General features: G+C 37.7%; 3 pseudogenes; 2 read left to right on the forward strand and 1 right to left on the reverse strand.

Moving 5' to 3' along the window:
• The first annotated feature begins 20,929 nt into the window (after window positions 1-20,929).
• Window positions 20,930-21,261, forward strand: LOC118638210 (annotated as a pseudogene).
• A 14,179-nt stretch (window positions 21,262-35,440) lies between these two features.
• Window positions 35,441-37,166, reverse strand: LOC118635927 (annotated as a pseudogene).
• A 768-nt stretch (window positions 37,167-37,934) lies between these two features.
• LOC118636009 lies at window positions 37,935-39,764 on the forward strand (annotated as a pseudogene).
• The last annotated feature ends 32,325 nt before the right edge of the window (window positions 39,765-72,089 follow it).

Here is a 72,089-nt window from a genome sequence, read left to right on the forward strand (position 1 = left end):
GTGGCCACCGTCCTGGGTGGCTGGCACCCCTCAAACGCTCTGGGTGCCCTACAAATCCCGAGTGTTCCCACACAGTTCCATTCCAGTCCACCCTCCCTCTGCCGGAGCCCAAGGTGAGTGGCTGTGGCTGTTTCAGCCTCTGTCCCAGCTGCGCTGTGGAGCCGCCTGGGAGTGTGACCCGAGGGCGCTGCTCCCAGCTAAGGCCGCTGCCGACCGACCGTGGGCTCCCAGCCCCATCTCGCGCCTTCACAAGCCTACCGGGATGGAGTCAGTGTCCCTCGTTGTATGGTCCTCGCAAGCGGCTTTTCTGTTGGTTTTTCCCGTCGATTTGTCTGTGTTATAGTTGTAATTCCAGTTTGGTTCTGGGAGACGGTCTGTGTAGCTCCGTTCACTCTGCTGCCATTTTTCGATCCCCTCTAGTTCCAAAATTTTATTAAAAGGCTCCAAATGCAACTGTTGTGCTGTCTCCTAACCTCAACCACCATGCTGACGGGTCTATATTATATATACAATACACCATGGGTAAGCAGAGGGGTGGCCTCCTGAATCTACTTTGTCTCCCAGGTAGTATGGAAAGAATGGTTCTGTTCAACCTGTGGAGTAGGGAAAACAAAGAGTGAAATGTTGGACCTTCCAAGAAGGCAGACAAGACAAGATGACCTCTGTAGGGACTGTGGGAGGCAGAATTGCTAAGCCAGAGACCAGAAAGAAAATGTAACTGAACATTAGAGTAGTCTAAAGGACTAGTAGTACCTGAGCTAAAAATGAATTAAAGAAGAACTCCGGGCAGTAACTAAGCCAAGTGAAAAATACAGATTACAGACTTCAGTAGATGATTCCAGTAGAGCAGTCACCACAAGGCAATCAGAGGCCATATGGAAGAGGCCAGAGGTGAATAATAACAACCTAAGTTTGCAGTGCTTGGATGTCAGGTGCCTCTTTAACAAAAAGGTCTGTGTGTACTGCCATTATCCAGATCCCATCTTGTGGAGAAGGATCTAGAAAAACAGCTGAAGGATCGAGCATTTACCCAAACATATTAAGTTGCCTCAGTAAGATGGTTTGAACTAGAAAACATAGAGTCATTTCACTGGCAACTTTAATGCCCTTCTTCCTTCTTTCAAGCCCTAGTAGGGTATCTACTCTATTATGAAAAAGATGAAAAGATCAGTACAGAAGAAAAAACTATATTTTCTTTGCACATCTGATTAGTAATTTGTACATTTGTGGCCTTAATTGCTTTTCCCTTTTTTTCTTCCTTCTTTTCTCCATTTTTAAAAATTAAATAAACACTTAGAATATTCCTCCTATATGTTTGATACTTCAATAGGTGCTTGGAATAAAATGGAACAACTGTAGGTTCTGCCTCCAGGGATCTGACAGTCTAGTGGAGGAGAAAAGTAAGTAAATAAATAATTATGCTATAGGGTGGTAGGTGCAGAATACAGATGTGAGCAAGGTCTTATAGGTTGAAGTGATTTAGGAATTGGTTTCCTCTACATAGAGTAGAAATTGGAGATTGAGTTTGATTTTGAGGGGCAAATTACAAAATTGTCAGACGAGATTACAGTATATGTGAAAAATTCCAAAGAAGTGACTTTAGGAAGGTCACAGAATACAAAGACAATATACAAACGTCAATCTGGCATACCTGTATACCAGAAATGAATATTTGGGACTTGTATTTTGAAAAACAATCTCATTTACAGTAAAACCCCAAAAAGGAAGCAGCTATCCAAATATTTACATGCTCTGCATGCTGAAAACTACAAAATACTAATGTAAGAAATCAAAGATGTATACAAATGGAGAGAGGTGCCATGTTCATGGACTGAAAGATTTAATAGTGTTAAGATGTCATTTCTTCCCAATTCAATCTATAGATTCAACTCAATTGTAATCAAAGTATCAAAAAACTTCTTTGAAAATAATAAAAAGTTGATTCTTAAATTTATATGGAAAGGCAAAGGAACTGGAATAGTCAAAATTATTTCATAAAGAAGAATAAATGTAGAGGACTCACAGTAGTATTGCCCAGAGGCCAGATTTATAGTTGTTGCTTGATTTTAAGACTTACTATAAAGTACAGTCATCAAAACAGTATAGTTTCAGCAAAAGGATAAGCATGGCAATCTATGAAACAAAATAGAGAGCCCCCAAATAAACCCACATAGATATAGTCAATGGATTTTTTACAAAGTTGAAAAGGCAATTCACTGGAGAAAGGATAACCCTTTTAACAACTGGTGATGAAATTAGACATCCATATGCAGAAAAATAAACTTTGATAGCTCTCACATAATATGCAAAAATTAACTCAAAATGGATCATAGACCTAAATATAAAACTTATAGAAAAAAGCCATAGGATAGAAGTCTATGTGGCCATGGGTGTGGTGGTGAATTTTAGATACTACTCCAAACCTCAAGCCATGATAAATTTGATAAATAGGACTGTATCAACATTAAAACTATTACTCTGTAAAAAATGCTGCTAAGACAATGAAAAGAAAACCACCAACAGGGAGAAAGTAGAGTTGACCCTTGAACACATGGGGCTAGGGGTACAGACTTCCTGCACAGTGGAAATCTATGTATAACTTAGACTGTTCCTTGGAATATGTGTATTTGAAACCACCTGTTGACCCTTGAATAATACAGGTTTGAACTGCATGGGTCAATGGGAAAAAATGCATGTATAAATGGATCCATGCATTTCAAACCCACATTGTTTAAGAGTCTACTGTATTTGCAAATAATATAACCTTTGATGAACTTGTATCCAGAATATACATATATAAAGTACACTTAAAATTCAACAGTAAGTAAACAAAAACCTGATGAAAAGTGGGCAAATGATCTAAACAGACACTTTACCAAGGAAGATATATAGATGGCAAATAAGCATATGAACAGATGCTGAGCAATATATAGTAAAACAATAATGTACTACTATACACCTATTAGAATGTCTACATATTTTTTCAAATAAAATTATATTTAAATTATATGACATGTTTTAAAATACATATACATAATGAAATGATTATAACAGTCAAGCTAATTAACAATTCTATCTTCTTACTTATCATTTGTGTGTGTGTGTGTGTGTGTGTGTGTGTGTGTGTGTTTGTGTGTGTGATAAGAGTAACAAAAATCTACTTTCTTAGCAAATTTCCAGGATACAATACATATTAGTAACTATAGTCCTCATGCTGTTCATTCACTCTCTAGACTTATTCGTCCCACATAACTACAACTTAGTACCTGTTGGCCAACATCTCCTCATTTCCCCTATCTCCCTGCCTCTGGTAACCACCGCTCTGCTCTCTGCTTTTGTGAATTTGATTTTTTTAGATTCTATTTGTTTTTAATTTATTTTTGTAGATTCTATGCATTAGTGAGATCATGCTGTTTTTTATTTCTGTGTCTGGCTTATTTTACTTAACATAATGTACTCCAGGTTAACACTTGTTGTCACAAATAGTAGAATCTCTTTTTTACAACTGAATAATATCCTAGTGTGTATGTGTGTATCACAAATTTTTTTTTAGCCTAGAATGACTAAAAGCAGTTTGAAGAAACTGACAACGTCAAATGCTAGTGAGAATCCAGAAAAATAGAAATACTTATTCATTGCTGTTGCATTGCAAAATAATACAGCCACTTACCAGGTGACCAGCCATCCTACCCCTAGGTATCACGATACCTAAGTGAAATGAAAACTGATGTTCACACACAAGCCTATATTCAGATTTTTATAACAGCATTATTCACACCTGCAAAATCCTGGAAACAGCCAAGATGCCCTTCCATAAGGGAGTAAATAAACTGTGGCACGTTCACAGCATGGAGCACTACTCAACACTGAAAAGGAAAAAACAAAGCAAAACACTTCCGATTCATGTGACAACATGGACAGCTCTTAAGTACATTTGTTTAAGTAAAATAATCCAGACTCCAAAGTAATATGTTATATGATTCCATTTCTATGATATTCTAGAAATGACAACACAGAAAGCAGTGATAACAGCCTCATCTTATGCTGATGGCTTGGCATGCTAGTCTTACTCTAGAGCATTTGGACCCTGCACAGGACCAGACCTCAGAGTCAGTGCTGAGGGGACTTGTTCTCCTGCTCTGACTAACCTACTGCAGTCGTCTGGGTTTGTATATACCCCAGAGGCACATATTCCTTAACCAGACTCACTCTACTTATTACTTAACCTCTTATTCTAGGAAAGACACAAAATCAAGTTTTATAATATATTATTTTTCTAAAGGCCAGCATCTGGCCTTTACAGTATTATCATAATCATTTTCCTTCCTTTGAAGTAGAATGCATTCTTCATAGAAGCAGTACAAGCAGTAGACCTGCACAGTCTCAGACAGGAGGAAAAATATCAAAGAAAAGACCAAGTGCAAACTAATAAAGCATAAAACTCTTGCACCATAAAAAGCTGGAAATGTATTATTAGTGTTGCAAATTAATGGAAGAGTAATTATCCCCAAGATGTTTAGTGACTCGTTACACCTTGCTTGCAAAAGACTGACAAAATGCAATAGGAGATAAAACTGTCAGCCTGCCAATGTTTGGGGTGGGGGGAAAAAGGTTTGAACACAAGATTAAACTGGCTGGACAAACAAGTTCAATGACACTACAATGAAAATTGGATTGTGGCTATTTTGAGCGTATATGTGATATAAGCATTTGGATGCATAGCACAGGCGACCTTGGATTGCTTTATTGGGAGGAAAAGAAGATTAAAATGTTCCTCTCAGACACTGCCCTTAGTTCCTTTTTCAAATAGAAAAGACCCAGTGACTGTATGACATACTTATTAGAGTGATGCTCTCATCAGACTAATGTCATTTGGGTGTAGAGGTTTCTCAACAGCTTTGGGATACTGAAAAATGCTGAGATCAGGTCATCAGGGGACACATCAGGTCCTCCACTTTAAAGACAGTTGTGGCACGAAATCATACTCTGTGAGACCAGTGCTCATCCAAACCACTCACACGTCAACATGGCTCATGAGGAGTTGAACATCCTGGGCTGATTTGGTGGCAAAATAATAAGGGAGCTTATAACAGAATCTCATTTAAATGTAACTGCATTGGAATATCCTTTGGGGGAGAAAGGCTACATGTTGAGGACAGCACATATTGATCCTGGTTTTTCTCAATTCCTAAGCCATTTTCTGATTGTAAATTAGGGAAGTAATTATTCTGACTTCTGTTTCAATGCAAGTCAATTGTTCACTAATTTCTACTAAACCAAGAAGTCCATATATTATCAGGAAAAACAACCTTCTTTTTTCTAAATATTTTATGTGCATGGATCATATATTTCAGATACATGTCTTCATTTAACTCACAAATACTTTTGCCTTCCGCATTGTTAGTTGGCACCAGAATTGAGCAAGTTCCAGTGAAATTTCAGAGAACCGAATTGCAGCTTGCGGCTGGACCCTGGTGGTGGCTTGTACACTATTGTCTTATAAACTAAGATGGTTTATTTTGTCTTTTTTTTTTTGTGGTACGTGCCCCTAGCAGGAACCAAACCTGGGACTCTCTGGTTCACAGGCCGACGCTCAACTGCTGAGCCAAACTGGCCAGGGCAGTTTATTTTGTCTTTAAGCCCATCTTTCTTTGGATGCTTTTAGGAATTTGCTAAATAAAAATGGTCAATATTTACACAAGCCTTATGTCTTATACTACATTTTCACATATATTTTCTCTTTGTATTCTCCAGTCATCATTGGGAAGTTTGATGGTATTTTTCTTATGGATAAGTAAACAAGGTCTCCAGAAACAATTTTCCTAAGATCACTTCGTCACTAACAGGAGGGCTGGGATTCAAGCCCTGATCAACTGATTCCAGAGTCCGAGTTTTTCTAATACAGCAAAGTAGAAGTTTGTTCTGTGCAAGGATAGAGGTGATATTAGGTCTAAGCCATCTTGTCAAAAACATCATTTGCTAGCCAGCAGTCTAAACAATAAACGAGACCCCATTTGGTGATGTTAGCCTAGGGAAGATGAGCTGGTTGGAGAAAAGATAATAAGTTCCACTTTGGACACGTGAACTGTTTAACAGGAGGTATGCAGTTGACATTGGATATACGTAAGGGTCTGGAGCACTAGAGAAATTCTGGGCTGGTGGTAAGGATTTTAGATGTTAGAGATGGTAATTAAAGCCAATAAGTAAAACAGACCTCTCTGGACAAGGATATTGCTGTCATTTGAATTACGTCATAATGGTGTTCAGATGAAAGAAAGGACAGTTTAACTTACGTTAGGTTATAGTTTTATAACTTTTATCAGAGGGGGGAAAAGGAAAAGAATGCTGTATTCTTGAAGTACTACACAATGAACAACAAATTTTTTTTGGTGGTTTTCTACATATTACCTAGTGATAAAACATGACATTTAGACTTCAGCATTTTAAATAGTCCCTTGGGCTATGTTCGAGCACAGAACAGCTGTATGTGTAATTAAATAACGCTAATTTAAATAAATGAGATTAACCAGAAAAATCACTTAAGGTTTGCATTTATATGAAGTTTTCTTCAAATTGCATATTTTGGAAAGTATTGGGCTCTGGGAGAAGAAATACATTTTAAAGTAGTAAAATGAAAAGATTTTTTCATCAGATTGTATATTGAAAGTATAATTTTACTGATATTTTACACAAATGAATTATAAGAGGATGTTTGTAATGTAATTATAGTCAAAGGCACCAAGAAAGACCGTGAAAAAGAATAAAAATAAGCCTTTAGTTTCTTTTATTGTGTATATTTCAGCAAAACACATGCATCTCAGGAATACTATCCCTCTTCCTTTTGGTGGGAGCTCCCTTTCGAACACACCTTCCCATCAGTATTTATATGAGAATCTGGATTCAAGAAATTGGGCAGCTATTATATTTGTTCCCAGGCTTGAAAGGGGGGATGTTGTTTTAACAAAGCTAAGAATTTTTAGAGTAAAAATGAACATATAACTAACTTTAATGTTTCTGACTGCAAGAATGTTATAATGTAATCATCAAGGGCTAGGAAATTGCTTTCATCAAAAAGCTCTAAGGCCAGTTTCTGGAAATCAAGGCGAATTAAGACTTGACCTTTGAAAATTATTGCCTTTTTTACATACTCTCTCCTAGATACTTGCTTTCAGGTTTCAGGAACAAAAGCACATTGATCCTGTTTTCGAGATCAGTCATAGGGACAGACAGAAGGCTCTGTGATTTATGATCAGACCTGCTGAGGGTTCCTTGGAGAGTCTAACATTCACAGACTGAGAACTGCTTGAGGAACCAGAGGTTCAAATATTACAGGGACACTGTTCCACTCAACCCCCCTTTCAGAAATGAAAGTAACTGTAAGTTTAAATTTGTTAGAGCCCAATATAAAGAAATCTAGTATCTGGCCAATCTTTGTTTTTTCCTGGCCTTAGTATGGCTAGTTGCCATTTGTCTCATTTCTTTGTCTCACTTTTTAGTACATGTGTTTAAAAAATGCACTTACATCTAAACATGGACAGATGCTTTTAGGCTATTTAATGTAATCCTATTCTAGAAGCAACAGTCAGGAAGATTTAGGAAACAAACGAGCTCTAAGAAAAAATGTTCGAAACAGTCTAATGGACTATCAACTTTGGATGTGATTTCATAGCAATCATGCAAAAAGAAAATACTATGTGCTATATCTTTGTTAGTCATATTAAGTGTCATCAATACAAAATAAATACAATAATTACCCACAATGCATTAATCAAACATCTTTTTTTATTTTCAATATAAATCAGCCAAATTGACCTTTATAAAAAATCCTTTATTTTAGAAAGGGTACATCACATGTACTGAAGAATTATATGCTGGTATGTCAGAAAGCTAGATATTTCATTTTATTTGAATAAAATTGAATATATAATGCAAATTTATTTATATATAATACAAGTCAAGTCATACATATGTTACATATATACATATATGACTCTTACACTGAGCATTTGATTTGTGTTCAAAAAAGATGTTTTTCAAAGCTTGGAATTATTTGGTTGGTTTTTGCTTTTATAAAAAATCAGAACATAGAACATGGCAGTTACTTTGCTACTCTATTTAAATTCCTCTCAATACGAATGGAAATCTATTCCTTTTTTCCCTTAAGATAGTCCCAAATTCTTCTAATGTTCTCCTTTGTTGTAGTTTGCCCACTAACACTGAAAGCAAGAAATATCTTTTACCCACATCCCTCAGTGTTCAGAGTAGTCTTGTTTTCCCAGTGTTGTTTGCTTAAAGCAAACTGCACCTATGGAATAAAGCTGTCTACTGACTCTGAGAAATATAGCAATATTTTCACACTCCTATTTTGAAGACATTTGAGCCCATACATTATTGGACACTTTGAGCCTAATGTTCATTCCTTAGTTTACATGTACTAAAGCCATATGCTTTTGATAGATCTCTCTGGGAATTGGTTCTATACCCCTTATGAATAAAATATTATATATTTTGGGAGATTTAATGACAATTTCATTGATTATCTACAAATTATCCATATGTCATGATAAACAGACCAATAAACATCAAAGTCGATGTTTGAAAGTTGTTTTATCTTTTTACTTTATTTTTTTAGAATATGTTTTTATTGATTTCAGAGAGAGGAAGAGATGGGGGAAGAGAGAGAGAGAGAGAGAGAGAGAGAGATGAGAGAGAAACATCCATTGGCTCCCTCCTGCACACCCCCTACTGGTGATCGAGCCTGCAACCCAGGCATGTGCTCTGACCTGGAATGGAACCAAAGAATGACCATAATTTAAAAATCTAACTATGACAATGTGCACACAAGTGAGTGGTGAAGAACTATATAAATAGTTCCTACGAATCATTCTGAAAAATGTAAATCACAATATGAAAATGGGCTCTCATGTTTTCCTGAATTCTGTCAAACAATTAAAGAATTAATGCCAGTTCTTCTCAAAACCATTCCAAAAATAGAAGAGGGAGTAACACTTCCAAACTAAGTTTACATGACTAGTATTACCCTAACACACAACCAGACAAGGACACTACCAGAAAAGAAAACTGCAGACCAATATCCCTGATGAACATTGATGTTAATAAAATAAAAAATAAATAAATTAAATAACATATTAGCAAACTGAATCTAACAATACATTTTTTAAAATTATACATTATGATCAAGTGAGATTTATTCCAGGGATGGAAAGATGGTGAGCATCTGGAAATCAATCAATGTGACACCAAATTAACAAAATGAAGGTAAAATCACATGATCATCTCAATAGATGCAGAAAAAGCATTTAACATTTTCAATATTCATTTAGGGTATAAAGTATCAATAAAATGGATCTAGAGGGAACATACTTCAACATAATAAAGGTCATATATGACAAATCTACAGCTAACATCATACTTGTGAAAAACAGCTTTTCCACTAAGATTAGGGACAAGTATGTTCACTATTACAACTGTTATTCAGCATGGTATTGGAAGTCCTAACCAGAGTATTTAGAAATACAGGCAAGAAAAAAAAGATATAGCCATCCAAATCGGAAGGAAGAGGTAAAACTATCACTATTTACAGGTGACATGATGTTATATATAGAAAAAACTAGACTCCACCAAAAAAAAAAAAAAAAAAAGATTGGATGGATTCATTAAAGTTGCAGGACACAACATTAATAAACAAAAAACTATTGTGTTTCTATATATGAAAAATGAACTATTAGAGAGACAAATTAAGAAAACAACTCCATTTACAATTGCATCAAAAATAATGAAATACCAGAAATAAATTTGGCCAAGGGAATGAAAAATCTGTACACTGGAAACTATATGACATTGATGAAAGAAATTAATGAAGACACATTAAAAAGGAAAATTATTTGTTGCTTATGGATTGGAATAATTAATATTGTTGAAATTTTCATACTACCCAAAGAAATCTACAGATGCAATGTAATCCCTATGAAAACTCTACTGGCATATTTTCACAGAAATAGCATACATACTCCTAAAATGTCTATGGAATAACTCTATGGAAAGACTCTGAATAGCCAAAGCAAACTTGAGAAAAAACAAAGCTGGAAGCATCATGCACCTTGGTTTTAAACTATATTACATGGTAATCAGAATAGTATGAAATTGGCATTAAAACAGGCACATAGATAAATGGAACAGAGTAGAGAGCCCAGAAATAACGCTACGTATATATGATCAAATAATTTATGAAAAAGGAGCCAAGAATATATGATCAGGAAATGAAAGTCTCTTTAATAAATGGTGTTGGGAAAACTGGATAACCACATGCAAAGGAATGAAACTGGACCACTATTTTATACCATACACAAACATTAACTCAAAGTAGATTAAAGACTTGAACATAAACCATAAAACTCCAAGAACAAAACATAGGTGGTAAACTCCTTGATATTGGTCTTAGTGATGATTTTTTTTATCTGACACCAAAAGCAAAGAGAACAAAAGCAAAAATAAACAAGTGGGACTACATCAAACTAAAAAGCTTCTGCAAAGCAAAGAAAACTATCAACAAAATGAAAAGGCAACCTACCAAGTGAGTGAAAATATGTGCAACTCAAGTATCTGTTAAGGGTAAATCTTATGTATTTGTTAAGGAGTAAATCTCACATATTTGTTAAGGGGTAGTTTTACAGCTGTTCATATGGAAAATCATATAATAATTAATAAATAATAATATAAGAATAAACTCTTTTGTGTACTCACAACTGTAAAGCTACTTTTACCCCACCCTGTATATAAAGAACTACAATTCAATAGCAAATTTTTTTTTTAAAGATTTAAAAATGGACAGAAGACCTGATAAAAAATTTTCCAAATATGGTCTACAGATAGCCAATAGGTACATGAAAAGATGCTCAACATCAGTAGTCATTAGGGAAGTGCAAATCAAAACCACAATGAGTTATCACCTCACACCTGTGAGAATGGCTATTATTAAAAAGAAAAGAAACAAGTGTTGGCAAAAATGTGGACAAAAGGGAATGCTTATACACTGTTGGTGGGATTTAAATTGGAGCAGCCATTATAGAAAACAGTAAGGAGTTTCCCCAGCAAATTAAAAATAGAACTACCATATGATCCAGCTATTCCATTTCTGGTTATTTATTCAAGAGAAATGAAATTGCTATCTCAAAAAGCCATCTGTATCCCATGTTCATTGCAGCATTATTTACAGTGGCTGAGATATGAAAACAACCTAACTGTCCATTAATGGATAAATGTGTAAAGAAAACGTGATTGTGTAAACCGTGGAATATTATTCAGCCATACAAAAGAAGGAAATCCTGCCATGTTTGACATCATGGATGAACTTTGAGTGTATTATGCTCAGTGAAATAAGTCATACAGAAAAAGACAAATACCATGATCTCATTTATATGTGGAATTTGAAAACAACAAAAACAAAGAATATGAACTCTAAACTCAGAGATACAGAAGAAAGATTGATAGTTGCCACAGGTGGAGGTGGGTGTTGACACGGGGTGAAGGTGGTCAAACTTCCACTTAAGAAATAAGTAAGTTCTGGGATGTAATGTACAGCATGTTGACTGTAATAAGCAATACTGTATTATATATCTGAAAGTTGCAGAGAGAGATTTTAGTTCTCATCACACAAAAAATTCTGTAACTATGTATGGTGATCAATGTTATCTAAACTTATTGTGGTAATCATTTTTCAACATATACATTGAATCATGTGGTGTACCCAAAGTAAATATAATGTCAATTATACCTTGAAAAAATGTTTTTTTATTTATTTTTATTTTGTTTTGTTTTTGTGGTACGTGCCCCTAGCAGGAACTGAAGCCGGGACTCTGGTCCACAGGCTGACACTCAACCTCTTAGCCAATTTGGCCAGGGCTAAAATGGTTTAAAACAATATTTAATGGAGTCTTCCAGTATGTAATCTTTGAGAAATAAATTTTTTCATCCAGCATAATTCTCAGGAAATTCACACATGTGTCATATATATCAATACTTTGTTTCTTTTTATTGCTGAGTAATATTTCATGGTATGGATACACCACAATTTGTTAACCATTTACCTGTGGAAGAACATATGAGCTATTTCCTATTTGGGACTATTATGAATAAAGCTGATATGAGCATTTTTAAACATGATTTCGTGTGAACATACACTTACATTTTTCTGATGTCAATGCCTAGGGGTATAATTGCAGTGGTAAAATAAATCCGTGATACATTTGAGTTATTTTTTGTGTAAGATGTGTGCTTTAGGTCAAGGTTTATTGTTTTGCCTATATAGGTTCATTTGCTCCAGCACATCACTTGTTGAAAAGACTATACTCTTACTTTGGCTTGCCCATTTATCAAAAATTAGTTGGGCAGATTGTTGTGGATCTAATTCTGTGTTCTCTGTTATATTAATTGTTTTGTATATCTGTACTCCACCAATTTTATTGGATGAGTTGTAGTAGTTTGTGCTTTTTTGAAGAATTGGTTCATTTTACCCATATGTGTTGTAGAATTCCTTCATTATCCTTTTAATATTTATGGAGTCTGTAATGATATCTCCTGTTTTCTCCCTAACATTGATCATTTGTGTCTTCTCTTTTTATATTAGTCAGTATTTCTAGAAGCTCATCAGTTTTATTGACATTTTCAAGGAATCAGCATTTTGTTTCATAATTTCTCTATTGTTTTGATGTCTTCATATTATCTGCCTTCATCTTAATATCCTTCCTCCTCGCTTGTTAGCGATCTGTTAGGTGCAGTTACTAAAAGAGTCTCTGGCCGTGGTGAGGTGCTTAAGGGAGGCTCTCCATGAGTCACCAGGTAGGGGTGACTGGTGTTCACCAGACCGATGCAAATTCACACTTGGCGCCAGTGCTGGGTTTGAGGCCACTCAGTAACAGTCTCAGGATATATGAAGGTCAGTCACCACCTGCCATGTACCCATGGTCTTTTTTGGTGGGGCGGGGTCTTAGGGATTCATCAGGGTGAGTCCAGCAGCGTTCATTAGGCCCATGATCCTAGTACCTTGTCACCCCGCCCAAGCTCATCCCCTGGGGAGGAGGTGGCTGCCCAAGCCTGTGGCATCCACTCTCTTGAAGGGATCTTGAGGAGGAGCCCAGTGAGAATCAGAGACACAGCTGTGTGGCTCTGGGGCGGAGACCAGTCCCCCTCCCCGCCCACTGTGAGCTGTGGGAGCCCAGCTCTGCGACCATAGAAGCCCAGCTGCCTACTGGCCTGAGCACCACACTCCTGGCCGTGGGGCCACCTGCCGGGGTAAGACCCAGCCCGCCACTCCTGGGGGCAGCAGAGCCCCACCCGGCTGGGGCCCTAGCACTCTGCAGGCTTAGACATTTTAGGTATGTTATACCACTCTATCTTTAATGAAACTTTTTGTTTTCACTGCTTGGTGTTTTGGTTTTTGTTTATTTTCTGATATTGATAAATGTTTATAGGTAAAGGAGAGTGGAAGTAAAGTGGAGGTGGAGAAGCTGGCTGATGACTGCCAAATGGGCATAGAAGTCTAGGTTTTCCTTTTGATTTCTACTGTTGACAAATGGGGGAAATGTCTCCATATTATTGCTGGACTCCCCACTAGACCTTCCCTGATTCAGTCCTGGCTAGCAGAAGTGGGACTGCCTTGTTACCACTTCTCATATGACCTTCACTGACACCATGGAAGGAGGGGTGGCCTTGTCCATACCCACAGCTCTGGGGCATGGTCAAAGTCCTAAATTTTCACTAGACCACCTCTGACAACATCCCTACAGTGAAGTGAATGGGGTACCTTGTTACTGCAGGGTGGGGGTGGAAATCCAGGCCCCCAATTTGGACTCACTGATACCACAGCATCAGGATAGGGGTGCACTGGACAATACCACCAGTGAGAATGGAAGTGTTAAATCTGCACTTGGCCTACTCTGACACCACCCCAGCTAGGGGATCTGGCCGCCTTATCACAGTCTGGCCAGGATGGAAGTTTAGGTTCCCCTTAGACTTAACCTTGGCTAGTGTGGTTGGGGTTGCGTGTTTTTTTTTTTTGTTTGTTTCTTTTTGTGGTATTTGGCTGGAGAAGAGCTTATATGTGTTGGTAAATTGTCCATTTCCTGGTTCTTTGGCTAAAGAAAACTTGATTTTGTTGAAACTTTTTTTTCTTTTTATGGTCTAAACTCGTTGGCATTTCTAGTTTTCAAGGTTCTTCAGCTCTAACTCTGGGTGTCCAAATCAGAAAGAAAACCCAAGGAAATCTGCTATCGGTTCTGAGTTTCAAGATTCTTAACCACTTTACTGACTTCTCTACCTTTCAGAGTTTTCTCGTATATGTTTTATATAAAATTTCCAAGAGTTTTAGTTGTACTTAACAAAATAAATAGAGAAAAGAATACATACTGCAGGTTTCTTGAGGCAGAAGTCTAAGCAGACTATTTTATATATTGCATTTTTTCTATGTTGGTCTGTAGTTATACTTACGACACATATTTAAGCTTAATTCTATTTATCTGATTTTAGTGCTTACTGATATTACATGAAACCTTCTTTAAAAATTTCACTTTGAGCCCTGGCCAGTTTGGCTCAGCAGTTGGAGCATTGACCAGCGGACCAAAGAGTCCCGGGTTCGATTCTGGCCAAGGGCGCGGGTCTCGGTTGGGTCCATCCCTGACTCAACACAAGTTGGGGTTGTGTAGGTGGCAGCCAATCAATGTGTCTCTCTCACATTGATGTTTCTCTCTGTCTCTCTTCCTTCTTCCCTCCTTCCTTCTTACTCTATCTGGAGAGAAATGAAAAAATATCCTCTGGTGAGGATTAAAAAAAATAAATAAAGTTCACTTTGATTCACTATTGGTGTACTAGAGAGTATGATTTTAGGAAAGATATCAGATTTTTTTACTACTTTTCAGCCCTTATATATGTAAGACTATTTTATATATATATACCACATGTCTATAAAGAATTTATAGGCTTCTAATTTTTCCTTCTTTTCTGACCAACTTTTTAAAATATTTTAAATACATTTTCTTTATTGATTTTAGAAAGAGGGGAAGGGAGAGGGAGAGAGAGATAGAACCATCAATAAGAGAAAACATTGATTGGCCACTTTCTGCATGCCCCCCACTTGGGATCGGGCCCACAACCTGGACATGTGCCCCGACCAGGAAGCCAATTGATGACCTCTTGGTGCTTTGCATGATGCTCAACCAGTCAGCCACTAGCTGCGCAATATTTCTAATACCTACCTAATTATTATCTTAGGGTAACTTGTTCTTTCTGCTTAAATGCTTATAGAAATTTACTTTGTACAATTTTTACTATACAGTTTACATATTAAAGTGAATATATATAGTATATATTTACTATTAGTTAATATTTTGTATTCATGGCTTTAACTTCTGGTCTGGAACATTTCATCTTAAATATCTAAATGGTTATTTCTTCTGGTCTTTCTGACTGATTTCCAAGCAAGTTTCTAAGTTGCAGTGATTATTCTGAATGATTAATCTCATTGGGCCCGGGAAACCTGGCCTTTGATCTTACAGATTTCTCCACTTTTCTCTTTCTGGCTGTGAGGGTAGTGTGTTTTGCAAAGATTTTTCTAGATTTTACTAGTTTATGTTTTCTCATGAGTCTAGAGAGGAACAGGGTCTTATATGGCCCTAAGACAAAAGACAATTACATCAAAGCCTACCAATTCTCTACTAAGAATAAATATAAATCCTCTTAATCTTACCCTCTTTGATGTAATGAAGACAGATGAGAGAATGTCTTTGTGAGGGTCACTTATAATTTCTGCAAAAGTGAAAGTATAAGGTCTTCTGCTTTAGGATGTCTGTGGTCATTTCCTTGGTGGCCAGTCAGAGCACACAATGGAATTTCCTTTCAGAAGGCAGCTGTTAGGAAATGAGAGAAATCAAAGATGCTACATGGTAATTAAAATTGTTGAGTTTATAAACCCACACTGGTAGAATAAAGACACCTCAAGGAGTTGGGATCACATATGGGTCATCTGAATAATAGGAAATTTGGGAGGAAAAAATGGCAGCAGAGTGAATGTAAGCTACACAAACAATCTCCCAGGACCAAATGGGAATTACAACTAAAACAAGACAAATCTTTGGAAAAAAGCAATAGAAAAGCAGTGAGACAGGACCATAGACCAATGATACTGGTAGGATCGGCAGAGGCACGAGAGGGTGGCAGGCTGGGAGCCCATGGACAGCAGCCATTTTAGCTGTGAGCAGAGCCCTTGGGGATAAAATACTAAACAAGCTCCATAGCACAGAGAGCTGGGACAGAGCACTGGTTTGGCTACAGCCACTCACCTGGGGCTCCAGCAGAGGGAGGGCAGACTGGCCTGGAACTCTGTGAGGACACTTGGGATCTGGAGGGCACTCAGAGTTTTTGCTGAGTGGTGGCCACAAAGGATGGTGGACAGCGTGCTCCTTCCCAGAGCTGTGGGAAAAAGCAGCAACCCCTCCCTCGGATCTTACAGATTTCCCAGCAGAGGCAAAGAAATGCAAATTGAGGCTCATCAACAACCAGCATCTATCCCACTCTTTGGAAATCCTCTTATGCAAAAAACTAGGGCTACATTCCAAGGCCCTGAGTAACTGAGACTACTAGCCTCTACGCAAAAAGCGAGAGGATAACTGAACCTTTCCTGGGCTTGCAAATCTACTCAGGAAAGTAAGACTTGACAGTGGTGTTTAATGTGGGCCCACCCAGGCCCATCCAAAACCAGTAGAGGGAGCCACAAACAGCAGAACACCAACACCCACAAAGAAAATTTGCAGGCTCTAAAACCCACTGAGATAGCCAAAATGGTGAAACAAAAAAACAAATTCCAAGTGAAAGAACAAGAGACCTCTACCAAAGATGAAATCAATGAAATGCTCTTAAGCAAATATTCAGAGGTTGAGTTCAGAGCCATGATCTTGAGGAAGCTCAACAGCATGAGCAAGGATATCAGCACCATGAGTAAAGATATAGAAATAATGAAAACCAACCAAGTGGAAATAAAGAATGACATAGCAAAACTAAAGAACTCATTGGAAGGTCTAAACAGCAGAATAGAGGAAGGTGAGGACTGAATCAGTGCATTAGGGGACAGGGTAGAATAAATCAACCCATTAGAAAACCAAAAGGAAAAAACAATAAAAAAAAAAACAGGAAGATAGCTTAAGAGAACTGTGGGACAACTGAAAACGTAATAATATTTGCATCATAGGAGTCCCCAAAGAGGATGAAAATGGGCAAAAGTTAGAGAATATATTTGAAGAAATAGTGACAGAAAACTTTCCTAACTTGGTAAAGAAAGAAGGCATTCAAGTTTAAGAAGCACAGAGAGCCACAAGTAAGAAAAACCCAAACAGGCCAACACCAAGACACATAATGATTAAAATGCCAAAAATTAAATACAAAGAATCCTAAAGACAGCAAGAGATAAGGAACAGGTTACCTACAAAGGAACCCCCATAAGGCTCTCAGCTGACATCTCAACAGAAACACTATAGGCCAGAAGGGAATGGTATGAAGTAATCAAGGTCATGAAAAACAAGGATCTGAATCCAAGACTGTTCTATCTAGAAGGCTATCATTCAAAATACAAGGTCAAATAAAGCATTTCCCAGACCCCCCCCCCCAAAAAAAAAAGCTAAGGGAATATATTAGCACCAAACCAGCACTACAAGATATGCTAAAGGGCTGCTGTAACTAGTAGAAGAAATAGGAAGAAAAATAGAACCACACTAAACAAAAATGGCAATAAATAAGTACATAGCAATAATCACCTTAAATGTAAATGGTCTGAGTGCTCCTATAAAAAGACACAGAGTAGCTGACTGGATAAGAAAGCATGACTCACATATATGTTGTTTACAAGAGACCCACCTCACAACAAAAGACTCACATAGGTTGAAAGTGAAGGGATGGAAAAAATCTTTCAAGCCAACGAAAAGGAAATAAAAAGCTGGGGGTAGCAATACTCATATCTGATCAATTAGATTTCAAAATGAAGGCCATAACAACAGACAAAGAAGGCCACTACATAATATTGAAAGGATCTATCTAACAGGATGATATAACCTTGGCAAACATATAGACACCCAATATAGGAGCACCACAATATATTAAAAATCTTCTGGAGGACTTCAAAGGAGAAATTGACAGCAATACAATCATAGCAAGAAACTTCAACACCTTGCTGGCATCACTGGATGAATCATCTAGACACAAAAATTAACAACAAAACACAAACTCTAAATGAAGTGCTAGATCAAATGGATTTCTTAGATATCTACAGAGAATTACACCCCCAAACAGCAGAATTCACATTCTTTTCAAGTACACATGGGACATTCTCAAAGATAGACCACATGTTAGGACACACACTAAGTCTCTACAAGTTCAAGAAGATTGAAATCATATCAAGCATCTTCTCAAATCACAAAAGCATGACACTAGAAATCAATTGCAAGAAGAACATAAAAAGACATTTGAAAACTTGGAGGCAAAATTGCATGTTATTGAAAAATGAATGGGTTACCATGGAGATCGAGAAAGATATTAAAAACTTCATAGAAACAAATGAAAATGAACACACAACAACACAAAATCTATGGGATGCAGCGAAAGCAGTTCTGAGAGGGAAGTTCATAGCACTACAGGCCTACCTCATGAAGCATGAGCCCTGGCCGGTTTGGCTCAGTGGTTAGAGCATCGGCCTGCGGTCCTGAGAGACCTGGGTTCGGTTCCTGCTAAGGGCATGTACCTCGGTTGCAGTTTGTCCCCGGCCCTGGTCGGTTGTGCAGGTGGCAGCCACTCGATGTGTTCCTTTCACATCGATGTTTCTCTCTCTCTCTCTGTTCCTCTCTCTCCGTCCCACTCTACCTGAACAAAAAATGGAAAAATGTCCTCGGGTGAGGATAAAAAAAAATAAAAGAAGCATGAAAAATTTCTAATGACTATCTAACCTCACAACTTAAACTAGTAAGCAAACAAAAAGAAAACCTCAGAGCAAGCAGAAGGAAGAAAATAGTAAAGATCAGAGCAGAAATAAATGACATGGAGACCAAAAAATCAATTCAAAGTATCAACAAAACAAAGAGCTGGTTCTTTGAAAAGATAAACAAGATTGATGGACCCTTATCTAGACTCACCAAGAAACAAAGAGAGAGAAACCAAATAAGCAAAATCAGAAATAAAAGAGGAGAAATAATAACTGACACCAAAGAAATACAAAGGAATGTTAACATATATCATGGACAATTATACGGCAACAAATTCAACAATCTAAGCAAAGTGGACAAATTTCTAGAAACACATAGTCTCCCAAAACTGGACTGGGAAGAGATAAAAACTTGAACAGACCAATAACAACAAAGGAAATTGAAGAGGTAATGAAGACTCTCCCAGCAAACAAAAGCCCAGGGGAGTTTTACCAAACATTCAAACAAGAACTAATACCCATTCTCTTCAAACTATTTCAAAATATTTAAGAAGAAAGAAGACTTCCAAACTAGTTTTATGTGGCTAGCATAATTCTAATTCTAAAACCAGAAAAAGACACTACAAAGAAAGAAAACTACAGGCCAATATCCCTGATGAACATAGAAGCCAAAATCCTGAACAAAATACTAGCAAATCAAATCCAGCAATACATCAAAAAGTTATTCCCCATGACCAAGTGGGATTCATTCCAGGGATGCAAGGCTGGCAGAATATTCACAAATCAATAAATGTGATACATCACATAAACAAAATAAAAGATAAAAATCATATGATCATATCATTAGATGCTGAAAAAACATTTGACAAAATCCAGCACCCATTTCTGATAAAAATACTCAGCAATTTTGAGTTGAGGGATATCTTGACATAATAAAGGCCATATATGAAAGACCTACAGGCTAACATCATACTCAATGGGCAGAAACTAAAAGCATTTCCCTTAAGAACAGGAAAAAAGCAAGGATGCCCACTTTTGCACTCTTATTTAACATACTACTGGAAGTCTTAGCCACAGCAATCAGACAGGAAGAAAAAATAAAAGAGATCCAAATTGGAAAGGAGGAAGTAAAACTGTTTTTATTCACAGATGACATAATATTATACATAGAAAACCCCAAAGACTCCATCAAAAATTTACTAGACTTAAGAAATGAATTTGGCAAAGTAGCAGGATACAAAATTAATATCAAGAAATCAACGTCATTCTTATAAACCAATGATGAACTCACAGAAAAAGAAACTAAAAAAAAAATCCCATTTACCATTGCAGCAAAAAAAAATTAAGATACCTAGGAATAAAGTTAACTAAAGAAATAAAGGACTTATTTGCTGGAAACTACAGGACATTGACAAAAGAAATAGAGGAAGATATAAAATATGGAAGCATATACCTTGTTCATGGGTTGGAAAAATTAATGTTATTAAAATGTCCATACTACCCAAAGCAATCTATAGATTCAATGCAATCCCCATCAAAATACCAATGACATACTTCACAGAACTAGAACAAATACTTCAAAAGTTCATATGGAACCAAAAAAGACCCCAAATAGCCACAGCAATCTTGGAAAAAAAAAAAAAAAAAAAACAACAAAGTAGGCGGGATCACAATACCGGATATCAGATTACACTACAAAGCTACTGCAATCAAAACAGCCTGGACTGGCACAGGACCAGGCACATAGATCAATGAAATAGAACAGAGAATCCAGGAAGGGACCCAAAACATTATGCTCAATTAATATTCAACAAAGGTGGCAAGAGCATACAATGGAGTAAAGACAGCCTCTTTAATAAATGGTGTTGGGAAAATTGGACAGCTACATGCAAAAAAATGAAACAAGACCATCAACTTACACCCTACACAAGAATGAACTCAGGAGTGTGTGTTTCCAAAATGGGGGCAGTGATGGATGTGGATACCCCCAGCGGCACCAACAGCGACGCGGGCAAGAAGCACTTTGAAGTAAAAAGTGAAATGCAGTAGTCCTCTGGGCCTGGGATATTGTGGTTGATAACTGTGCCATCTGCAGGAAACACATTATGGATCTTTGCATAGAATGTCATGCTAACCAGGTATCTGCCACTTCTGAAGAGTGCACCCTTGCATGGGGAGTCTGTCATCATGCTTTTCACTTCCGCTGCATCACTTGCTAGCTCAAAACACGGCAGGTGTGTCTGCTGGACAACAGAGAGTGGGAATTCCAAAAGTATGGGCACTAGAAAAAGAATATTCTTCCATCAAGCTCAACTGTTTTGTTATTCATTTAATGATTTTTCTCTCTGTTACTTAATTGTAAATGGGATAGAATGGGGTCTTTTCTGCTTTGTCTTTTCAGTGTGCTATTCCTGCAGTCCTATTGTGTTCTGTGTCAAATAAAATCCAGTTGGATTCTAGAACAGATGCTGTCTCTTGTGTATGTAAAAAAAAAGTGAACATAAATGAAAGGGTCCCCCTTCCTAGGTTGGAAAGCCAGCTTGTAAAAGTGAGACATTTGTTCATTAGAGCCAGAGCATAGGTATCCTGCGCGCACATCACTTGGTCACAAGGCTTCTGTCACCACCTGGTTACTGATGGCAATCTTGGGCAAGTCACCTGTGCTCCAAGCTTTTCTCCTCTATAAACTGTGCCTTCTATGGACTCAATAGCATCATGTGGGCACAGAAAGAGGCTTTTTAAACTTTAAGAGCACTATATAAATGTTAACTTTGTATATGACATGTTGCTTTCTCTTCTTAGTTTAGAAAAGTAAACTTGAAAAACCTAATATGTCTTCTTGGGTGGCAAAAGAATAATTTATGAACTCAAGTTAAAAATTGGTGTCACTTTGAATTAACAAGAGAATTCAAGTTTCTTTCACCACCACCTTTTGAAATTTGTTTGAAATGTGTTAGCCATGGTGGACTTGCCAGCCAGTAATAGTCCATGTCTGTGTAGAGTCTTCACCTGAGAAGCAGTCAAGTTACTGCAGTAGTTCTCAAAGTGCGGTCAGAGGACTCCTGGAGGTACCTAAAATCCTTTTAGGAGATTCATGAAGTTTCTTTTCCAACTCCTATGTGTGTGAGGGCAGTTTTCTTTGTAATTCAGTCACACCGACGTATTGAATGAAGAAGCAGCTACAGGTAAGATTTGCAAAAATGTAAAACAATACCACTCATTTAATTTTTGGTTTTTGTTTTTAAAAATAATTACTTGTAATAAAAATATTTATGTTAAAAAATAAAAAACTCAAAATGGATACAAGACTTAAATGTGACTCATGAATCCATAAAAATCCTAGAAGAAAATGTAGGCAACCAAATTTCAGACATCATACGCAGCAGAATGTTCACTGATACATTACCTAAGGCAACAGAAACAAAGGAGAAAATGAACACATGGGAGTACATCAAACTCAAAAGCTTCTGCACAGCAAAAGAAACAACCACCAAAATGGAAAGGCAACCACTCTATGGGAGAGCATAATTGCCAATGATATATCAGATAAGGGGTTAATTTCCAAAATATATAGAGTGCTCATACAACTCAACAAAAGGAAGACAAAGAACCCAATTTAAAAATGGGCAGAGGACCTAAATCAACATTTCTCCAAACAGGACATACAAATGGCTAAGAGACATATGAAGAAATGCTCAACATCACTAATCATCAGAAAGATGCAAATTAAAACAACAATGAGGTATTACCTCACACCTGTCAGAGTGGCCGCCATCAACAAATCATCAAACAACAAGCGTTGGCAAGGGTGTGGAGAAAAGGGGACTCTAGTACACTGCTGGTGGGAATGCAGACTGGTGCAGCCACTATGGAAAACAATACGGTGTTACTTCAAAAAATTAAAAATTAAATTGCCATTTGACCCAGTGATCCCACTTCTAGGAATATACCCTAAGAAGCCTGAAACACCAATGAGAAAGAATATATGTACCCTGATGTTTATAGTAGCATTATTTACAATAGCTAAGATCTGGAAACAGCCCAAACGTCCATTGGTAGACGAATGGATAAAAAAGCAGTGGTACATATACACAAATGGAGTACTATGCAGCTGTAAGAAAGAAAGAGCTCTTATCCTTTGAGATAACATGGAGGGGTCTGGAAAGTATTGTCCTAAGCGAAACAAGCTAAACAGAGAAAGACAAGTATCATATGATCTCACTTATTTGTGGAATATAATGAACATAACAGTCTGAAGAACAGGGCAGTCCCAGAGACATGAAAGTGGGGTACAGACTGACAATCCCCAGAAGAGGGGGTGGGAGGGGAGAGAAAAACCACAGAACTTATATGCATTTGTGCATAACCAATGGACATGGACAACAAAGCTGGGGACAGGGTGGGGAGGGAGGGGGAGAAGGGTGTCATTGGGGGAAAAAGGAGAAACATCTGTAACAAAAATAAATAAATAAAATTATTTTTAAAAATAACAGGAAATTTGGGGAGAACAAATCTTGTTTTGTTTTTTATTGTTTTCTATGACACATTATGTCCACAGTAGCTTTTTGGGCTGAGAACAAGGAGCTGCCTCTGAACAAAGGGAAAAGGGGAATGTGTCACCTTGTGCATGGAAATCAGTTACTCTTAAAGGGGTAGCAAGCTTCAGTTATGTAAGATAAATTAAACCTAGAGATCTGCTTACAACTTAGTGCCTATCGTTTCAATGGGAATCTAGGAGGTGGCCATTTAAAAAACTTTATTGTACACTTATATATTTGTGAATAGGTAGACCTTGTGTTGTGTTCTTACCAAAATGAACAAAGAAGAGAAAATTATATGCAGCGTGTGTATGTGAGTGTGTTTTGCGGGGAGTGGTTTGGTGGGGGTTGTGTGAAGCATTTGTAGCATGGCTCACACACTACTAAATCCTCCTCCATCTTATTCCTTATTCATTCCTTTGGAATTCTGGAAGAATTTTTAAATTTGTTTTCTGTTCTACAGTTTGCTTTCTGCAGCATTCAAGCTGATGTACACTGTTACCCCCTGATTTTTATTCTGCAATCATTTTTAACCCCTTGCAGTCTTTCTTGATCTAACTTTTCTCTTTTGTTTTGAATGCTATATTCTCTTAAATCACAAAAAAAAATTAAAATAAATTGTGAATTTTCTCCTTGCTTTTTTCAGTAAATCTGTATCAACAGAGGGTATGTTCTGATTCTGTGTGGTATCACTCATATTTGGGACTACATATAACAAAGTCTGCAGTATAACATTTCTGCTTGTTTATGTTTACAGCAAGAGATCTACTGGCTTCTGGCTGAATTCGGCATTAAAATGGGTCTGACAAAGACTAATGTGGAATTCTGTCCAGTTCTTTTCCATTTAGACAATAGTGAAAGGGAAAATATAAATCTGTAAATTATCATGACCCGTTCACAATACAGCAGCAGCCTGAGGGAAGTGGAGCAGAAGCTGAATCCCTGCCCAGTCCCCTCAGCGATAGGAGTCTCAGTTATTCTCTGTGTTTAGTGAACGTCTGTGCTGGTTTCCAGCTCCTGCTGTAACCAATTTCTCATGCTTAGTCCAGTGCCAGGTATGGGCTGCAAAGGTAGTGCCCACCCCTTTCCCTTACAATGCTCTCATTCAGTTTATTTTAGCTCATCCCTCCAAGTGTGACTCTGAGACTTGCCCACAGTTGTAGGTGGCCCCTCAGGGTGCTGACTGACCTAGTGTGTGCACTGAGTCCCTGACAGGCCCGAGGACTGACATCGCATTCTCCCTCTGTCATCCTGCTGACTAACGTGGGGTTAGTTGGGTTTTACCACTGTTTTCTCACTTTCTTGAGATACTTTTCTCTAAGCAGTATTTCTCTTTTTCATAGGAAGGATTTTCAAGTTAGCCTTCTATATATCTGTCTGTTATATTCAGTTATTTGTTTCAATGGGAATCTAGGAAGTGGTCAACAAAATTATGATTTTCTACTCAGTATCTTACCCCCAAATTTCTCCTATAACTGCTACTTTAGTGTTGAATATCACCTTCACATCCTTACTGCTTACATTTTTTCTCTCCTTTTTTCTTTTTTTTTTAATCTTCCGAGCAGACTAAAATTCTTCCAGACACATAAAAGCAAAGTATGGCTCAGAAACTAGGAGGCTTCTGCCATTAAGTCAATTGCTACAATGTTTATTAAAGATCTATCAATGGTATTCATGCACTTCATTCATGCAGTAAATATTTATTCAAAACCAACTCTTTTAAGTTTCATGCTAATCACTGGAAAAGAATTTCAATATATGTTCTCTTTCATCAAAGCATCTTGTGGGGCAAATAAACACACAGTTAGGATTTGCTGTATTAAAACAGTAAAGATGTGTTGGGAGCTCCTGAACAGGGTTGTTGGTATGCAGATCACGAAAGATTTCTCAGAGGACTTGATAATTGAATTTTAAAAAAGTAGATGTTCTAAGGGGACTGCAGGTGGGGATGAGAAAGAACATTTTATTGTGGTCAAATCAGCTTCACTGCTTTACCATTCAGCACCTATATTTACATTCTCCCATGAGTATCCCCATTCAGAATCCAAATCTACATCACCCATGGTAAGTATCACCATTCAGACACCCTTATCTACATTCTCCCATCATTGAGCACAACTGGCTCTACCCTGATAAGTCAGTAGAAAGATTTTTTTTTTAAATAAAGACAAATTTTCTTATCCCTGAAGTGACAAGGAGAAGCATAAGATGTGAAGAAAATGGTCTTAGTGTGGCTTCTGTTTGTTTTTATTTTTGTTTCTAGTGTTGCTATGGCTGTGAGCACTGGGGGAAGGAGCTTCCAAATCAGATGAGCAGCTCACACTTGACACATTCCTATAGAAACTGCTAAAACCCAGGGAAAGAAGCTCTGCCTGTAATTCACAGCAAGATAAATTCATAGTTGTTCTTTGCTTTTATAAATCCTCAAAACACTGATATCATGGGGCATAACCTACAGAAGAATAAATGCTGTGAAAAGATACACAAGGGTGTGCTCAAACAGTCACTGACTTCTCGTGAATGAAACGGAACTTTAGTTAAGACACAGAAGCTAAAATTTTAAAAGGCAGAGGAGAGGAGGATGGGGTCAGGTAAAACCTTGACTTGTAAGGGAAAAAGTGAAGAATAGAAGGATGATTCAAAAGAGTGAGAACTATGGATAGAAACATGAGTCAGTGCCAAATTGTAAAGAATCTTAATTGTCACATGGAGAAGTTTGAATTTTATCATTTTTTAAAATGTTTGAAATTGTTGAGAAAGCTAACATGATTTAAAAATAAAATTTAGAGCCTGGCTGGTGTGGCTCAGTGGTTGAGCGTCAACTCATCCACCAAGAGGTGACCAGTTCGATTTCCAGTCAGGGCACAACCCCAGGTTGTGGGTCTGATCCCCAGTGGGAGGCATGCAGGAGGTGGCTGGCTAATCGATGTTCTCTCTCATCAATGTTTCTATCTCTCTCTCCCTCTCCCCTCCTCTTTCTCTAAAATCAATACAATTATATTTTTTGAAAATAAAATAAAATTTAGAGATTAGCCCAGCCAGTGTGGCTCAGTGGCTGAGCATTGACCCATGCATCAAGAGGTTGCCAGTTTGATTTCTGGTCAGGGCACATGCCCAGGTTGTGGACCAGATCCCCAGGATGGGGGCATGCAGGAGGTAACCGATCAATTTTTTCTCTTATTGATGTTTTTATCTCTCTCTCCCTCTCCCTTACTCTAAAATCAACATAAAGGAAAAAAATTTAGAGGGATTAGTCTAACATATGGGCATGTAGTGGCAAATTTAATAAAAATGATATAACAAGCATTTAATATTGATCACTCCCCATGTTCTACTTTATCCTCCCTTTGTTCAACAACATCCTACTCCCCAGTTTCACATTTTATTTTTGTCATTTTTTTCTTACCTTCAGATTCCTTACTGATTTCTCTCCCTTTCATTCATTCTTTATTCATCATCTATTCATTTAAGATAAATATCCCTGGCCGGTTTGGCTCAGTGGTTGGAGCATTGGCCAGAAGACCAGATAGTCCCAGGTTCAGTTCCCTCTAGGGGCACATACCAAAAAAAAAGATAGATATAACTTAGTGCATTGTTCAATCTTTGGCCTTATTCTTGTTGAATTCCACCCTCTTACCTACTCCCATACACTCCATGACTTTATTGACCCCTATTCATATCCTATGTATGGTCTTTTCTACTAAACCTCAGACATCAGTTTTCACTTGTCAATACGCTGTCTCCTGAATACCTGTCAGATGTCCCAAATTGAACATATCCCAAACCAAACTCATCATTTTATTAACATTCTCTATACCAAACCCTTCTCCTTCAGAGATCTTATTGTGGTTAGAACTACAACCCATCCAAATCACAAAAGGTAGAAAACTTAACATTATTCTCTTTCTTCTATATTTCTCATATGTAACTGATCTCCAATCCTATACATAACAGCTCAGAAATGGCTCTACAATTAGCTCCATATTCTTTATTGTCCTTAGTTCCCTTGCCTTTGATTTCTCACTAGCTTCAGTTCTTACCCATATTCCTTCATATATAGGCCAATACAAACCATTCTGCTTTTCAGTCTCCTGGGTAAAACCTTTCTATGCTACCTTGTTTCTATGCTACATGAAGACTCAAACACTTCCTCATTGCATTTAAGAGCATTCAAACTATGGGTCCAACTGACCTTCCTCACCTCATCTCCAACTACATCCTTCTCGTCCCCAGCCACAGCCACACCCCCATGTTCTTTGATGCCTTCATCCTTGTTCTTCTGGGAAACTCTGTCTTTCAAACACAGAGAAAGTGTCTTCAATCCCACCCCTCCACAGGGTGAATCATACCTCCTGCTAGCTCCCTGTTTCTTACTCATAGCACGTGTTAGGAAGTACAGATGTTTTATGAAAAGAGCAATGGGCTTTGAAGTTAGATATACTTAGTTCAGCTCATAGTCTCAAAATTCAATGGCTGGATGAGTTGAGCAAGTTGTTTAACCTCTCAGCGCCTCAGTTTCTCAAAAAAGAAAAGTGATCAAATATACCACAGAGTTGTGAAAACAAAATGGTATTTGTAAAGTGCTTAGCAGAAGCTTAATCATTTTAAAAGACAAAGTTGTATTATACTTTGTGTATGTGTACGAAGCCCCAATATGTGAATCTTAGATGTCATACTTATCTCTGTGTGCACAACACATGCACATAATAGGTGCTTAATGGCATTTTTAAAAAATTATTTATTTATTTATTTATTTTTGTTACAGATGGTTCTCTTTTATTCCCCCATTGACACCCTCTTCCCAATCCGGCCCCCCACACTCCACCCCAGCAATATTGTCTATGTACTTATTTACACATACATGCATAAAAGTTTTGTGGTTTATCTCTTTCCTCCCCCCACATTCACCTCTTCTGAGGTTTGTCAGTCTGCACCCCACTTCCATGTCTCTGGGTCTATTTTATTCCACAGATAAGTGAGATTGTGGGATATTTGTATTTCTCAGCTTGGCTTGTTTTGCTTAGGATAATATTTTCCAGGTCCCTCCGTGTTGTCTGCATAGAATTCCATTGTGTATTTGTACTACAACTTTTTTATCCACTCATCTATTGATGGACACTTGAGCTGTTTCCAGATCTTAGCAATTGTAAATAGTGCTGCTATGAACATCGGGGTACATATATTCTTTCTCATTGGTGTTTTAGGCTTCTTAGGGTATATTCCTAGAAGTAAGATCACTGGGTTAAATGGCAGTTCAATTTTTAATTATTTGAGAAAAAACCATATTGTTTTCCATAGTGGCTGCACCAGTCTGCATTCCCACCAGCAGTGTACTAGAGTCCCCTTTTCTCCACACCCTTGCCAGCACTGGTTGTTTGATGATTTGTTGATGGTGGCCGTTCTGGTAGGTGTGAGGTAAAACCTCATAGTTGTTTTAATTTGCATCTCTCTGATGATTAGTTATGTTAAACATTTCTTCATATGTCTCTTGGCCATTTGTATGTCCTGCTTGGAGAGGTGACTTTTGTCTTCTGCCCATTTTTTAATTGGGTTCTTTGTCTTCCTTTTGTTGAGTTGTATGAGTACTCTCTATATATTGGAAATGAACCCCTTATCTGGTGCATGTTGGCAATTATGATCTCCCATATAGTGGGTTGCCTTTTTATTTTGATGGTTGTGTCTTTCACTGTGCAGAAGCTTTTTAGTTTGATATAGTCCCATGTGTTTATTTTTCCTTTGTTTCTCTTGCCTTAGGTATTGTATCAGTGAAAATTCTGCTGTGTATGATGTCTGAAATTTTGTTGCCTGCATTTTTTTTCTAGAATTTTTATGGATTCATGAGTTACATTTAAGTCTTTTATCAATTTTGAGTTTACTCTTGCATATAGTGTAAGTTGGTGGTCTAGCTTCATTTTTTGCAAGTAGCTGTCCAATTTTTCCAACACCATTAATTGAAGAGACTGTCTTAACTCCACTATATGCTCTTGTCACATTTGTCAAATATTTATTGAGCACATTGTCTCGGGTCAATTTCTGGGTTCTCTGTTCTGTTCCATTGACCTATATGCCTGTTCTTGTGCCAGTACCAGGCTGTTTTGATTACAGTGGCTTTGTAGTATAACCTGATATCTCATAATGTGATTCCTCCTACTTTGTTCTTCTTTTTCAAGATTTCTGTGGCTCTTCTGGGTCTTTTTTTTTTTTTTGTATATAAACTTTTGGAGTATTTGTTCTGTTCTGTGAAATATGTCATTGGTATTTTGATGGGGATTGCATTGAATCTGTAGATTGCCTTGGGCAATATGGACATTTTAATGATGTTAATTCTTCCAATCCATGAACAAGGTATGTGCTTCCACTTTTTTATATCTTCCTCTATTTCTTTTTTCAATGACCGGTAACTTTCTGTGAAGAGGTCCTTTACTTCTTTGGTTAAGTTTATTCCTAAGTATCTTAATTATTTTGCTGTGATGGTAAATGGGATTGATTTTTTAGTTTCTCTTTCTGTGAGTTCATCATTGGTATATAAGAATGTTGCCAATTTCTTGATGTTAATTTTGTATCCTGCTACTTTGCCAAATTCATTTGTTAACTCTAGTAAATTTTTGACGGAGTTTGTAGGTATTTCTATGCACAAGATCTTTCTTTATAGTGTCTTTTTTTTCTATCCTCACCGAAGAACTCTTTTCCATTTTTTGTTCAGAAAGAGTGGGAGCGAGAGGAAGAGAGAAAGAGAGAGAGAGTCATCGACGTGAAAGGGACACATCAAGTGGCTACCTCCTGCAAGACCCAACCAGGGCCGGGGACAAACTGCAACCGAGGTACACGCCCTTAACAGAAACCAAACCCAGGTCTCTCTGGACTGCAGGCCGACTCTCTAACTGCTGAGACAAACCAGCCAGGGCTCTTTGTAGTGTCTTTATCCAGTTTTGAAATTACATTATGCTGGCCTCATAAAATGAGTTTGGAAGTGTTCCATCTTTTTGGATTTTTCAGAATAGTTTGAGGAGAATGGGTATTAGATCTTTGAATGTTTGGTAAACCTCTCCTGTGAAGCCATCTTGGCTTGGGTTTTTGTTTGCTGGGAGTTTCTTAATTACATCTTCAATTTCCCTTGTTGTTATTGGTCTGTTCAAGTTTTCTATCTCTTCCTGGCTCAGTTTTGGGAGGCTGTGTGTTTCTAGAAATTTGTCTATTTATCCTAGATTGTCCAATTTGTTGGTGTATAATTGTTTATAGTATGTTTCAATGATCCTTTGTATTTCTGTGGTGTCAGTTGTTATTTCTCCTCGTTCGTTTCTGATTTTGTTTATTTGGATTCTCTCTTTTTGTTTCTTGGTGAGTCTGGCTAAAGGTCCATTGATCTTGTTTATCTTTTCAAAGAACAAGCTTTTTGTTTCATTGATCTTTTGAATTGTTTTTTTAGTCTTATGTTGTTTATTTCTGCTCTGACCTATACTATTTCCTTCCTCCTACTAGGTCTGTGTTTTTCTTTTCATTTAGTTTCTAGTTCTTTAAGTTGTAGGGTTTGAAAGTCAATTAAAATTTTTTCTTGTTTCTTGAGGTAGGCCTGTAGTGCTATGAATTTCCCTCTCAGGACTGCTTTCACTGTATCCCATAGATTTTGTGTTGTTGTGTCTTTATTTTCACTAGTTTCCAGGAAGTTTTTAATTTCTTCCTTGATCTTGTTAGTAATGCATTTGTTGTTTAATAACATGCTATTTAGCCGCCAAGTGTTTGAATGTTTTTGTGTGTCGTTATTGTAATTGAGTTCTAGTTTCATGCCATTGTGATCTCAGAAGATGCTTGATATGATTTCAGTCTTCTTGAATTTGTAGAGATTTGCTTTGTGTCCTAACATGTGGTCTATTTTGAGAATGACCCATGTGCACTTGAGAAGAATGTATATTCTGCAGCTTTGGGGTGAAATGTTCTGCAAGTATCAGTAAAGTTTAACTGATCTAGTTTGTCTTGGAAGAACTCTATGTCCTTATTAAGTTTTTGTCTGGAAGATCTATCCAGTGGTGTCAGTGGAGTACTAAAGTCACCCACTATGATTGTCTTGCTATTGATCTCTTCCTTGAAGTCCTCCAGAATTTTTTAAATATATTTCGGTGCTCCCATATTTGGTGTGTATATGTTTACCAGGGTTACATCCTCTTGTTGTATTGATCCTTTTAATATTATGTAGTGACCTTTTCTGTCTCTTATTATGGCCCTTGTATTGAAGTCTATCTTGTCAGATATGAGTGTTCCTACACCAGCTTTTTTTTTCATCCCTTCACTTTCATCCTGTGTGAGTCTTTTGTTGTGAGGTGGGTCTCTTGTAGACAGCATATATATGGGTTGTGTTTTCTTATCCAATTAGCTACCCTATGTCTTTTGATTGGAGCATTTAAGCCATTTACATTTAAGGTAATTATTGATAGATAATTATTAGTTGCCATTTTAATTTAATGCCTGTGTTCATTCTCTCTCTCTCTCTCTCTCTCTCTGTCTCTCTTTCTCTCTCTCTTTTTTCTTCTTCTTCTTATAACAGTCCTTTCAGCATTTCTTGCAATGCTGGTTTGGTGGTGGTAAATTCCTTTGGCTTTTTTTATCCATGAATTTATTATTTCTTTATTTCTCCTTTAATTTTGAATGATAGCCTTGCTGGATAGAGTAGTCTTAGATACAGACCCTTGCCTTGCATTACTTTATATACTTCATGCCACTCCCTTTTGGCCTGCAGTGTTTCTGTTGAGAAATCAGCTGACAGAATAATGGGAGCTCCCTTGTAGGTAACTTTCCATCTCTCTCTTGCTTCCATTAAGATTCTTTCTTTGTCTGTAATGTTTGTCATTTTTATTATGATGTGTCTAGCTGTGGGTCTTCTGGGGTTCATCTTGCTTGGGACTTGCTGTGTTTCCTGGACTTGTGTGACTCTTTCCTTCACCAGTTTAGGGAAGTTTTCTGTCATCATTTCTTCAAACAGGTTCTCTATTCCTTTCTCTGATTCTTCTTCTTCTGGTACCCCTATAATGCGAATGTTGTTATGTTTTGTATTGTCCCACAGTTCTCTTAAACTCTCCTCCTGCTTTTTAAACTTTCTTTTTTTTCCATTTGCTGCTCTATTTGGGTGTTTTTCTCCACTTTGTCTTCTAAGTCGCTGATTCAGTCTTCAGTTTCTTCTAATCTACTATTGATCCCTTCCAAGGTATTTTTTATAACAGCTATGTCACTCTTTATTTTCTCTTGATTTTTATGCATAATTTCTACCTCTTTATGTGTAGCTTCTACCTCTTTTTTTAAGCTGAAGTAGTTTCCAGTGAGCTCTTCATAATTCTTATTAAGTTGCTTGTAGTTCTCACCAAATTGTTTGAGCACCCTTAAAATTATTGCTTTGAATTTGTTACCTAACAAGTTGCTGTCTTCTATTTCCTGTAGTTGCTTTTCTGGTGATTCCTCTTTTTCTTTCTTCAGGTGTTTTTTGTCTCCCCATTTTAGCTGTCTAGTTGCTCTAGACCTGTGAGGGATGTTTGGATGTGTAGGCAACTCACTATATATCAAATAAGGCTACTGTGCCTCCCAGGCTGTTTTGTTACATGTCGCTGCTTGCCTTCTGTGGATCCTGGAGGATTGACTACTGGGGGCTGGTATTGGTGTGTCCTAGTAGGTGCTGCTGCTGGATCATGTGGGCCCCTCTGAAGCTGTGTTCCCAGCTGGTCACTGGTGCCACCTGTAGCTGTATAGCTCAGGCCCTGCTGGATCTGTACTTCCTGCCAGCACTGTGGGCAGCTGTGTTGCACAGGCCTCACTGGAGCCCTGGTTTCCTGCCACTCTTGGGGGCATCTGGGTTGTACAGGCCCCATTGGAGGCCCCGCTTCCTGCTGGTCCCCTGTGAAGCTGTATCACACAGTCTCTTCTGGAGACCCAGCTCCACACTTATCTTATGGGCAGCTGGGTTGCACAGGCCTCTTTGGTGCCCCAACTTCCCGCAGGTCCTGTGTGGAGCTGGATCGCACAGTCCTTTCTGGAGATCCCGTTCCGTGCCTATCTTGTGGGCAACTGGGTTGCATAGGCTTCTGTGGTGCCCCAGCTCCCCACTGCTCTTGTGGGCCACTGTATTGCACAGGCCCCTGTGGAGCCCCAGGTCCCGCCTCTGGCATCTGGTGAGTGCTGCTGCCCAGTGGGGCTCAGCTCCTGCTCAGCCTTTGCTGTAGTTTTTGGGGATGAGTCTCAGCTGATGATCTGTGCTTCTGTTGCCTGGGGATGGATATCTGCTCCCGAGTCTCTGTTGCTGGGGATATATCTTGACTCTGATCAGGCTGCTACTGTGGGGGGTGGTGCTGGGCTCCCGGCCATTTGCAATTTCCAAAGCAGGCACCTCGACAGCTCTGCTACTGTGCACTGGTCTGTGTTGACACAGGGTGTCCACTGGACCGATGGTGCCAGATGCACTGGTGGGCTCTGGTTGCTGGGCCCTAGCTGCTCCCACTGCCTCCTCCCAGGGAGACCCGGGACCTTCTAAAATGGTGAGACCTCCCCATGGCACAGGAGGAAGCACCCTGAAGAGCCGCTTAGTGCAGTAGCCAGCTGATCCCCATCCACAGCATAGGAACCTTTTGTTCCGTGGCTCTGCACTACATGAGTTTGGTTGTCCACCTTCATGTCCACTCACACTCTCTCCCACACACTATCTCACTCTCTCATGCACTCACCCTCCTTCTAGTCCTGCCCACCACCATCTTTCCCAAAAAAAATAGCTGTGCAGAAAGAGGCTTTTTAGTTTGATGTAGTTCTACATGTTCATTTTTTTCTTTGTTTCTATTGCCTTAGGCATTGTATCAGTAAAAATTCTGCTGTGTGTAATGTCTGAAATTTGGCTGCCTATATTTTCTTCTAGGATTTTTATGGATTCATGCATCACATTTAAGTTTTTTATCCATTTTGAGTTTATTCTTGTGTATGGTATAAGTTGATGGACTAGCTTCAATTTTTTGCATGTAGCTGTCCAATTTTCCCAACACTATTTATTAAAGAGGCTGTCTTTACTCCATTGTATGCTCTTGCCATCTTTGTCAAATATTAATTGAGCATAATGTCTTGGGTCAATTTCTGGGTTCTCTGTTCTGTTCCATTGATCTATGTGCCTGTTCTTGTGCCAGTACCAGGCTGCTTTGATTACAGTGGCTTTGTAGTATAACCTGATATTTGGTATTGTGATCCCTCCTACTTTGTTCTTCTTTTTCAAGATTGCTGTAGCTCTTCAGGGTCGTTTTGGGTTTCATATAAACTTTTGGAGTATTTGTTCTAGTGAATTATGTCATTGGTATATTGATGGAGATTACATTGAATCTATAGATTGCTTTGGGTAGTATGGATATTTTAATAATGTTAATTAATGACATTTTTAATAAATAAATAAAAGCGTTAAGCTGTCTTTGCAGTGCTAAGATTATCTAATAAAAATAACTTGATAAGGATTTTTCTAAGCAACATAGATCCTGGTTTCACATCTTTTGGATATATCTTCAAAAAGTATATTCATAGACTTCAGCTTCATCTAAAATAGTTAAGTACATAACTGTGTCCTTTACTTTCTTTCAGTGTTTAATTCCTCTTTTATACTCCTTTGTTTAGCTGCAATGATATAGTTATTCCAAACTCTACCCATAACCAAATAAATTCTGTGTGCGAAAATTCTTTTTTTATACTATTTCATGCGTATGCTGCTGCCAGTGTATATACAATAACTATCTTTGTGAAAGAAATCCGTGAACATTCAGAGAGGCAGATGTTAAGGACTGATGAAAGCAGAAGCTTGTGTCGTATGGCGCGTGTTATAGGGATAAGGGTTTTGTACAGGCTTCAAATTTAGCTCTCTCTGAATATTCACCAGCTCATGAGAAGTCATTTAGAATACCTTCAAAGATTCATTTCTATATTAAAATGAACAGACTTTCTGGGATCAGAAGGGATTCGGACTTGGAAATACTCCAGTTGGCTAGGGGTCATGTTGAGCATTCTCTAGACAGAATTGTTTCAAATCTGCAGCTGCCTGGAAAACCACACCCTTGAGCCTGGCCTCCTGCTGGTGCTCTTGAACCGCCTTCTTTATAGTGGTGAAGTGGGAGGAGGAGCCAGACCCTGCAGGCCAGAGCCAGGCAGATTGGTGGGTAGTGGGTCTATTGGTGATTGGGGCCTCTGGGCCAGACTGTGGGCAGCCAAAGCTGTGTGCTGAAATGCTAATGACATTGGACCATGTTTATTTACTGTGATTTCATAGGACATGAAGGAGATATTGCAATGTCTTCTTAAAGAACATCATTTCCAGTGGGTCTTGATTCAGATAAAAAATGGCAGTTTTCTACCCCCCAGAACTAAGTAAAACCTGTGCAAACAACTCTCTAGTCACAAGGTCACATAAAAGCAGCCCCGGTCAAGATCAGAACTTTGTGCTGTGATCCGCTCTGACTTCTAAAACATTCCTAATAAATGTATGTTTGCCAGGCTTTTTCATTTGTTCCACCCGGCAAGGTTGATAACATTCATCCACTCATTCGCTATCTATTGAATGGCTCTATGTATTAAGAACTTCATAAAGATACTATACATGTGTACAACACAGTTTGTACTTTCCACATGTCTAAAGTTAAATTTAGCTTTTTCTATAACTTTCATTGTCTTATTTTTTTCTAATTAATTAATTTTTGTTACAGATGTTTCTCCTTTTTCCCCTACTGGTACCCCTCTCCCTCTCCCTCCCCACCCTGTCCCCAGCTTTGTTGTCCATTATTTTTTTTCTTTATGTAAGTAAAATAATTGAATCCCACAGATGTAAGGAATGTTGACCCTCTCTTTTGTAGCCACAGATGGTTGACTCCTTCATAACCTATGACTTGAGTGATCTTAGATGGTACTGTTAAATGCTACTGGCATGTGTGTTTACATTAATATTACCCTCTGGAAAGTAGAAAATCCAGCCTGCAGAAAAAGTCACTAATAATAATAATAATAATAATTTACTAATTGCCCCCCTTTTGTACAAGACTAATTCTAAATATTCAGCATATATATTTTAAGCTCTTTTTCCACGTACAATGTATGAGGATTTGAGGATATAAAATTGAGCAAAAGCATAACAAACTCTACCCTTATGAAGTTTATGGAGAAACATCCATCAAATCGTCACACTCAAAAAGATGTAAAACTATTAGTGTCGTAAGATCTGTGAAGGAGAGGGATATGGCACCATGGTAGTGCTTAAGAAAGAAATCAGATTAGTCTGGGAGGATAGCGAGAGGCTTCTCCATGGAAGCGTTGATTAATTAAAACTATGAATGTCGTATAACTAAGCTGGACTAATTAAGCAGAAGCTCCAGTGACAGGCAATAGCCTATCCCAGGACTGCATAAAATACTCCTGCTGGTGTTGAAGATGGATGGTTTTAAAAGCTGTGAGTTGTGATTTATACCTACCTTTACTGAATGTAATTAATGACATCCAGAAAACATGGATCTAATACAGGCTGGGTATATTCAGTGAAGAAATAACCCTTGTTGTAAAGGGACCCTGTATGATTTATGTTTTGAAGGAAACAAAAGGAAATAGTGGAAGAAACATTGGCTTTGATATCAAAGGTCTTTGTATTTGAATGTTGGCTTACACATTTACGAGCTGAATGACCTTGAGGACGGTGTTGACTTTCCCTGGGTTCTGCTCCACAGGTTTATGTGGAAAACTATTCAGAGTGAGATAACATGTATACAGTATCAGGCACTCAGTAAATGTAACTCTGCTTAAAGAATCATGTATTTAAATGATTCTGCTGTCCTATAGGGTGATGCTCCTTTGTGTTTTGTTTGCATATTGTTAATGATTTTGAATATATTAGTTTGGCATATAATTGTGTGTAATGATTATTTAGGAGTATGAACAGAGTAATTTATTAATGCTTTCACCTTCACATGTTTCAGTGGTTCTTTTTCTCATTCACCTCCTTCACGGGCCTTTATATATATTCCTTCCATCAATTAAAATATGATAATATATGATTCCTATATTGTTGTCCTTTTTTAAAAAAATATGTTTTTATGAATTTTTGTTTATTTAGAGAGAGAAAGAAAGAGAGAGAGATAGAAACATGGATGTGAGAGAGATAAATCGATCAGCTGCCTCCTGCACTTTCCCTACTGGGAATCAAGCCTGCAACCCGGGCATGTGCCCTGAGCGGGAATCAAACCGGGACGTCTCAGTCCATGGGATGATGTTCAGTCCACTGAGCCACAGAGGCCAGGCTATTATTGTCCTTTATTTCAGTGTAAGTTTTGTTTCTCTGACTGCTATGAAAAGAGGCAATACTAAGGGTATTTCTTTTAAATTGTCACTTGACTTCTTCACAGAGTTACTGTGGCCTTCTGAACTAAAATGACAACAGGTACCTAGCATCTAGCAAACTAATGGCAGCTGCTTAACTGGACCCAAACTTGAATCACACACCGGATTCGAGTACCAAGAAGAACCTGGGTACCTTGGGGGCTGTGGAGAGAGTGCTAAAGGTCTTTTATTATTTTGAAAGCAACAGTGAGCTGACTACTTGAGCCAGTATTATCAGGCATAGAGAAGCTACTGATGTCAGGGGCATCATTCAGAAGATAGTGGGCAGTCACAGAATAAAGCACGTGGCCTGCTACAGGTTGGGCTCAGTCACCTGCAGTCAGAGGAGGCCCATTGGCTCCACTTAGACATGGGCATCTCCAGCGTGAGGGAGAAGTATGAGCTTGCACACCTGCCGGAGGAGTGGAAATATAAACTGAGAATTCGTTATTTGCCAAAAGGATTTCTAAACCAGTCTACTGAAGACAAGCCAACTTTGAATTTCTTCTATCAACAGGTGAAGAGCGTATGTTAGAGATAGCTGACCAGGACAAGTGGTCCAGGACATCGCTTTGAAGTTGAGTTGTCTAGAAACACAGCGATCATACTGGGAGATGCAGGGCAATGCACTAGAAAAGAAGCCTGACTATGAAGCATTAGAAAAAAGATGTTAGTTTCAAGTATTTTTTTTCTAGAAGTTTATTGGTACAGACCAATCATTACCAGGTCTCTGGCTACCCTGCTTCAGATGGAATCACAGCCACGACTGCAGCATCTACCTGGGGAGGGCTTCTCTTTGTGCCCGAACAGATCCGTGGAATCACAGACCGCAGGGGATAGCGATGTGGCAGCCCGACGCGGAGGACTCTGCAGCACTGAACCGTGTGGAGCCCGGGAGGTGCTGCCGACGCACCTGATGAAGGAGCGGCTGACCCACCAGCAGCAGGAGATGGGGGAAGACCAGCGCTGGCTGGAGAAAGAAGAGATATCTCTGAAAGCTGATGTGTGGCTCTCTCGAAGCAGCATGGACTGGGAGGACAGGAGTCTCCAGGGCCTGACTAGATAGCAACTCATTCATCATCAGCCTGTGGGAAAACCAGATGCAGCAGTTCCACCAAAGAAGCCGCCATGCCCCCGAGCCCCCGGCCACCTGGGCAGCCTCACCAGCCTCAGCAGTCCTGGGGACAGTTACAACAGGACATCAAGCTTTAGCACCAGTAAATCAGCACACCCCTATCCCACCCCATACCCCCACCCCACCCTGGCCCTCTGCCAACCTGGACCACTCTGATGACAAGGTGTACAAGAACATGATGGGCCTGGTGAAGGCTGTCATCAAGATGTCCAGTAAAATCCGCTCTGGCTGGTTTAGCTCAACGGTTAGAGCATCGGCCTGCGGTCCAGAGAGACCCGGGTTTGGTTCTCGCTAAGGGCAAGTACCTCAGTTGCAGTTTGTCCCTGGCTCTAGTTGGGTAGTGCTGGAGGCAGCCACTCGATGTGTCCCTTTCATGTCGATGTTTTCCTCTCTCTTCCTCCCTCCCACTCTATCTGAACAAGAAATGGGAAAATGTCCTCGGGTAAAGATTTAAAAAATATAGATGTCCAGTAAAATCCAACCAGCCCCGCCAGAGGAATATGTCCTCATGGAGAGGAAAGTTGGTTTATCCCTGCAGACGTTGTTGCCCACTGTGGATGAGACCATCCCGCTTCCCAGCCAGCACTCACCGACAGATCAAGATGGCCCAGAAGCTGCTAAACTCCAGCAGAATGTGATGACCAGCCCCCTGCTGGAATACAAACAACAGACGCTGACTGCCACTCATGCCCTGATGTTATTGACCAGGTGGGTTGAAGATGCTGGGACAGAGGAGCCCTTACTGAGTTCGCACTGAGCCCTGAGGGCTCCCTTCTGACGGTCCTCTTGTTCCATGCACAGCAGGGACCCCTGTCCTCCTTTCCAGCATGGACAGGACCAACTCTTTTGACTGACTGCTCTTTGAAAATCTCTCAAACTAGCTTAAGCACATTTTGATTTGGGTTCATATTTTGTTTTGTTTTCTTGAATGACGATGTCCAGAAAAGTCTGGGGTCCAAAATGTGGCATTTTTCTGAGAATGAAAACTGCCTGAGAAGCTTTTAGGGATCATGAAGAAGAGAGTGTAGGCTATGTCTTCACACATGGCCAGAACTGCCTGGGAAGTAAGGAGGATGAGAGGAGAATCCCAGGACACCCAGGGGCTGGGAACTCTTTTGCCTCCCACAGAAGAGAATCCAGACTGGAATCTGTTGTGGAATATTCTGCAGTTGCGATGTGCTAATACCATTTTATGAAGAAAATATAAAAGCTATAGATTGAAGACTTGAGTCATTTCAGAAAAAGAACGATTACCCTTTTGTCTTTCCTGCCTTTCACTTTCCTGTGGGTCTGGGAAGTGTTTGGCTGGAAACTAGCTGTAGAACACACTAAAGAGTTCTCACTCTTCTCACAGGAAAAACGTGCCAGTTTTTCGTAGCGGTGTTCTCTGGAAGCAGAAATGCTTTGTACCAGAGTGCTTCTAAACTGCATTGAGAAGTGGTGCTGGAACCATCCCCGTTTCCATTTTACATAATTTATAAAGAAAGATTAAAGGAGCCCTGGCCGGTTTTTGTCAGAGGTTAGAGCATTGGCCTGTGGACCAGAGAAAGTCCTGGGTTTGGTTCCAGCTAAGGGCATGTACCTTGGTTGCAGTTTGTCCCTGGCCCCAGTTGGGGTCATGTGGGTGGCAACCAGTCGATGTGTCCCTCTCACATTGTTGTTTCTCTCTGTTTCTTCCTCTCTCTCCCCTTCCTGCTCTATCTGAAGATAAATGAAAAAAAAAAAAAAAATGTCCTCTGGTGAGGATAAAAATAAAAAAGAAAGGTTAAAGTCATGTTTACTATTTTACAGCCCCTAGAGATAAGTGACCCTTCGTTGTGTCTGTCTTCCCAGAATAGGGTCAGCACACCTATTCCTCTTCTGTTAACCCTCTTACACTTCTCCTTACTTTTAGTTCTCAAATTCCTAACTTCTATCTACTGTTTTCTTCTGCTGTCCAGTTACACCATTCATTCTGTTCAGTACTTTTGAGAACTATACCTTCCCTTTAGTTTGTAGAGGGATATAAATTATTCTCAGGAAGAACATAATGAACTGTACAGTTACTTTAACCTATTAAAAAGGTATTACCAGTAAAAAAGAGAGAGAGAAAAGGAAATAAACAAACAAAAACAAACAAAGAATGCTTCCCCCTCCCCAAGGAGATTAAATAGAACAGCATTTATACTTCATGAGATGATGGAACTGCTCTGCCATTCTGTGTATAAATATCGCGTAACATAGTTTGCCTGATGAATAGTTTGTATTGGATCTATTTCTCACATTCTTATGACCGAAATGCACAAACTTGCCTGACTCAACTATATGTACATAAGAGGAGGTATTGGTTTGGTGGGATGCTTCTTCCTGATTTCAAGTAGAACTGTATGATTATGTTCCCTTTTAGTTCAAATGCTTGATGTTCTGGGGCCGTTGGGACAGTAAAACAGAACCTATAGTCACAGCTTTCTGTTTTGAACTTTGTTTCTCATTTTATTTGAATCTCTTGAATAAATAAGCCCTGAACCACTGTGAATTTATAGTAAAATTTTTTCTTCTCTCCTGTTACTTTCAAGGCCTTAGGATTATGGTTTTTTATTTCTCACATATTTTTATATTAAAATACACTTGCTCTCCCATGAATCATGGTGCCATGATAATATCCTGCCCTCTCTTGAATTTTACGTCTCTCCCTCTTCACTGATATCTTCCGCAGTGTTTTCATACATGAAGTTTTCCACTTTCCTTAAAATATGTTAAAGTTTCTTCCTCTTCTGTTAACCCTCTTACACTTCTCCTTACTTTTAGTTCTCAAATTCCTAACTTCTATCTACTATTTACATTTTCTCACCATCCATTACTTACCGGGTCTCTGTAATTCTGCTTTTATGCTGTATCAAATTAACAAAGATACCTTTCATATCTAATTAAGTGACATTTTCTCTATAAAGTTACTCTGACTCTATTTCATTGTGCTCCAAAACAGCCCACATATTGTTACCACTTAACTCCTTAAAAATGCACATTTAATTCTATCATTTCCCTAGTGCTAAATCTCCATGTCTCCCACTCTGTAGAGGATTTCACCTGGCACACACACAGCCCTCCCCATCTGAACTCCCCATTAAAGCCGGGTCAGAAGATGTATGCATTTATAAACTTGGTAGGTGTGCTCAATTGTCTTTAGTGGTGTAACAACACTCCCATAAAAATATCTCCCCCAAAGAAATAAACTGTCAAGCCATGGAAAAGACATGGAGGAACTTTAAATGCATATTTCTAAGTGAAGAAGCCAATCTGAAAAGGCCACATACTGTATGATTCCAATTATATGACATTCTGAAAAAGTTAAAATATGGAAACAGAAGACATCAGTCAGTGGTTGCCTGCGGCTTGGGGGAGGGAGGGGTGAATAGGCAGGACACAGTATGTTTAGGACAATGAAACTATTTAGTCTGATAATGGTAGATACATGTCATCATACATTTGTCAAAACCCATATCATGTGCAATATCAAGAATAAACCCAAAAGCAAACTGTGGACTTTGGGTGATAATAATTTGTCAATGCAGGTTTGTCTATTGTAATAAATGCACTGCTCTGGTGAAGGATGTTGATGGGTGATGGGGTGGAGGGGTCATGTGCATGTGAAGGGCAGGGCACATAGGGGAATTCTGTACTTTCTGCTCACTTTCGCTGTGAATCTAAAACTTTTCTAAAAAATAAAGTCTATTTTAAGTGTTTCTCCAAAGCCTTACCATAGAATATATAATAAAACATTACTTTTTTTTTGCCCACAGGATAGGTGAAAACTATCTTAGGGTAGTTATAATTATTATTTCTCTTATTATGAATAACAAAATTTATTTTCCTGTGAACCCTATGCATGTCCTTTGTTCTTTTTTCTTTGGGGTCATTGAGTTTTTCTTGTTTGTTTGAAGAAGTTTTTTAATAGTCTTTAAACAAGTCTCACTGTATTTTCTCTGTTTTTTTTTAAGTTTAGTTCCTCTTATATATGATTGTTTTCTTATTTTTTTCAATTATAGTTGACTTACAATATTATATTAGTTTCAGATGTACAACATAGTAATTAGACATTTATATACCTTACAAAGTGATCACCCTGATAAGTCTAGTACCCACCTGACACCATACATAGTTATTACAATATTATTTACTGCATTGCCTATGCTGGACTTTCCACCCTCATGACTATTCTTATAACTGGCAATTTGCACATCTTAATCCCTTTTCCCTTTTCCCCCCATCCTCCCAATCTCCTCCTCCCCTCTGGCAACATTCAGTTTGTTCTCTGTATCTATCAGTTTTATTTTTTAATTGAATTTATTGGGGTGACATTGGTTAATCAAATTTTGTAGGTTTCAGGTTCTATAATACATCCTCTGTGTATTGTATTATATGTTCACCACCCAAGTCAAGTCTTCTTCTATCACCACTTATCCCCCTTTTATCCTCTTCTACCTCCTCCCACCCCCTTTCCCTCTGGTAATCACCATGCTGTTGTCTGGATGTATGAGGTTTCTTTCTTTTTTTTTTTTTTTTTTGCTTAATTCCTTCACCCAGCCTCGCAACCTTCTCCCCGCTGGAAACCATCAGTGTGTTCACTGTATCTATATTTTGTTTCTGTTTTATTTTTGTTTTTTAGGTTCCACATTTAAGTGAAATCATATGGTATTTATCTTTCTCTGTCTGACTTATTCCACTTAGCATAATACCTTCTAGGTCCATCCATGTTATCCCAAATGCAACATTTCATTCTTTTTCATGACTGAGCAATATCCCATAGTATATATGTAACTGTTCTTATTTAGATACACTTTTGTATAATACTTGTAGTCCTGCCATAAACATATATCAGATCATTACATTTCATCTTCTATCCTTTCCTTTCTCTCTCTCTTCCACCATTCAGTTTCAGCTAATTATATTCTTTAGTGCTTAGGGTTTTTTTTTGTTTTCTTTTTTTTTTTTACTTTTAATACAGTTTATTACTTGATTTGTTGTCTCTAAATGTCATCCTTGCATTCCCAGCCATCACAGATGATGGAATCAGTAAGCTCACTCTGCCTCTCACTTCTTCCTCTTTCCTTCCCAGTTGTTGACATTAGTGGCAGTTCTGCATCATCAGGGCATGTAACAGTCAATACTTTTCACCCATATCCTCACCTCTGTTCGAACATTAGTTCTTCAGTTAAATATTTTCATCACTCACCAACAGTGAGGACTTTTACCATGATTTTCAAAACGATTCCTTGCTTTGCTGAAGTCATCCTCTAATACTTTATTTAAGAAGCATTTGGAAAAGTATATTCCTTGAATTCTAGCATGTTTGCTGCTCTTTGTCTATGTATTTGAAGAATTTTCTAGGTATCAAACTGATGACTTTCTTCTTTACAAAAATCTTGAATGTTGCTCTACTTTTGCAGACATTGAATGTTGCTGCCTAAACCCTGATGTTGGCCTCATGCCTTTCTGTTAAAGTAGGGTGAGTATAGGTCCTGCTTTGTCTGAGATAGTCTTGCCCTGTGCCCATCTCAACACCTCATTGCACTGAGCATTTGTCATAACCCCTTTTACTATCAACAGTGTTCTAATAAGTTATATGGCCATCCTACCTTACATTGCCTGGGTTTTCTGTATACTTAACGGAAAGATTTTCTTCAGCTTTAAAATTCTATAACTTTCTCATGGTATATAATGATGTTGAAAGTTCAGTGACAATTTCACAGTACAATGTGCCCATCTAAAATGTAGATTTCAGTCATACTTAGTGCAGTTTATTAACTTATATCTTTAAATTTATTTTAAAAAATGTTATTCTCTTCAGGGGTTGCAATTATGCTTATGTTGAATATCTTCCTTATTTACCATTCTTTTCTAATCCTTTTTAAAACTTGTTTAATTTCTATTTTATCTTAACAGCATTTTATTTCCTTATTGTGTTTATTTGCACCTATTGTCCCTAGTGTTCCTTTCAATTTTGTCTCATTTTCTGAAATGACATCATTTTTCTATTTTCTGTGCTCTGCTAATTCATGTCATTTTCCATAGTTTCACTCTCTCATCTCTGAGTTCTTGTCTTGCTGATTTTGATGTTCCTTTATAGAAGCAATTGGTTATTTTTTAAAATTTATGACAGAATATTTTGTCACTACTTTCTTCTGTATCATGGTTACATTTTTAAAAGAATACTCGTATATAAATATTAATAACAAAATGTAATTTAAAACAAATCATTAATGGACTTCTGGTCAAGATGGCAGCGTAGGTAAATGCGGTATCACGTCCTCCCACAACCACATCAAAGTTACAACTAAACTACAGAACAACCATCATTCAAAACTGCCTCACATCGAGCTGAATAGAAGTCCTACAACTACGGAATTAAAGAAGCAGCCTCATTGATACTGGTAGGAGGGGCGGAGGTGTGATGAGCTGGTCCCACACCCACATATGGTGGATAAAAATCAGGAGGACACCTCGGCTGGGAAGGTCCTCCCTGAGAACTGAGGGGTACCGGTCCCACTCCAGGCACCCAGCTCAGGGTTTCAGTGCCAGGAAGAGAAGCCCCCATAACTTCTGGCTGGAAAAACCAGTGGGAACTGAGACTGAGGGAGGCTAAGGCAGCTGGAGCCCCAGGCAGCTCCTCTTAAAGGGCTCGTGTATAGTCTTACTCAGACTCACACCCTCCAGGCTCCAGCATGGGGCAGGCAACTTGAAAGGCACCAGAGATATACAGGGGAAGAACTGAGATTTTGGCATTAAAGTGAGGACTGGAGAGGCGGCTTTCTCCTGGACAGACATGTTGTCAGAGGCCTTTGTTCCTTTGGTGAACCCCTCCCTGGGGCGGCAGACATATCTGGGACTCCAGCAACCTGGCTCACACTGTTTGTCTCGCCCTGGTGATTCCCTGAGGCCTCGCCCAACCCAACTTTCAGGCCCACCAAGCCCTTGTCAGTTGCTTTACCACAGGATTGGCCTGTCTTGGATCCTGCTTCAGGTTTTTCTAAATTCTTTCAAACAAGCAGCATCTGGTCTCAGCTAGCCCCATACCTCTAATTAAGTACTACATAGAAACAAACACAGAGAGGCAGCCAAAATGAGAAGACAAAGAAACAGGTCCCAAATGAAAGAACATAACAAAACTCCAAGGAAAGAACTAAGTGAAATGGAGATAAGCAACCTAACAGATGCTGAGTTCAAAACACTGCATATAAGGATGCTCAATGCATTTAGTGAGAACCCCAATAAACTTAGTGAGGACCTCAAGAGCATAAAAAAGGACCACTCATAAATGAAGGATGCACAGTCAGAAATGAAGGAGGCACTAACTGAAATAAAGAATAAGTTACACAGATTCAATAGTAGAGTAGGTAAAGCCAAGAAGCAAACCATCAATTTGGAATCTAAGGAAGCAAAAAACACCCAAACAGAACAGCAAAAAAAAAAAAAAAGAATCAAAAAAATGAAGATAGTGTAAGGAGCCTCTGGCACAACTTCAAGCGTGCCAACATTTGCATCTTGGGGTGCCAGAAGGAGAAGAGAGAGAATAAGAAATTGAAAACCTATTTGAAACAATAATGGCAGAAAACTTCCCTAACTTGGTGAAGGAAACAGACATACAAGTCCAGGAAGCACAGAGAGTCCCAAAGAAGATGAACCCCAAGAGGCCCACACCAAGACACATCATCATCACAATGCAAAAGGTTCAAGACAAAGAGAGAATCTTAAAAGCAGCAAGAGAAAAGCAGTTAGTTACCCAGAAGGGAGTTCCCATAAGACTGTCAGCTGATTTCTCAAAAGAAACTTTGCAGACCGGAAGGGAGTGGCAAGAGATAAAGTGATGAAAAGCAAGAACCTACAACCAATATTACTCTATCCTGCAAAGCTGGTCATTTAGAATCGATGGCCATATAAAGAGTTTCTCAGACAAGGAAAAGCTAACGGAGTTCATCACCACCAAACCATTATTATATGAAATGCTGAAAGGTCTTCTTAAAGAAAAAGATTAAAAATGTGAACAAACAAAATGGCAATGAATACATATCTATTGACAATGGAATCTACAAACAAAATGAACAAGCAGAACAGAAACATTCTCATAGATACTGAGAACATTTTGTTGGTTGCCAGATGTGAGGGGGTAGGGGAATGGGGGTAGGGGAAGGGATTAAGAAGTACAAATTGGCTGTTAGACTGACAAACCTCAAAGGAAAGGGGGGTTGAGGGGTGGGAGGAAATAAACCAAAGAACTTATATGTATATACACATAATCGATAGTCACAGACAACAGTGAGGGGGGCGGAAGTGGGGAGGAGGGGGTCAATAGGGGAAAAATGAGGAACATCTGTAATACATTCAACAATAAAGATATGTTTTTAAAAAGGCATTAATCATAGAGAGGCATATTATAAAACTAAAACAAACAATTCACCAAGGTGATTAAACATTAACTTAAACATTAACAGCATTCTAAGGTATCTAAGGCAAAAACTGACAGAGGTACAAGCAGAATGAACAGGCTGATAATAATGATGAGGGTGCACTTTCTTAAATAATAAAAATTGCTTTTTTCCCCTTGATTTTTTTTTTTATGGTATATTTGAATTGATACTTGGCTAGTTCTTTTTTTTTAACTCATTATAGAATGAGATGAATGTTTATGGATCAAATATTTGTATAAGTTTTGGGGTGGAGATAGAAGAAAGATGAACAAGCTAAAGAAAGGGCTCAGACAGCATTCTCATCCCACAGTTTCTTTTCATCTCTGTAGCTGCCGACTCCTGTGTTGAAGATAGATTTTACCATTTATTTTGTATCTTCCATTCAATTTTTGGTAACTTCCAAGATAGGAGAAAAAACACTGAACTGACTTCTGCAGTTTTATAGACTTTTTAAAATTCTGTCCCCAATTATCTGAAAAGAAGAAAAATATATCTGTAGTTACATCTTGTCAATTCTAGTAAAATCATCTTTTACCTAAATTTAGAATACTCTTTAGCTTCTATTATCAAAACCAGAAAGAGAACTAACAAACTGTTTAATATATCATTGTTTGCCATGTAGTTTTATATTCATTTTCTTGAATGATCTTCAGTTATTTCTATGAAGTCAACAAGAAATGCATTATTATTCCCATTCCACAGATGAGAAACATCTAATACCACTAATTTTGCTAAACGCTATAGTGTCAATACTATATACAGATTTTATAGGCCAGATCATGATAATCTACACCTATATAAGACCATTTGCCTTATGAATTTAAACAAGATATATTTCAAAATGAAGAACTGAGGAGACTTTTTCCTTCTGATCTCAACATACCTTGGAGCACTTGATCTCACATCTGCTCAGTAGAACATGAAGGTTTCAGAGGGCATGCCTTGGCATTGAGAGGGACCCTGGGGGTCCGTTTCCCATTGTTCTGTGGTATGTGTCAGGTTTCCATGTAAGAGTCCATCAGTCGAAGGACTTCATCAGCTAAAACAACATTAGAGAACCACTTATCTACATAATCGATGAAAAACTTATCTATGGCATCTTTGTGATCATTTTAGGAAAGTCCTATTTCCTCACTAGTCACCTAATCTTTTTTTTATTTCTTCAATAGCAAAAAACAAAAAGTACCAGTGATATTTAGGCTTAAAATTGACCTGTCTGTACCTTGGGTTTCACTAAAGCTGTGTTAAACTTGAATAAGAGTTACTGGAGGAAAAGGTGGGAACGGGTATTAGGCTGTGAGGGTAGCATAAGCATAGACAGTATGCATAGGGAACTATGCACAGTCCAGACCTGTGGAAGTATAATACAAAAGGGGTGGATTTTATTGCCTTACTACATGTTTAGAAGTTATTAAAGATGTTCATTTCATTGTTATTACTTAACTGTGATCTACATACAAATGTGTGTGTCTAGATGTGTGTGATGTATATATATATATATATTTGCCTTATGATGACTTTTTTATGAGATTTTATTTTCTTCATTCCTGCATCTTTTTTTTTTTCTTTGTACTCTTGTAGTTCCCTTGAAAGAAAAGCTGAAGGCAATGTAATATTGAAACTGGAACATGGGGTGGGGGAGAGCAAAATACTTTTCAAAGGTTCTGAAATCAGAGTTTGCTCATCAAGCCAAAGGAGTCACTAACTGGTACTTTGCCAGAAGAAGGGTTTACTGTGCAATATTATCCCATCATTCCTAACATCTAAGATCTAAGTTAAGGCTTCCTTGTGGAAGAACCTTCCCTATGACATTTCCTTGTCTTTCCTCTTTCCATCTCTATCAAGGGTTATGTACAAGTCTGTGTACTTAAAAATACAAATAACTTATGTGAATTTGAAATCTTTTCTAAATAACACTTAAAGACAAAATACTTAACTTTAGAACAACCATGTAAGGATAATCATATAAGCATGTAAGAGCTAGTCTGGAATTGCCCTCAGTTGAGAAGTCTCGAATCAAAGCTACCCTGGCTTTGATTATTAGCTCTTATCAATTTGTCTCTTTAGTTATATATAACTAAAATTTTACATCATCTTGCATTCTTTAACCATCAATAGGTAATAACCGACCCAGCTTAGATGTGCTCACTTTTTAAAAATTTTTTTTTCTTTTATTGACTTTAGAGAGAGAGGTGACCCGTCCCGCAGGTCGAGCAACGAGGACTCTAGAGGGGGAGTGAGGATGAGGAGGGACAAGAGACAGAGAAATGGAGACAAGACAGGGCTCTGATCAAGTCTCATTTATTCTGGGGAGATCCACAGTATATATAGGGCAAGAAGCAGAAAAACAAGAACATTTGTTGCCAAGAGATAAGTTTATGTTAATGACCCTGAAGCAATTTCAGGTAAATATCCCGGGTGGAACAAAAGACAAACAGAGCATAACTGGCTGAGTAAATGGTTACTTAAAGGAATGCAGAAACATTGTATACAGAGATATCCTGCCTTGGGGCAGGAGATGGCAAAGCAGATTATAACAAAATGGATGCCATGCAAACAGTCTCCCACAGAGAGGAAGGGGTCGGGAGAGGGAGATAGACACAAGGGTGAGAGAGAACATGACTGGCCACCTTCTGCACGCCCCTTCCTGGGGATGGCGCCCACAACCTGGGCACGTGCCCTGACCAGGAATCAAACTAGCAACTTCTTGGTGCATGGGTCAACGCTCAACCACTGAGCCACACTGGCCAGGCTAGATGTGCTCACTTTTATTCTGCCCCAATATCATGAACATGAACTCATCGCAGAAGTCTGATGAAGAAATACATGGTCCTGGGGCTACATTAGAATTTCTTGGGTCAAGTAGGTTGGTAGTTTAAAAATTTCACCTTTTTTTTTTTTTGGATGCAACTCTTTGAGAGGATGAACTCTTCTACCTTTCACTCCTACCCCTGACTAGATGACTGACCTAGTTTGGGTTGTTTTATTAATCTGTTTGTTGTAGCTCACTGTCCTTAGAATCCAACTTGTCTTTAAGCTGCCCTAATTAACAACCTCAGAGACAACAAGATGGACAATGGGGAATGTTATAGAGGGCTTTAGCCCCATAAAAATTAACTAGAGTTTGACCTTCACTGGGAATTTGAAAAGCAACATCCTTCAAGAAAAGGGAGGACAGAAACGGCCCCAAGGCCAGAGTGTCCTGCATGCTCTGTAAAGAAACTGATAGGGAGAAACTGAAGCTCCCTTTACCACATAAAACTGTAACTGTTCAACATGTGTGTATTGCACCTGACTGACCGCTGATATCTGTCTCGAATTTGTTAGTTTTTAAAACTTAGATAATGGAATGAATAGCAGGACAGATGTATGCTGACCCAGTTCCCTTTCGCCTCAGCTCCCTCCCCCCTCCGTTCCCTCCTGCTTATCGCTAACTGCCTCCGCTTCTGTACAAGCAGCTTGCTTGCTCTGCTGAACTCTTGAATGACCCCTGCCCTATATAAGCAACCCTCCCCCTGAGCTCGGGGCTGCAGTTCTCCTCTGTGTAGGTTGGCTGCAGTCCCTGCGCAGGTAATAAAACATCCCCAAAAACTGAAAAATGGAGTCTGAGTGTGGTCGATCTCCTGGGTTACAACATGTTGATGGTTTTCGTTTTGTTCCAAATAAACAAACTGATTTTTAACTTAAATGTCATGAGGAAGAGAGAGAGAGAGAGAGAGAGAGAGAGAGAGAGAGAGGAGGGAGGGAGGAAGGAAGGAAGGAAGGAAGGAAGGAAGGAAGGAAGGAAGGAAGGAAGTTAGTTTCTCAGGAAAAATAGTTCCAAAGTGGGTAGAAAGATTACAGTGGCAAGCTGATTGGTCCCTGACAATGAAGCTGGTTGCTTTAAATACAGTAAAATTCTGAAATAAAAAAGTATTGGTTATGAAAACTTTCAGTGAGATCAGAAATAAAATATGCAGATTTTCTTATATATCTCTATTCAAAAGGCATCCCTTTGAGGTAGGTGGGAGATCTTCACATCCTAGCTATTGAGGTATTGTGACTAGATGAACCACTAAAATCTAAGATTCCCAAGCCAAACAAATTTCATGTATTAAATGATTTAATAATGTTTATATAACCTGAACAGGCTATTGATAACCATACCAATCCCTCCTCAACCTTAATGAAATAAATCCATGGACTTGGTTAAGTCATTCTCTCTCTCTCTCTCTCTCTCTCTCCTATAGGTTCTTGAGGGAGGACCTGACAGAGACCTCCCCATTACTTTGTTACCTGATATGGGAGATCTTGTTCTGGTCTGACCACCCTATTTAATCCATTCCATAGCTCACAATACAGATGCATTATCCTACAGCTTCTAACTGCTGGGATCTTTCTGCTCTTCAATGAAGCACCAGCAAGTTGATGCAAGACACATCCTTTATTGCCCACTTGACCCATGGAAAAGTGCATAGGTTTACCATGCTAAGGAGTGGGGATGAAGGCTATGTTGCACTTAAAGGTTATTGTTCCTGCAGTCATGTTTAACATTTGTCTTTCCCCTCTCTCCACACTACCTCAACAGAGCTGGATAGTCATTAGACCCAAACGAGTGGAATAGGGGACAGTTCAGAAACTCGCCAACTTTACAAGTAATTTTCATGGAGTTTGACTCACTTGGCTTCAGGGAGAAGAATGTCCTCCTTCTGTCTTCCTGAAAGAAGTGAGGGCAGGGCATGTCCCCTTGCAAAGGCAAATATAGCAGCTCATATAAAGCTTCCTGGAGGGAGTGAATATTAGGACAGAACCAAAAGCTAAATAGTTTTCAGGAGAGACATAAGGATGGCCAAGTGGCAAAAAGATACAAGAAAGCATATTTATCCCATAGCTAGGATCTAAATTCTCACTCCCTCCAAATCCTTAAAACTGCCCCTGAAACAAAGCAGGCATCTTAACAATGTATATTGACATCAACTCTTCACCCTACTGAAAGGTTTCCAGGATTATAGGGCGATTGTTTCTTCTGTACTAAGATGTTCATTCACATACTTAACTATGATCACAGCATTCCTGATGATATTTTTGTGGATGCCTTCTGTGGTAGGTTGAATCATGCCTGCACCCCAAAACATTCACTTTCTAATCCTAAAAATTTGCTAATATGTACCTTATATGGTTAAAAAAAAAAAAAGACATTGTGGATGTGATTTAATTAAGCATCTTTAGATGGGGAGGTTAGCCTGGTGGGTCCAATATAATCACGGGAGTTTTCTAAAGTGAGACGCAGGAATGTTAGAGTCTGAGAAGGTGATGTGACCATGAAAGCAGAGATTAGGTGATGCACCCATGAGCCACGAACAACAGCATGAGAAGCTGCAAAAAGCATTTCGTGGTTTCCTCTAGAGCAGTGGTTCTCAACCTTTCTAATGCCATGACCCTTTAATACAGTTCCTCATGTTGTGGTGACCCCCCCAACCATAAAATTATTCTTGTTGCTATTTCATAATTGTAATTTTGCTACTGTTATGTCTTAGGCGACCCCTGTGAAAGGGTCATTTGCCCCCCAAAGGGGTCGCGACCCACAGGTTGAGAACCACTGCCTAGAGCTTCCAAGAGGAACACAGCACTGCTAATCCTCTGACTCTAACCCACTGAGATTGGTTTTGGACTTCTGTCCTCCAGAACTGTAAGATAATATATTTGTGTTATTTTAAACCACTGGGCTTGTGATCATTTGTTGCAGCAGCCAAAGGAAACCAAAATACTTTTTATACCCCTTGCCCTCCACCCTCTCCCCTCCCCATGATACTCCCTTTATATTTCAAGTATTTATTTTTCCTTCCTCTCTTACTTCCTTCACTTCCAGGGTCAATTCTACCTGCAGCTTGGTTCCTTTCTGTCTCAAAGAGTTTAAGCTGATGAGTTGATCAATGTGACATTTAAATTCTACAGCTCTTCCCCACACTGCAGTTTTCACAGGCTGCACGGTGCCAGTTCTGCCTGCTTGCCTTCTTCACCTGGAACCTGTTTTCCGGCTGGGCTCGATTTTACTGCTCAGTGTTAGTAGACAAAACTGAAAAAATGGTTTGCTTGTTCTGTTTTTGTTTTGTTTTGTTTTGTTTTGTTTTTATTCTAGAGTTTTCCAGCAAGTGAAACACCTTTGTACAATCTCTCTCTTGCAATGAAAACTAGGCACACATCCCTTTTATCAGCAATAATGAGGAAGGGGAAAGATTTATCTTTCATGTGAAATAAAGGTCTGAAATAGATCCTCTGAGTGTATTAACGGGACCTTCTGTAGCCCTTTTGTCCAAAATCCAAATGGTCTGAGTCAAAGAATAAATAGATTTAGGATCAAACTGGCATTAGGCAACTCAGTGAAGAAAATAACTAACCTTGTCAGAAATAGAAGCTTAAAGCCAAATTGTACTTTAATTTTCTGCTATACTTCTCTTTTCTTGTTATTTAGACTTAGAAACTACCTTAGGTAGTATTTCTGATGCCTTCATAGTTTTTGTTTTTCTATTCTAACTAAACATAACAATAATAAAGGGCAAGTTTTAGATTTGATGAGAATCAATGTGCTAACAGTGAACAGATGGTCTACAATGTCCTCAACAGATATTACTAAAATATTTCAAAGTCTCTCCAATGAGCATCCACTCATTATTAGCCAAAGTTGCCTTTGTGACAGAGTACAATAAAATGTAAAATGTTCTTCCTCACTTAAAATGAAATTCTATATCATTTGACACATTTTTCTTGATTAATCAATTGTTTTAAAGAAATATATATATAGCTAAAAATAATTAAGTAACCATACATATATTTTTCTTTTGTGTATTGAATTAGACACATAAAGATAAATGCTTTGGAAATGTTCTCTGATTTCTAAAGCTGAGGCCTACAGCCCTTCAGAAATGTTCAACTTGGCCAAAATCCCAACCCATAGCCTGTGACAGTCTAGAGCCCTCCCCCAAATTTTTCTGGCATCCTAATTGAACTCTCACTCTCAGGAAAAGAGGTTATAATACAAAACATAAGGGCCTTTGTCTTTTCCTGGCTCTGCCCCTTATTATTTTTTTCTTCTTTCTTGCCCTTTCCTCCTGATCCAATAAAAATGTTCCTCTCTGGGCAGGGCAAGCCCAAGCTGCATTGTGATCCAGGATTGTAGCATAAGAGACTTTTTCAGTCATTTCCTCCAAACCTGCACAATACTGTCCTTGAAAGAAACTCTGATGGATATATTTGATGCCACCTTTTGCACACAAAGAAAACAGTGAATCAATCATATATCTATCAACATAGGCTGGACATTGACCTTTTCATTTCCTTCTGTCTAATTGCTGTTGCAGGCAAACACAGATATCTCAAATTTCGGTTGTGACATTGACTGAAGATGACCCACAGTGGTGCAAAGCACTAGGTGGGAAATCAAAATACCTGACTCCACCATGGACTTGCCTTGCTTTTCACCTTGATCAGGTAGACATGAGTCTCAGAACTTCACAAAGTTACTAGGAGGATGAAATTATCTCTTGCATGTGGAAAATAATGTGCAAAGCACACAGCACCATACAGGTGTCTGTTGTGATTATTCCTGTGATGTTCATTTAAAGCAACAAACAGACCATGTGTCGTTGAACACAGTTGTGAGGAGAAGACTCACAGTTTGCACTTGATAAGCTTCCCAGATTTAGCAACATCTTGGCTGCATGTTTGGCCAGGAAACTGAAAAGATCTGTTTTCTGGGGAGAGACTAAGGACTTCCTTCTCTCTTTAGGGCTCACATTTGTGAAACTGTCCTTTCTGTATTTTTTTTTCTAACAAGTCCACCCCCAGTCCAGATGGTATAAGGAAGCACAGTGACAGGACAAAATAACAAACAACAGCAATTACATTTTTTAAAATATTCATCCATTTGTATGCGGTTCAGAAGACTAGGAAATGCTTGAATTCAGCTTCAACGATAAACAAGATCATTGAAATATAGGATATCAGTGATTCAGGTGCAGTGAATAGTAAAGTGACATTTATTTATGCAAGGCTGGGATAAACAGTTTTATTTTTGAATAGTTCTCCAACTCTCTTCAGCAAAGACCCACAGGAGGAAGGTGAGAGGGTGGCAGCAGCTGGATGGGTACTCAATGCCAGTCTCAGGAGTGGCACCCCGAATGGGCAGAAAGGATGAAGACAGCTGACAGAGTCCAGGAAGCAGTGACTTATTTTTGCCCCCTGAACCTTTCTGCATACATTGGATAGCCAGACAATCACCCTGAGAGTGACCTTCATCTCTGTGCTTTTCTTCTCTTTCTCCTAGGGTCATCATTGACCTCCTCGTTGCAAAACACAACAGCTTTAACTCCACTCTCTCCCTCTTTCACGTTTCCATGACATTTAACACTGACGACCACTTCTTTGTGATGTTCTCTTTCCCACTGGCCTCTAGGCCAGCCCTCTCCTAATGGTCTCTCTGTCTCTGACACCTTCTGCCCTGGCAACTCTTTTCAGGCTCATACTGCAGAGTAGAGGTGCTGCCAAGAAGTTTGCTGTGGCTCTTTTTCTTCCTCTTATAACCCCGTGTCCTTGAAAACTTAGCTAACTCGTGGTTTCAGTCATTACTTCTATTGCTCTCAAACACTACAGCTTCAACCTAATTTTCTCTCCCCATTTTAACCAGTTTCAACTATATCTATAACTGGATGTGTTATTAATATCTCCAACTCACTCTGAAAAATTAAACTCACCCTCTCCTTCTGAAACTCCTGCCCCATGTTCTCTGATTCTACTAATAGCACTATGATCCCAATCCAGCTGCCTACCCTACCCAACCCCCACTCACTCCCACATCCCTCATCAAGGTACATTTATTCTTTAGTTTCATCTTTAATCTCTCTCCAGCTCTCCCTCCCTTATTGCATTCCCTCCCCTTTATCTTTCTCCCTCCCTCTCTCTCCCTTTTTTTCCCCCCCCCCATTTCTCTCATTAGCCAATTGGGTAAAAGACTCACCGATTTTACTAGCTCAGTTTCTTGAACTCCCTTTGACCTGCTATTATCCCAGATCAGGCTCACTAACTCTCTATTTTTTTCTTTTTTATCATAACATATTTCAAACTTAAATAAAAATGCAAATATAAAGATAAGAAAAAGCTGTGAAAAACAACCATATATTGCCAATATTAATGTTTTATATTTAATACATAAAACATTGAAAATTGTCCCTTCATCTTTATAACCTTCACTAAAATACATTCTTTTCTCTCCCTTCTCTGAAGTTACAACTATTCTGAAATTGAAATATAGCCTTCTCAACATTTTTTATAATATTAATAAACATGAATACATCAATCATACATAGTATAGTTGTGTGGACATTTAAAAATTTTATGAATGGCATATTATACATATTTTTTTAAACTTTTTTTTTCATCACTTAACATTGTGCTTTTTTTTTCTTATCCTCATCTGAGGATTTTTTTTTTTTTTTTTCATTTATCTTCAGATAGAGCAGGAGGGAGAAAGGGAGGAAGAGAGAGAGAGAAACATCAATGTGAGAGAGACACATCAAGGAGCTGCCATCTACACAACCCCAACCGGGGCCAGGGACAAACTGCAACTGAGCTACATGCCCTTAGTGGGAACCAAACCTGGGACCCTCAGGTCCATGGGCTGATGCTCTAACTGCTGAGCCAAACTGGCCAGGGCAACATTGTTCTTTTGAGATTAATCCATAATGATTCATTTATCTTAATTAATGTTTTAATTATATTGAATGCTTTTACCATAATTTATCTATTTCTCTATTAATTTATATTGTTGCATGTTTTTATTAATAAGTTGTGTATTGAACAACACAACTCTTGTATACCTGTTAACATTTCTTTAGGTTATATACCTGAAAGTAGAATTAATGGGCATGTGCATCCTCAACTTTACTGGAAATTATTGCCAAATTGCTCTCTAAAGAGATGTATCAGCCATCAACACAAAGAGATCCTACTCCCACATAATCTTGCCAACACTTGATGCTATCAGGATTTTTAATTTTTGCCAATTTGATTAATGTAAAAGTATATCTAATTATTGCTCCAACTTACATTATCTGGATACTGGGTGAGATTAATCATCTTTTCATATATTTGTTGTATACTTAAGTTTCTTTTCTATATATTGACCATTCTTAGTACTTGTTTGTTTTTCTTTTGAGCTATTATGTTATTCTTATTCGTTTATAGGATTTCTTAAATGTATATCAATATTTTTATGTTATATGCAAATACATTTTTACAGTTATCTTATTTTGTAAATGGCATATAATATCTTTTGTTGCATAAAAAATATTAACTTTAGTGAGGCCAGATTTCTAAATTTTTCTTTATATTTAGTTTTTGAATCGTGTTTAAGAAATATTTCCCTGTCTCAACATATCCTTCTCTACTTTTTAAACAATTTTTAATTTTTGGCTATTCTTTAGCATTGATTGGTAATTACATCTTTGTCATATGATATGTGTACAGGTATGATAGGTCTTGACTTCTAGTAATATACATTTTTCAGTTGTATTTTCTTCTTTAAGATTTCTCTATTCTTGGAACTTTGGTTAAACCACTTTGGTTATAAAATGTAAATTTTATAATTAGCTTGTCAAGTTCCAGAAGCAAACCAGTCAGGTTCTTATTGGTACTGCATTACTTTTTATGGAAGATTTCAGGGTTAGTCAATACCTTTACAGTATTGAATCTTCACATCCATGAGCATAGTATATTCCTCTGTATATTCTTCTTCAACTCTCACAGTAATGTTTTGTAGCTTTTAGTGTAATAAGGTATGATGTTTTGACATCATTCATTAGATTTATCCCAATTTGATGTTTTAAATACTATTGTAAATTATATTATTTTTGTGAATTTATTTTTTACTTTGTTTATTAGTGATATAAAGGAATGCAATTGACTTTTGTATTTTGAATCTTATACATAGTGGTTTTTGTAGAGTCGTTTACTAATTCTGATAGTTTGTAGGCACAGAAATGTAATCTGCAAATAATTAATTTTCCCCCTCATTCTTTTCTAATTGTTATAATATTAGTCTTACTTTACTATGCTGGCTAAGATCTCCACTATAATATTAAATTTAATAATATCAGATAACTGTCTCACCTTGATTTCAGGAGAAAAACTTTCCTTAATTTATCATTAAGCATGAAATTTTCTATTGATTTTATTGTACTTACTCTTTGTCAATATAGAAATTTTCCTTTCATTCTTTTTTTTTTAATCCCCACCCAAAGGTATTTTTCTATGTATCTGCAGATAGAGTGGGAGGGAGATAGAGAGAGAGAGGGAGGGAGAGAAACATTGATGTGAGAGGGACACATCGACTGGCTGCCTCCTGCAGGACCCCGACCAAGGCCAGGGATGAACCACAACTGAGGTACGTGCTCTTGGCCAGAATCAAACCTGGCACTCATTGGTCTGCGGGCCAATACTACCTCTGAGCCAAACCAGTCAGGGCCTTTTTATTCTTGACTGAGCAAGAATTTTTATCACGAATGAGTGTTAAAGGTTATTTAGTGCTTTCTCTTCATCTATTAAACTGATCATATTCTCTTTTAGTCAGTTAAGGTGATCAACTAAATTAATTATCAAAAGGTAAGCCACCTTGAATTCCTGATATGAGTGTCACTTGGTATTGTTGTATTATCTTTATCCATATCCCTGTATTAAATTTACTCATATTATAGTTCAGATTATTGCATCTAATGTCATGGCATGGATTAGCATTTATTTTCACTTTCTTGTAATGTCCTTGTCAGATTTTTTTATCAGGCTTATTCTCTTCATAAAAAGAATTGGCAAGTGTTCTTTCTTTCTGTGTTCTGCAAGAGTTTGTATATGATGATGTGTTTTTTTCCATAAATATGTGGAATAATTCATCAGTAAAGCTATCTGGTTCTGGAATATCCCTTATAAAATGGTTTTAAATTATTAAATATATTTAGTATTAAAATAATTACTGCAAGTTTCTTCTATTTTTTATGTTCCTATAAATTTTTCCATTTCATCTAAATTATTAAATTTATACTCATGAAATTGTATTATCCTTACAATGAAATTTGTATCTGAAACTGTCCAGTTTTTCTTTCCTGATATGATAATTGGTTTTTTTTTTTCTTGTTGATTTTTCAAAGAATTAATTTTAGGTTATGTTTAGTTTAGTTTAATTTTGTGTTTTCTATTATTTAATTTTTGCTGTTATTTTTATTTACCTCTTTCTGCTTTCTTTAGGTTTGTTTATAGGGTTCCTTTTCTATAACTTATTGAGATAGAAGCTGAGTTAACTTGTTTTTAGTCTATATTCTTTCTGGGAAATACACTTAAGATTATAAATTTCCCTGTAGGTCCTGATTTCTCTATATCCCAGTTTGAAAATCTTTTATTTCAAATATTTTCTAAATTCTACTTTTATTTCTTCACTCTTGGGTTATTTAGAAGTGTATTGTTTAATTTTTAAGTAGTTTGATATTTCTTAGTTGTATTGACAGCAGTTTCTAACCTAATTATTCTGTGGTTAAAGAACATGCTATAGCCCTGGCCAGTTTGGCTCAGTGGTTAGAGTGTCGGACCATGGAAAAAAGAGTCACAGGTTCCATTCTGGTCAAGGGCACACACCTAAGTTGTGTTTCAATCCCCAGCTCTGGTTGAGGTCATGTGTGAGGCAACCAATGGATGTGTCTCTGACATTGATGTTTCTCTCTCTCTCTCCTCCCTCCCTCCCACTCTACCTGAAAATCAATGAGAAAATATCCTCGGGTGAGGATTTTTAAAAAGGAACATGCTATAAATTATTTCAATTTTTAAAAATTTCTTAAGTCTTCCTTTCTGTCCCAAAATGTGGTCATTTTCAGTATATAATACATACATACATGAGAAAGGCTATGTTTTCTGTCATGATTTTGTGCAGTGTATTAATTGTGTTGTTCCTATTTTCTAATTCTTTTTTTAATTAATTTATTTATTTTTCTTACAGATGTTTCTCCTTCCCCCCCCCACTGATTCCCCCCTCCACTTCTCTCCCTGCCCAGTCCCCAGCTTTGTTGTCTATGTCCATTGGTCATGCATACATGCATATAAGTTCTGTGGTTTATCTCTCCCCCATGACCCCCACTTCTGGGAATTGTCAGTCTGTACCCCACTTCCACGTCTCTGGGACTACCCCAATCCTCAGACTGTTATGTTCATTATATTCCACAAATAAGTGAGATCATATGATACTTGTCTTTCTCTGTTTGGCTTATTTCGCTTAGGATAATACTTTCCAGGTCCCTCAATGTCGTCTCAAAGGATAAAAGATCTATCTTTCTTACAGCTGCATAGTACTCAATTGTGTATATGTACCACTGCTTTTATCCATTCGTCTACTGATGGACACTTGGGCTGTTTCCAGATCTTAGCTATTGTAAATAGTGCTGCTACAAACATGGGGGTATATATATTCTTTCTGATTGGTGTTTCAGGCTTCTTAGGGTATATTCCTAGAAGTGGGATCACTGGGTCAAATGGCAATTTAATTTTTAATTTTTTGAGGTAACACCATATTGTTTTCCATAGTGGCTGCACCAGTCTGCATTCCCACCAGCAGTGTATTGGAGTCCCCTTTTCTCTATAGCCTTGCCAACACTTGTTGTTTGATGATTTGTTGATGGTGGCCATTCTGACAGGTGTGAGGTGATACCTCATTGTTGTTTTAATTTGCAACTCTGATGATTAGTGATGCTGAGCATTTCTTCATATGTCTCTTAGCCATTTGTATGTCCTGTTTGGAGAAATGTTGATTTAGGTCCTCTGCCCATTTTTTAATTGGGTTCTTTGTCTTCCTTTTGTTGAGTTATATGAGCACTCAATATATATTGGAAATTAACCCCTTATCTGTTCTAATTCTGTGAAGTATGTCGTTGGTATTTTGATGGAGATTGCATTGAATCTATAGATTGCTTTGGGTAGTATGGACATTTTAAAGATGTTAATTCTTCCAATCCATGAACAGGGTATGTGGTTCCACTTTTTTATATCATTCTCTATTTCTTTTTTCAATGGCCTGTAGTTTTCTGCGAATACGTTCTTTATTTCTTTGGTTAAAATTATTCCTAGGTATCAATTTTTTTGCCACAATGGTAAATGGGATTGATTGTTTACTTAGTTTCTCTTTCTGTGAGTTCCTCATTGGTGTATAAGAATGCCGTTGATTTCTTGACGTTAATTTTGTATCCTGCTTCTTGGCCAAATTCATTTATTAAGTCTAGTAGATTTTTGATGGAGTCTTTAGGATTTTCTATGTATAATATCATGTCATCTCCAAATAATGACAGTTTCACTTCCTCTTTTCCAATTTGGATCCCTTTTATTTTTTCTTCATGTCTGACTGCTGAGGCTAAGTCTTCCAGAACTATGTTAAAAAGAGTGGCGAAAGTGGGCATCTCTGTATTGTTCCTGTTCTTAAGGGAAATGCTTTCAGTTTCTGCCCATTGAGTATGGTGTTGGCTGTAGGTCTTTTATATATGGCCTTTATTATGTCAAGATATGATTCCTCTATTCCCACATTGCTGAGTGTTTTTATCAGAAATGAATGCTGGATTTTGTCGAATGCTTTTTCAGCATCTATTGGTATGATCATGTGGTTTTTATTCTTCATTTTGTTTATGTGTTGTATCACATTTATTGATTTGTGAATATTGTACCAGCCTTGCATCCCTGGAATGAATCCCACTTGGTCATGTTGATTAATTTTTTTGATGTATTACTGCATTCCATTTGCTAGTATTTTGTTCAGGATTTTGTCGTCTATGTTCATCAGGGACATTGGCCTATAGTTTTCTTTCTTCGTAGTGTTTTTTTCTGGTTTTGGAATTAGAATTATGCTGGCCTCATAGGATGAGTTTGGAAGTCTTCCTTCTTCTTGAATTTTTTGAAATAGTTTGAGGTGAATGGATGTTAGTTCTTTTTTGAATGTTCGGTAAAACTCCCCCGTGAAGCCATCTGGGCCTGGGCTTTTGTTTGCTGGGAGAGTCTTGATTACATCTTCAATTTTCTTAGTTGTTATTGGTCTGTTCAAGTTTTCTATCTCTTCCTGGTCCAGTTTTGGGAGACTATGTGTTTCTAGAAATTTGTCCATTTCGCTTAGATTGTCAAATTTGTTGCCATATAATTGTTCATAGTAGTTGTTAACAATCTTTTGTATTTCTGTGGTGCTGGTTGTTACTTCTTCTCTTTCATTTCTGATTTTGTGTATTTGGGTTCTCTCTCTTTGATTCTTGGTAAGTCTAGCTAAGGGTACATCAATCTTGTTTATCTTTTCAAAAAATCAGCTCTTTGTTTCATTGATTCTTTGAATTGTGTTTTTGGACTCTATGTCATTTATTTCTGCTCTGATCTTTACTATTTCCTTCCTTCTACTTGTTCTGGAGTTTTCTTTTTGTTTGCTCTCTAGTTCTTTAAGTTGTGAGGTTAGATAGTCTATTAAAGATTTTTTTTGTTTTTTGAGATAGGCCTGTAGTGCTATGAACTTCCCTCTCAGAACTGCTTTTGCTGCATCCCATAGATTTTGTGTTGTTGTGTGTTCATTTTCATTGGTTTCCAGGAAGTTTTTAATTTCTTCCTTGATCTCCTCAGTAACCCATTCTTTGTTTAATAGCATGCTATTTAGCCTCCATGTGTTCAAATGTCTTTTCATGTTCTTCTTGCAATTGATATCTAGTTTCATGCTATTGTGATCTGAGAAGATGCTTGATATGATTTCAATCTTCTTGAACTTGTAGAAATTTAGTTTGTGTCCTAACATGTGGTCTAGTGCTCCATTTAGTCTCTGTTTCCTTACTAATCTTTTGTCTAGAGGATCCATCCAGTGATGTCAACGGGATGTTGAAGTCCCGTGCTATGAGTGTATTGCTATCGATTTCTCCTTTGAAGTCCTACAGAAGATTTTTAATATATTTTGGTGGTCCTATATTAGGTGCATATATGTTTATCAAGGTTATATCTTCCTGTTGGATAGATTCTTGCAATATTATGTAGTGGCCTTCTTTGTCTCTAGTTATGGTCTTCATTTTGAAATCTATTTTATGAGATATGAGTATTGCTACCCCAGCTTTTTTTTCCTTTTCATTTGCTTGGAAGATTTTTTTCCATCCCTTCACTTTCAACCTATGTGAGTTTTTGTTGTGAGGTGGGTCTCTTGTAAACAACATATAGATGAGTCATGCTTTCTTATCCAATCAGCTACTCTGTGTCTTTTTATGGTAACATCCAATCCATTTACATTTAAGGTCATTATTGATATGTACTCTTTTATTGCCTTTTTTGTTTAGTGTGGTTATATTTTTCTTCCTATTTCTCCTGCTAATTACAGCAGTCCTTTTAACATTTCTTGCAGTGCTGGTTTGGTGCTAATGTATTTCCTTAGCCTTTTTTTTTTTTTTTTTTTTATCTGGGAAGCTCATTATTTGACCTTCTATTTTGAATGATAGCCTTGCTGAGTAGAGTAGTCTTGGATTCAAATTCTTGTTTTTTATGACCTTGATTACCTCATGCCATTCCCTTCTGGCCTGTAGTGTTTTTGTTGAGAAGTCAGCTGAAAGCCTTATGGGATTTGCTTTGTAGGTAGCCTGTTGCTTCTCTCTTGATGCTTTCAGAATTCTCTCTTTGTCTTCAATTTTTGGCACTTTGATTACTATATGTCTTGGTGTGGGCCTGTTTGGGTTCTTCTTACTTGAGGCTCTCTGTGCTTCTTGAACTTGAATGCCTTCTTCCTTCACCAAATTAGGGAAGTTTTCTGTCACTATTTCTTCAAATATATTCTCTAACCCTTGCCCATTTTCTTCCTCTTTGGGGAATCCTAATGGGAATGTTATTATGTTTACAGTTGTTCCACAGTTCTGTTAAGCTGTCTTCCTGTTTTTTAATTGCTTTTTCCCTTTGGTTTTCTGATTGGTTGATTTTTTCTGCCCTATATTCTAATTCACTGATCCAGTCCTCAGCTGTCTCTACTCTGCTATTTAGACTTTCCAATGTATTTTTTATTTCTGATATGTCATTCTTCATTTCTTCTTGGTGGTTTTTTATTTCCAACTGGTTGATTTTGAACATTTTTATGTCTTTACTCATGGTGCTCATATCCTTACACATGCTGTTGAGCTTCCTCAAGATCATGGCTCTGAATTCTATTTCTGTTAACTTGCTTAACTGCACCTCATTTATCTCATCTTCGGTAGAGGTCTCTTGTTCTTTAATTTGGTTTTTGTTTTTGTGTTTCATCATTTTGGCTATCACAGTCGGCTTTGGAGCCTACCAAATTTTCCCTGTGTGTGTTGGTGTTCTGCTGTTTGTGGCTCCCTCTCCTGGGTTTGGATGAGGCAGGGAGGACCCAAGTTAATCACCACTGTCAAGTCTTAACTTTCCTGGTTAGAGTTGCTAGCCCAGGGAATGGTAGTTATCCTCTAGCTTTTTCCGGAAGGCTATTAGTAGTGGTCAGCTGAAGAACCCTGGTTTCTGAGTTGAATGAAAAACTCCCTCAGGTGCTCAGTGTAAGAGGATTTCCCAAGGGTGGGGCAGATGCTGGTTGGTAATGGGCCTCAATTAGCATTTAAATGGCCACCAGGTGTGGTTGAATCTCCGAGGGAGGGGCTGTTGCCTCTCCTCAGGTCCCTGGGAAGGAATAAGGTGACCACAGTCTTGAGTGGCTGCAACTCAGCAAAAGCTCTGAGTGCCCTCCAGATCCCGAGTGTCCCCACACAGTTCCAGCCCAGTCTGCTCTCCCTCTGCTGGAGCCATAGGTGAGTGCCTGCTGCTATTTTAGCCTCTGTCCTGGCTCTGAGCTGTGCAGCCGCTTGGGATTGTAACCCGTGGGCGCCGCTTTCAGCTAAGGGCACAGCTCCCAGCCGAGATGCCTCAGCTCCTGGCCCAGAGTGCTGTGGATGGTGGGCTCCTGGCCCTCTCTCGAATCTTTGCAAGCGTACCAGGATTGAGTCAGTGTCCCTAGTTATGTGGTTCTCCAAGCTGCTTTTCAGTTGCCTTTTCCTGACGAGTTGTCTTTATTTTTGTTGTAATTCCAGTTTGGTCCTGGGAGATGGTCTGTGTAGCTTCTATTCACTCCGCCACCATTTTCAAAAAGCTCTATTCTATTCCTGTTTTATTTTCAGGATCCTTTGCTGACTGGCCCGGACTCCACCTTAACTGCACCTCATTTGCTGTGGATAGACTTCTGGTATCTCTGTGTTCGCATGGTCACCGTCCTCCCAACTCTCCTTTGTCTCTTCCTATTTTCTAATTCTTTATTGAATTGTATGTTTTCATTTAATCTGAAATTTTAGATTCCTTTTTTGGGAATAGACGGGCTCTTCACTGGTTACAGGTGATATCTGGCTTGTAAAAATTATCTCAATGTTTTTGTAATCTTTATATTTATTTCCCCATTCAATCTTGGTTGCTATAATCAGAGAGTAAATGCAAAGACACTTTTTTTCTTGCATCTGTAAGGAAAATATAGCAACAAACAGTAATTGTTCCAGGTCTGTCAAATAGATGCATTTGAATTTGTTTCTGTTTATTCCGTCACCAGATAGAGATGTTACTATCACATTATAATTGTGGATTTATAACAACTCTTCTTTAGGTCTGTACATTTTTTATTTTTATATTTAAAAAAATAAGTTACCTATTGGATATACACAGATTTAGAATTGTGTTTCCTTTACTATTGATTGAACATAAATATTATGAAATATTCCAATTTATTTCTAGTTTTGCCTTAGTTTTCTATGACAGTTATTACTATGGCTATAGAAACTGTCTTTTGGCTAGTATTTGCATACATTATATTTTTTTATTATTTCTTTCTAACATTTTTATGTTCTTATATTTAGGATATGTTCCTTATAAGCAGCTTACATAGAATTTGGTTTCTATAACCAGTCTGTCAATCCTAGTTTCAAATTGGATTGCATAGCCCCTATAAGCTTAATGACTTACAACTCTATTTGTATTTAAAACCAAAACTGTTTGCCCTATTTGCACCCCTCCCATTTTTATTTCTTTTTCTGTTTTACTTTCTCTTCTATTTTATTAAATAATAAGTGTCTTTATTAGTTAACTTTTTACTCTGTTAACTAGTTCACACTACATTATTTTTCTGTTCCTTTAATGGTTGTCTTCTAACTTAAAATATTTATGTTTTACTTAAAACCTTATGCAAGTTATTACCTGGTCATTTCCAAGATAAAGCTAGAGTTTTAGACCATATAAATTCTATTTACCCTCTCACATCTTTGTATTGTTGTTGTAATACAGTTTAATTTCACATGTTTTTTCTAGTTTTATTGAGAAATAATTAAAATACATTATTATATAAGTTTAAGGTGTACAGCATGACGATTTGATTTGCATGTATTGGGAAATGAGAATCATAATCGATTTAATAATCATATCATCTCATATAAATACAATAAAAATAAAAATAATTTTTCCTTGTGATGAGAACTCTTAGGATCTACTCTCTTAACAACTTTCCTATATATCATACAGCAGTGATAACTCTAATCTTTATGCCATACATTACATCCCTAGTACTTATTGTCTTTTAACTGGAAGTTTGTACCCTTTGCCCACCTCCTCCAATTCTTCCTCTCTCCACCCACACAAATCTGATCTCTTATTCTATGACTTTGGTGTATTGTTTTGTTTTAGATTCCACATATAAGTGAGATCCTACTGTATTTGTCTTTCACTGTCTGACTTAATTCACTTAACAAATACCTTTCAGGTCCATCTATGTTGTTGCAAAATGGTAGGATTTACTCATTTTTATGGCTGAATAATAGTTCATTGTTTGTATATACCACTTCTTTATCCATTCATCCATCAATGGACATTTAAGTTGTTTTCATGTTTTGGTTATTATAAATAGTGCTTTAATGAACATGAGGGTCAGATATGTTTTCAGGTTAGTGTTTTTGTTTCCTTTTAATGTATTTCCAGAAATGGAATTGCTAGATCATATGGTAATTCTCTATGTAATGTTTTCAGAAACCTTTATACTATTATCCATGGTGGCTGTACCAAATTACAATCCACCAATTCCACCAGAGTTCTTTTTTCCACATCCATGTCAGTTTTGTTACCTCCCGTCTTTTTTATGATAGCCATTCTAGTAGGCATGAGGTGATATCTCATTGTGGTTTTAATTTGCCTTTCCCTAGTGACTAGTGATGGGGAGCATCTTTTCATGTACCTGTTAGCCATTTGTATGTGTTCTTTGGAAAAATATCTATTCAAGTTCTTTGACCTTTTTTTTTTTTTTCCTCACCCGAGGACATTTTTTCCATTTTTTGTTCAGATAGAGCGGGAGGGAGAGAGAGGAAGAGAGAGCGAGAAAAACATCGATGCGAAGGGACACATCGAGTGGCTGCCACCCACACGACCAACCAGGGCCGGGGACAAACTGCAACCAAGGAACGTGCCCTTAGCGGGAACCGAACCCGGGTCTCTCTGGACCACAGGCCGACGCTCCAACCACTGAGCCAAACCGGCCAGGGCTCTTTGACCATTTTTTAATAGGATGATAATGATGATGATTTTGCTGTAGAGTTGTATGAATTCTTTATCTGATACATAGTTTGCAAATATTTTTTTCATTTCCTAAGTTGTCTTTTCATTGTTATTTTTGCTGTGCAATATTTGTTTTAAATATCCAAGGTAGTATCTACTGTTTTGTACAATAAATAATCATTTATCTTTACATACATTTTTTTTCTTTTTCAGGGTTTTTTATTTGTTATTACATCTCGGTCTGGTATCATCTTGCTTCCACTGAACCCCTCTTACAATTTACTTTAGTGTAAATCTGCTGGTGAAAGGTTCATCTCACTTGGGGGTGTTTTTAATTGAATTATTATCTAAGGAATCTTTTTCTCTGTTTATATAATTAAAGTTGTCGATATTCTCTCATCACTTTAAAGATGTCATTGTATTTTCCTCTGGCATTTATATAGTTTGTTGGAAAATCCAGTTTTAAGTCTTATGATTCTTCCCTAAAGTTAATATTCTATGACTGTTCAAGATGTCTCTTTGTCTTTGATTTTCAGCATTTTGACTAATGTTCTTCTGTGTGGTTTTCTTTATATTTATCTTACTTGAGGCTTACAGAGCTTCTTGAGTCTGTGGCTTGATTTTTTTTTCATCAGCACTGAAAAATACTGACCACTATTATCTTCAAAAATTGCTCAGCCATATTTTCTCTTTGCCTTTTAGGACTCTAAATACACCATTAAAAAAGTTTTTCTATGCCTCACATGTCTTACGTTCTTTTCTTTTCTTTTTCTTTCCATACCACAGTTTGTATATTTTTTACTGATATGTCTTCCAGTTTGCTAATTTTATTCTTCATATGTGTTTTTTTGTTTGTTTTACTTTTTTAAATTTTTTTTTTTATCCTCACCCAAGGACATTTTTCCATTTTCTGTTCAGATAGAGTGGGAGGGAGGGAGGGAGGAAGAGAGAGAGAGAGAGAGAAAGAGAGAGAGAGATGTGAAAGGGACACATAGCCCTGGCCGGTTTGGCTCAGCGGTTGGAGCGTTGGCCTGCGGTACAGAGAGACCCGGGTTCGGTTCCCACTAAGGGCACATACCTCGGTTGCAGTTTGTCCCTGGCCCTGGTTGGTCGTGCGGGTGGCAGCCACTCGATGTGTCCCTTCACATCAATGTTTCTCTCTCTCTTTCTTCCTCTCTCTCCCTCCCGCTCTATCTGAACAAAAAATGGAAAAATGTCCTTGGGTGAGGATAAAAAAAAAAAAAGAAAAGAAAAGAAAGGGACACATAGAGTGGTTGCCACCCTCACGACCCAACCAGGGCTGGGGACAAACTGAAACCGAGGTACGTGCCCTTAGCGGGAACTGAACCCGGGTCTCTCTGGACCGAAGGCTGATGCTCTTAAGTGTTGAGCCAAACTGGCCAGGGCTTTTTGTTTGTTTTTCAAGTACAGTTTACACTCAGTATAACTTGTATTAGTTTCAGGTGTTCAGCATAGTTAGACAATTATATACTTTACACAGTATTCCTCCTGATATTACCAGTACCCACCTAGTACCATACATGTGTGTTTTTGATCAAGTGGTTCTTTTCAAAGCCTTTGATTATTTTTAATTGGGTTGATTGTTTTCTTTTTATTAAGTTTGGTAAGTTCTTTTTCTATGCTAGATATAAAAGATATTTTAAAAATAGTTTCTGGCTTATCTTTTTATTCTCTAACAGTGACTTTCAAAAATCAGGGATTTTTTTTTTTGAGGTATAATTGAGATACAACATTATGTTGGTATCAGATATACTATATGTGTGTGTGTGTGTAATGATTTCATATTTGCATAAGTGTTAAAATAATCACCACAATGAGTCTAGTTAATATCCATCACCACACACAGTTACAGAATTTTTTCTTGGTTTAAGAACGATTAATATTTACTCTCTTAGAAACTTTCAGTATGCAATGTAGTATGATTAACTGTTGTCACTATGCTGTACATTACTTCTTCAGGACATTTACTTATAGCTGTCAGTTTGTACTTTTTGACCTCTTTCAAGCATTTCACCCATGACCCCCAATAACTGGCAACCACCAATCCTTTTTCTGTATCTATGAGTTTGATTTTTATTCTTAATTTAATGAAAAGAAAATTTACCATTTTTCCTTATATGTGTAGTGTGTTGGTATCATATCCAAGAAATCATCAAACTCAAGGTCACAAAGATTTATTCCTATCTTTTCTTCTATGGGTTTTATAATTTTACATTTTATATTTAGGTCTATGGCCTATTTTGAGTTAATTTTTGTATGTGGTGCAGAATATTAATCAAAGTTTACTTTTATCCATATGGCTACCCAGTTAATTCAGTATCATTTATTACATTAAATATTCTTTCTCCAATGAATTGCCATTCCCCTTTTATTGAAAATCAATTTACTATATATGTGTGATTCTGTTCTATTCTGCTCATCTGCATGTCTATTTCTTAGAATTTATTGGAGTGACATTGGTTAATAGGATCATGAAGATTTCAAGTGTACATTTCTGATACATGATCTCTACATTGTATTGTGTGCTCACCACCTAAAGTCAAATCATCTCCCATTACCATATATTTGACCCCCTTTTACCCTTTATTAGGACCCTCACTCCCTTCCCTCTGGAGACCACCATACTGTTGGCTGTGTCTATGAGTTTCAGTTTTATATCCCACATTGACTAAAATCATATGGTTCTTAGCTTTTCCTGACTGACTTATTTTGCTTAGCATAATATTCTCAAGGCCCATCCATGTTATCGCAAATGGCAGTATTTAATATTTTCTCATAACTGAATAGTATTTTCAATTCTTTTCAATTAAAGTTTGCATTCAATATTACTTTGTATTAGTTTCAGATATACAGCATGTTGGTTACCACTATGTCTTGATTTCTGTATCTTTATATTCTGTTATCTTTATATTGAGTTTTAGAATCAGGTATTTGTACATTTTCCAATATCTTTATTTTATCAATTTCTCAATTATTTTTTATAGTTAAAATTATTTTGCATAATTTCTATTTTTTTTTTTCATTTTCAAAGTTTCTTTCATGGTCTAGAATATCTTATTTAAAGTTCCATGTGCACTAGGGAAGAATGTTTATTTCGTTATTATTGAGTGGGGTGTTCTGTAAATGGCAATTAGATCAAATTGGTTTATATTATTGTTACATCTTCTATATCTTTGATTTTTTTCTGCCTTCTTGTTTTATTATTGAGAGAGAAACATAAAGTCAACCATTACAATTATGACCTTGTCTATTTCTGTTATCAGTTTTAAGTATTTGCCTCATATATTTTTAATCATTGTTATTAGGCACATACGCATTTTGGATTATAATATGTTATTGACTTGTTAGTCCTTTATAGTTAAATAATATTTTTCTTTATCCCTCATAAATTACTTTTTATGAAATTAGTTCTTTCTGATATCAATATAATTAGTATTATTTAGGTTATTGTTTGAATGGTTCATTTTATATCATCTTTTCTCTTTTTACCTATCTATGTCTTTATATTGATTGTAGGTTTCTTGTAGATAGTATAGAGCCCAGTCATTTAATTTAAATTAAATTATAAATTATGTATAATTAGAGTGGGTTTCTCATAGATACTATACAATTAGTAATTTAATTTGTAATTCAATTCGACAATGTTTTAAATGATGTACTTATACTATTTACATTGAATATAATTATTTATATTGTTAATAAAACAGACCATCTTTCTAGTTATTTTCCATTTGTTCATCTCTTCTTTGGTCCTTCTTGTTTTTCTGTTTTTGTATTGCTTTAAGAACTTTATGATTATACTTTAATCTCCACTTTTAGATCATTAGCTCATTATTAACAGCTTCCTAGAAAGACATTTATAATTTTCCTGCAGTTTATATATACATCTTTAATCACAGTCTATTTTTTTTTAATCCTCACCTGGGGATGTTTTTCTATTTATCTTCAGATAAAGTGGGAAGGAGGGAGAGGGAGAGAATGGGAGAGAGAGAGAAACATCAACGTGAGAGGGACACATCGACTGGTTGCTTTGCACA

This window comes from Molossus molossus, unplaced genomic scaffold (assembly GCF_014108415.1).
Source record: "Molossus molossus isolate mMolMol1 unplaced genomic scaffold, mMolMol1.p scaffold_m16_p_1, whole genome shotgun sequence".
Lineage (NCBI taxonomy): Eukaryota > Metazoa > Chordata > Mammalia > Chiroptera > Molossidae > Molossus > Molossus molossus.